The sequence below is a fragment of the Tiliqua scincoides genome, chromosome 2 (assembly GCF_035046505.1).
Source record: "Tiliqua scincoides isolate rTilSci1 chromosome 2, rTilSci1.hap2, whole genome shotgun sequence".
NCBI classification, from domain to species: Eukaryota; Metazoa; Chordata; class Lepidosauria; order Squamata; family Scincidae; genus Tiliqua; species Tiliqua scincoides.
The window spans coordinates 235514783-235586871 of NC_089822.1; the positions used below are offsets into that span (position 1 = coordinate 235514783).

General features: G+C 42.0%; 1 protein-coding gene across 1 annotated transcript; it reads right to left on the bottom strand.

Annotated features, from left to right (window-relative positions):
* Positions 1–3113: 3113 nt before the first annotated feature.
* PPP4R2 (protein phosphatase 4 regulatory subunit 2) lies at positions 3114–48521 on the bottom strand. The gene is made up of 9 exons (XM_066615154.1): positions 48280–48521; positions 46946–47027; positions 20723–20893; positions 17155–17248; positions 13940–13977; positions 9941–10015; positions 9324–9467; positions 6347–6624; positions 3114–5402 (listed from the first exon to the last, which is right to left on the bottom strand). The coding sequence occupies exons 1-9, from the start codon at positions 48311–48313 to the stop codon at positions 5086–5088; spliced, it is 1233 nt and encodes a 410-aa protein (XP_066471251.1). The 5' UTR covers positions 48314–48521; the 3' UTR covers positions 3114–5085.
* Positions 48522–72089: the final 23568 nt, after the last annotated feature.

Sequence of the window (72089 nt, forward strand, 5' to 3'; positions counted from 1 at the left end):
AGGGGGGGGAAGGTTTTTGCAGTTAGCAAAGTGGTGCCACCAGCTGCTGTAGCCTGTTATTGCAGCAGCTCACCAGTGCCTGATGGGGGCGGCAGCACATCACCAGCACAAGGACAGCGGAGGGCTTTGCCAGGGGCAACTGAAGCCTGAGGTTGGTGCTGCATTGTGCTAGCATCAGCAAGGTCGATGAAGCACTACTGAAGATGAAGTGCTGTGGATCCAAACCAGAGCAGACATCTCCATGGTGCTTTACATCAGCCCTATCTACAAATCTGCTGGCATGATTATGCTTTGCTCATTTCCCTCTCCAAGACCTCTGCTTCCCTTTGTTCTTCAACCAGGGCATCACAGTGTCACCCATAGGATCAGGTACATACGTATGCACAAAGGAATGCCCTTTAAAAAAAGATTGCAATCATCACCAACCTCCCACTGGCTTATAACCCTAGCTCCCAAAACACACGCAAAAGATGCTCCAGAGTACATATCATGCCAACACAGATAGCCCTCTTGTTGCCTGTAGTACACTAGTCAACTTAAAGCAATATACTGTGTTCTTCTCCATTTATATTTTCCACAGGAATAGCTTAAACTTTAGCCAACTGACTAATATGATCGATTGTGGATGTTGAATGGCTCTTGAAACATTCACAAACACTCGAAGGCACTTGTGGTCATTTCACAGCTGCTTGTGTGAAGTAGCCCTAAGCCTGTAACAGCCAAACATAACTGATACAGTCCAGTGCAAGATTTCAAAGGCAACAGCCTGCTTTTTTAAACAATCCTTTGTCTCTTTTTTGCTCCAAGTACTTGTTCTCACGCTTTTGCTCTTTGTGACAAGGACTATACAAAATGACTAGTAGCAGCAGTCACAAGAAGACTTAAATATGGACTAGTGGCCCTCAGCCAACTGAATGTTAAGTTCCAGTTGGTCTGTTTCTCTATGAAAATTTAAAAACAAGAACAATCAAATGTACAGTGATTTGGCGTGCAACAGGAACAGAAATAAGCAGGATTAGGAAGTACATTGAATATATGGATACAGGGAAGGAAGGGGAAAAGACATATTACACAAGAGAATATAATATTGTGGTAAAATATAGCCACATGATAAAATTCTGTGTATGTAAGAACAATTGATCAATTAAATGCATCACAAAGCTTCCAGTTATTAAAAAACCAAATAATAAAATACATTTCAATTCAAAGTTAAACAGTCAACCTATCAAATCAAAGTTAAGGTGGAAAATGAGGAGAGGCTAGAGAAGATAAATAGCATAGAAGAGGAATTGGACATATTGTACTGTAGTGTGACTGGGTTCAATACTGAGATATCCCTGCACCTCTGTTGTATAGTGTCTTAGCATTTACTCAGCATAATACTCAGCATTTATATCGTACTTTATACATGCAAAGCACTTCAATGTATTGTCATGATGCAATCCTTACAGCCACTCTGCAAAGTATTATCCCCATATTGCAGCTGAGGCTGAAGAGGAAGCTGGCTCACCTAAGAAGATCATGGCAGAGATGAGATTCAAACCAATTTAAAACGCAGTCACTCAGTTGCTACGCTGCACGGGTTCTCTACTACTAACTGGATTATTGCAAAACTTTTTTTCCTAAGCTGTGTGTCTGCGTTATTTCCCATACTGCAAGACTGAGCAGATAAAAATACAAACCTAGCCCAGTACATTTCACCTAAGGGCAAAATCTGTTGGGTCCTTATTCTCTTGGCCCCCACCTATTTTCCTTTGACAGCTATTGCTCCTTCAAAAGGTGTATTCAGGTCTACTCCCTACTAGTTATTACAGAACTGTAACAATTCACTAGATTTATCCTTAGTTTCCCCAATTAAAACCAAATTCAAGCAGTGCATATTTAAATTGGGTTTTTCTTTTAGTAAGGCAAGATATTGTTCAAGTTTGATGGTGGAGATTTTAGGTGGTAGGTTTTTGAACTTCATTTTGAAAAGTTAAAATACAGAAGTTATTTGTTCTCAATGGTCAAGAGAGAAACCAGAATTGAAATGTACACATTCACAATAGCTGCATCACGGGGGAAAGCAGCTTTGAGGGATAAAACTAAACAATAAAAAAAACTCTCTCCCAGAATAAGTAATGCATAAGAATCTGCAATTCTGAAACATAAGAGCAGGGAACAAGATAGACACAAACAAGATGTAAACAGTGCAGACCAGCATCAAACAAAAACAGAAGCATTAACTTGCAGTCTGATTGTGATCTCAGCATCACCACAAAGAACATCTTGAACCAGAAATGTTGCTACTTATTCCCAATTGCAGCTTTACGAGTTGAAGTTACAACTGCTTCTTTTAATAACTGACTTGTTTATGTTATGCCATAAGGCAAGTGAAATGGCCACCTCTGAGTGGAAAAAAAAACGCATGCCATTTCAATTGCCTTTGGGGTTTGGCCGCCTGACAAAAAGTATGCCTTGCGATTACATATTTTAAAAACAAAACACAGCCATATCCCAGCAATAATAAACTTTGCAAGTAGGGAGAGGGCTTGTGCCTGGGTATCTGAAGTGCATTTATTTAGAAGCAAGAACTGAATGAAACTGGCTGCTAAATAAGCCTTAAATAGACTGCTCTAATATACTTTTGTGAATAACTACAATGCAAAGTGTCACACATGCTACAGCATTCCATTCTTTCTGAGAGAGAAGTGCTCCTATGTCTTGTGCCAATTGCTCCCTTCTGCCAAAGGTGAATGGGAATCCGCTGTGCAAAAGTCCATGGTTCCAAGAAGTAAAGTACATATTTCTCATTTCCATCTGGGGAGTGAGCGCCTCCTAGTTTGGGAAGTCTCAAGCCTCCTAGTTTGTATACAGGTGACAAAACTGCGCTACCAAACAGATCTCAGCTGAAATGTCTAAAGACAGGCATCACATTGCTCACCAAAACTAGCCAACCAGACTGCACCCACATGGCCATGCAATAGCTACTGCTGTACTAGACATGGGTTTCTTTTCCATGCTCCTGCTGCCGAGACACTATTCAGTTTACAATTCATGAAACCATTTGCTCCAAAGATGAAGTGAGGGGACACTAGGTTTTTTCAAAAATAAAAATGTCAAAGGGTCAGAGATACTTAAAGAATAGGTTTATTAACAATATTTTCACAAACAAACATTCTAAAGAAAGTTTCAGAAATCTCTAAACTTAAAATTTGTTCTCATTGGCAAAATATCCCTGAAGGAAAAAAATGAAAAGAAAGATTTTAGTGTCTGGAAATGATAATGTGGAAACCATTTTCTACTTGCTATGTTTTGGTTTTAGTGGTCCTTAATGTTTACACACACCCAACCCTCTCCACCTCTGCACAGGGGAAAATAAAATGAACAATTGAAAAACCGATCTTTCCTTTTGTCTGTACAACAACAGTAAGGCTTTTCCCAAGCATCTCCTTGCCTGTTCTTAAACCTGATAGGCAGCATAATTAATCACTACCTTATAAATATGCAAATAAAGCCAAATCACCCTGGAATACAAGTCAAATTCAAAACCCACCCTTCTCTTAAATGAAGCACACCATGCAGTACAAGAATAGTTAGCATGCATTTTGGTGTTATTTTTGTACTTCAAGGTATGCAACTTCACCTCTAAAAAAAGGGATACCTTTTGTATTTTGATTAAAATGTACTCAAACATTTTATAACATTAATATTTATTGCTTTATATGAATACTGTATTGAAAGCCCAAGCATTCAGTTTACACACAAATTATACAATTATATACCGTTTCACAATGGCAGTGAGCACTCTTTACAATCTACAAAAATCTACTTTACAGAAATTTAAAAATTCTAAATATCAAAAAGGTACAGTTTGAAGAAACAGGTATAAATTTGGCAGCCAGTAAATGCGACTGGGAGGTTGCATCTTGAATGTCTTTACACATGGATGTCTGAAAAATATAATGTGAAGAGTTTAAAGCAGTAATTGTGCTTTGAAGCTGGTTTCAGAAAAAGAAAGTTTTAACCCTGGCTGTCAAAGTAGCATGTTCAAAAAATATTTAGTTTACTTCCAAAATGATGTACAAATTAAGGTATAGTTTCTATGCACCCTTACAACTGTTAGTAAGTCACTCAGCTCAGGTACACAAAAGAATATAACCCTTGCAATGCGATGGCTTCTGCACTCTAACTACTTTGGAACAATGATCTAAGAATGCTTAGAAATTGCCCCAATTCAGAGATATTTGTCTCTTCAGGTTTGCAAACATTCCCCCTACAAAAAGCTGGAGTTGTTGTTTTGAAGTCTGTTCTCAACTTAGCACATTTTCTCAGGAATAAAATAAAAACCTCTCATTCAGGCACCTCAGAAATATACAAATATGTTTTGTTTGAACAGATCTCTTGGAATGTGTTCAACCTGGTACTTACAGCAGTGTTTGGATCTTCAGGATATCAGGTGGGCCAAATTCTATTTGGTTTATTCAGAGGTGAAAAAGTTGCTGTGGGACAGATGGAACTCAGTGGATTTCATTAGAAAAAAGTCATTTATCTTAAGAGTGCAAGCAGAGGTTTTTCTTAAGATTAGCATGTTTTCAAGTGTTGTGTCAAGAGTGTAGCTTTTTGAAGCACACAGTGTAGTCAAATGAAAACCTGGAAACCAACAAGAAACCCTATTAATTCACATGTTAATGTTGAAACTGTAACCAAAACATAATATAACGGCTATAAGTGTTCAAGGAAGGAAAAGAAGAAAAGGACAAAACGCTTCCTTGCGTACATGAAACTAAGCGTGGTAATCTCGAAAAAGTTGTCAAAATTATAATTACCTTCCAGTTTAAAAACTTTTATTTCTAAATAAAAAAACTATACACAGACCACTGATTTGACCATACTGAAATTTCAGCAGTAAGCAGGACCCAAAGGAGCCGATATTTCACAGTTCTTAACAAGTACAACTCCTTCAGGATTTAACCGATTGAGAAGTTCAATTTACAGCCTGCTTCTCTTGTAAAACTAAAGGTCCACTTTTATTACATAAAATTATTTATACAGTGTAAAACCAGAGCCTTATGGAAAATACTGCCTCTAAGTGTATTTAAATTATTAGTCTTGTTCCATAGGTTCTTCTGCAGCCTCTGTAGCTTCACTGCTGTTTTCCATTGGGGTCTCTGATGCTGTTTCAGGAGTTTCGCTGGTAAATGAGCCCAACTCTTCTGTTTCACTGCAGTCAGCTCTGCTACTGACCACTGATCCACTGTTTTCACTGTCTTCAGAAGGCAAATCCTTCTCTACTTGAGTCTGGTCAGATTCCTCCATTTGATTATTCTCTTCAGAAATATCTTCTTTCACAGTTAAGGATACATTGTCTTTATCTTGATCTTTCCTTTCTGGAATAATTTCTCTTGGTGTCATAACAGATTCTGAAATAAAGTTAAAATCTAGCGTAAGTATCCTTATAACAAGGACAATATTAAAATTCAGTCAACTGCTATGCAATACCGTATATGAAATATATTAGGATTTTGTATACTGTATCTCCTCCTATAGAATATTAGAGAACTGATTCAAGACACCAAGGATTTTTTACATTCTGCAGTAAAGATAGCTACCCTGATATGCATATGCATTCCTTGCTATTCCCTTCTCCACAAAGGAACTACTTAATTCACAAATGTGCACACCAGGTCTCCCAGAGATCACTCAAGACATTTTGTTAAGAGACTGAACACTCAAATGTCAATCCCACACCCTTTGAGAAAAGCATAACAAACTACTACCCTTTCCTAGTACCCCAAAATCTGGTTCCTTCTACTCAATGGTAGGATCTGCTCTGATCACACACAGAGGAATCAACGAAGAAAAGTTAACCTAGTAACTGCTGCTGTGCCCTGTGGAGCCTACCTACCTATAACCACACTGGCCTTAATGCCATGACAAGATATAAACAGGCAGATGGTAGACTACACCCAGGAAAACTCAGGTTTATGAAATAACAGCAAAAAGCAAATCTTCACAAATTTGGGTTACAGTAGTTGTGAATCAAACAAACAGATCCTCAAACCTGTTCATTGGGGGAATGAATTCTGGAACATTCATTTTTTGGATAAAGCACTGAAACCACCAGGTGGTGTTTTACTGGATTTAAAATGCAATGTGTATTAATGCTGGTAGTTCAGTCCCATTCTAACATATGGTCTGTATATTAAAATCCATCGTCCATTTTTTCTGTGTCTCTGTCCTTGTTACCTTGCATTTGTTCAATATATTTGTCATCCTATGTCTTCACATTTCACCCAGACAAGAATTTTAAAAGCATGTCCTAAACACATATTCAATAATATTCCTATAGAAGTGATCAACATACCTTCTTCCTCCTCCTCATCTTCCTCTTTACAAAGCTGTCTTTCACAAATTGTTTCTTTTTCTTTATCCTGAGATGAGGAAGTTATATCTGTTTCTTCTACCATTGCTGAACAAGGCTCACTGGATCCACTCTGGCTGGAAGGCTCTTCAGCTTCCTCCTCTTTGTCAAATTTGAGTCTTTTTACCTCACGTCCCTCAACATCTGCTGGATCATCTTCAGGGTGTTTATTTTTTGCAGGGCTGCTTGGGACTCTTTCTGGCTCAGATGCTGCCGATTCACTGGAAGAATAAAAAATTGATATAAATGCAAAAGTTTCCTATTCTAAATCAAGCAGGCAGAGTTGATACAGCTTTGCAGCATCAATTTCATGGAAATATTCATTACTTTGTCAAATTTAAAAAAAAACTTTTGAGGACAAATTTAGAGACCATTTTTGCTATTTAAAGGAGAACACATTCTTTGGTATAAGTATCAGCATAACTTGAATTCTGTATTTGGTGTGTGAATTCAGCTCTATTAAGGTCTAAAAAAGCCTTGATGACAAGTTTGCTGTGCCACCATTAAGAAACAGCTTCAACATTTTTTTGTCAATTATTTGTCCTTCAGTTATGTCCTCAGAGTTTACCAGGAACTCTCATTGATGTTTAAGAGATAACAACTGTGTCACTCTGGGGGAAGTGATATAAAAACGGCCAACCTGAAGGAGGAGCCAACAGTGGATAAACAGGCATGTCCCCAGGAGCTCCTGGGAGATAGTCTGTTTTCCCCCAAATACTGCAGGTCTGAAGAAGACCTGAAGATCTTTGTTAGGAGAGATAAGATCTTCATCTGTGCAGGTATCTGGGAAACTGAAAGCCTGACCGGGGGGGGGGGGGGGCTTTCTTCTCAGAGGAATCTAACCATTTGAGACAGTATTGGGGGAGGTGCAGTGATCTGCAATCAAGCTGATAGCTCCGTGCTGAGATGCCATATGGAGGGGGGAAAAAACGTGTAAAGTTTAAGCTAGAAATTTAAGATAAGCAAGTGTTAATATTGTCCCCGGCTCTGACTGACTGATTTGGCTAAAAGCCCTGGATATATTGGAGCCGTTAATGAGAGACTTTTTAAGGAGGTTGACAGTGCTCTTTTTCTCTGTCTTTGAATAAATTGGTGGTGGATTAAAATTACAACTATAACTTGGGCGTGAACTAAAATCCAGAATTGCTCTTGGACATAATTGGATATAAATATAATTCTCATTAGATTTGAAAGAGCTTTGTTTTCTATGCACCAGAGACGGTGAGACTGTTTTCTTTCATTTTTCTCCCCGTTAACCGCACTGGACTGTTATCTGCAAGAGGTATGTAAGGAATGCGAATGACAGAGTAGTAATGACGTGGTGGAAGTGAGGAGAATAATATGCTGTGGACATCTAGTGGACTAGAGAGAAATTGCAAAATGGACTCTGTTCCAGAAATGTGGATACAGAAAATCTTGATTAATACAGAGAGATTGCTTGTTATGGAGCGACAACAGCTGAATTGGTTCTCGCAGATTCAAGCCAGTCTGGAGACTCTTTCCCAACAGATAGATGTCTGTAAGGAACAGTTGGAAGATGTGAAGAAACAAGCAGAAGATAAACAAGGGAGTGAAAAAACAGACAAGGAAGAAAATCAACAGGATGATCAACAGGATGAAGAAGAGGCACTGATGGAGATCAAGAAAGATAAGATGGACAGAATAACAAGAGTGGACAAATCACAAAATTTGTTGGAACAAGAAGGAGAAAATATATCCTAGTTAACTGGAAGAATGAACACACCCTATATAAGAAAGTGTGGATTTATCAGATTCCATTATAGAGACAAAGATATTACAGGAGAAAAAATGGAAAGAAAAAGAACCCTGAGGGGTAATATGAGGGTTAAAGAAAATTGGAGGATTTATTCAGCGAACAACAATGGCCCAAATTTATTTGAAGAAAAAAAAGAATACGTATGAAATTGATAAATACGAATTAGAATGTATTAAAAAAATATATAGCTGGAAATGTAAACGTGTGAAAGAATTGTTTTATATGTGGTTATTATGTCAAAGAAAAAAGAGTGTAATTAGATTGGAGAATTAGATTGGAGTTGAAATAGCTGAGGTGATAATTTTGGTAATTAGATTATTTTGTTTTAATATTAATGAGCAATTGAAGTTTGCTTGGTAGAAAGTGAATATTTAGAAAAGATAGTATAGGGCATCAGGGAAAATTTATTGTATATTATATAAATAAATGGATAAATCAATAAGAGGTAGAAATAGATGAGTAAGTAGATTAGGAGATATAGTATGATTAATTAGTAATGGTATATGGTATTTAGCACTCCTAAATGTATGTTATATGTTTGTATGTCTGTGTGTGTCAATAAAAATAAATAAACAAATACATAAATAAAATTTTTTAGAGAAAACAGCCAACCTGTGTGCCAAGTCAGTGATTTCTGATGAAAGCAGCCACAAGGTTACATGTCCCTCCCCCAACCATTTCCAAGGCCATAGCTGAAATTGACCAAGTCTCCACCAAAAGGACTCCAAAAGCCCAAAGACAGCCACTAGGCAAGAAATCAAGACCTTAATGATGTCATTTACAGCCTTGAGAGTTAACCTTCCTCCACTGCCCATCCACTGCAAAACTGCACATCCCCAACCCACACATGCACTCTTTCCCTTTCCTCATAAGGTTCAAATCCCAAGCTTGGGTCATGTCTCCACTCATACCAGTATTCTCATGAACAGAATTAGGGAACAGACACTGAAACCATCTACAAAGCAAGCAGCAAAGGAAGAGGCACTTGAGAGAACATGGCAAGTGCTTTCTACGTAGTTTAGTCCCAGCTGAGCATCTCTTCAAGGAGTTTGCCTCTGGGTAATCAGAGAGGAAAGTGCCCAGTGTCTGGACCAAAAAGAGACAACATAAAGCATAAAAGCAATCAAGCCTTTTGATACAAACCTGTTGATTTTATTTTCTGCTTGTGGCAGACCTGACTCCTTGCTTTCTGGACTGTCTGGTAAACCGTTTGTTGTCATAGGAGCTGACAAAGAAACTTTTGGTCGATTTACAGGTCGGGGAGTTCCAGGACCATTTATGTTGGATCTGCAAAGACAAATTTTAAATTTCTTTCAACATAAAAGAATTTAGACAGTCTAGTTTACAGGAGTCAGAAAAAGCATTCAAACTATAAAATATTCACATTCCAGGGATATCAAGTATCAATACAATTACTATAATTCATCTAATATTTCAAAAGATTCATATGCAAGATGATGAAAAAATGATCCACAGGATTTGGAATTATTCTGAAATACCCTATAAGAGTTTGGGCACCCAATTTCCAAAACCATCATCTTATCTAATCCTATCACTTACACTTAGTATGGTGCAGCAATTAAACTGCTGATTAGAATCAGTAGAACCTGGGTTCAAGCCCCCACTCAACCATGAAGCTCACTGGATGGATGACTAACTTATGTCACAAGTTTGCTGTCACTGGGAGGCCTATTTCTGAACTCCTAAATAAATTAGAGCTTTACAAAGCAGTTATTTTCTATTTAAACAGATTTCCTTACCTCTCAGGATAACCTGGTGAGTTTCCTGGGAACATTACTCCATTCATCCTGTTTAAACTATTGGAATTATTTTTCCTATAAGAAATGGCAATATAAGATTTCAGGGCTGACAAAGTAATTTCAAATAAAGATGTCTCTGCTAAAAACAATACCCCTAGACTTTAACAACCCTAAATTCTTAGCACTGTTTAACTATAGTTAACATATTTTTAATCCCATTAACTACCCTTGTTTCCTCAAATTAACCATATGCTTAACACTACTGCCTCAGGCAGTATTGTTGGGATGTTTCTCATTGAAAATTTTCAAGCAAAGGCTGTATGGCCATCTGCCAGCAATGCCATAGTTGTCTACACTAAAGCAGGGGGTTGGACTAGATGACCCCCCCAAAATCCATCCAACTTTACTATTCTATGCTTCCTCTCAATAATGCTGAACAAAATAATATGCTAAAAAAACTATGGGCAACATAAAACTCATTCTGCCACTAAGTTTTTGTACATTCTCAATTCCTTCTACTCCGATATTTAGTGCTTTGGCATCAGTTTCTCCCCAGTCCTAAAAGTACTCCTCCAAAGTCAAGAACATTTAAACATGTAGCGTCGTGGTGGCCGCTGCCTCCAAGTCTATGTTCAGGCGGTTTCATACAAAATGTTTGTGTGTAGCACTTCTTTATGCCAGTGCAGGAATTTTAGTCACATTTTTGCAAACTTTACAGCTTGCAGAGTATAATCAAGCAGACACATAAACGCTACTTGCCTGTGCATTTAGCTTTATTCAAACACCTCCTCATTCTAAGCAAGCAATTAGTCAGATTGAATTTTTATCACAGATAATGAAGCCACCACCCCCTCCTATGTCTCTACACCAGTGTTTCTCAAACTATGGGTTGGGACCCACTAGGTGGGTCATGAGCCAATTTCAGGTGGGTCGCCATTCATTTCAATATTTTATTTTTAATGCATTAGACTTAATGCTACTTAATGCTATACAACTGCGTTTGGGGAAATGTCACAGATCTATACTTTTAACAGGCTACTATGAGATGCTTTTAACAATGATAAGTGTGGGTAAGATTACAACCTAGACTTGTTAAAAATTTTCCTGCTTGATTTCACTTCCAGTCATGACATCACTTCTGGTGGGTCCTGACAGATTCTCATTCTTAAATAGTGGTTTCCAGTGCTAAAGGAGTGAGTACCACTGCCTACAATATATCAGCTCTAATCCAGACCACATAATCCTCTAAGTAGCCCTTCTTCCATGAGTTAGGAGTCAAACATTTATTTAATTATAAGGATAAGTAGTCAGGAACTTTAAGAGGCAGTAACTTTATGTAATAAGTAGCACTATGCTTAAGCTACTACTACATAGAATAGATCTTTTCAAACTGGGGCGTCATGATGCCCCAGTCTGAAGGCCCTGGCCTCTGCCCCCTTAAGGGGCAGGGACAGCGAGGAGGCAGCAGTGCAACCCCCTAGAACAATGCAACTTACCAGAACCCTCCTGCAGCCTCCTGGGGAAGCGCGGAGCCCTGTGCAGCCCTCTGCAGCGCTCCCCAGGTCTTCAAAAGTGAAAGCGGAGTCAACATGCTCCACTTCTGGTTTTGTGGCAGTGGAGCAAGATCACTCCGCTTTCACTTTTGGAGACCTGGGGAGCACTGCAGACGCTCGCACAGGACTCTCTGCTTCCCTGCGAGGCTACAGGAAGCTCTGGTAAGTCCAGTCCCCTTAGCGACATGATCCTGAGGATCACATCACTGTCTCTCACCCCCCCCCCCCCGCAAGAACTTACTGCGGGACTCAAACTCCCTCAGAGTTTGTAAACTGCTGACATAAAACATTAGGGGACTGACTTCCCCCAGGTCTACCCCACAGGCAAAATTCTCACACCAAAGTAAGAGAGTGAAGTAACAGAGAAATTTACTATGGAAATTCACTACTGAGAAATATGCAATATTTCACTATGCAATACACCACTATGGAAATAAACGCCCTTGTCTTCAGAGGAATTCCAGAGTGTTGCTAAAGCTCTGTAGCCTTTGCTGGCTAAGCTCAAGTACCAGAACCCTGATTCTCCCAGCATTGAGTCAAAGTTCCATCTAACCCCGCAATCAGCAACTCAATCGGTCAATGGTGCAATCTATCCCCAAGCACCAGGTAAAGGGGCTGTCCTACTTCCACAAAGCTTATTTCTCCTCCATTCCCAATGCTGCTCCTACATTGAATGGAATGTTCATATAACTTTCATGCTGACTGGCCTGATGAAACTTCCTCCCATCCAAAGTTAAAAGGGAAATAATCAAGAGGATCTCCTCCCCTTCCTCAGTCCAGTCACATGAAGATGGCTAGAGAACAATCCTACCTTTCCCTATCATCACTGCCACACAGTCAGTAAAACACAGGATGTGTAGAGAAAGAAGCATCGCTTTTTAGCTAGCTCCACACTGGCTGGAAAAGATCAACATCAGATGGGAAGAAAAACAGTGTCCGTTGTGACTGTCAAGCAACCATGTAAGATTCCACCTATTTCCCATCTCATTCAAAGTTAACTTTTCCTGGGGCAATACTGGCTGGAAAATTATTCTGCTGTTGCTACCGTCTGCACCTTGCCACTCATTCTGCCACTTCATTAAGTGGCAGAACACCCCCAACCCCGCCAAGAGCGAGTTGGTGGTCTTACCAACCTGTTAAATTGTCCCTAAACTTACATTTCTGAATTGCAGCTTATTTCTTTCTGTTCTAAATAATCCCATCTAGCTGTTCTCAGACTGTGCTCATGTAGGATCCTGTCAGAAGAACTGCCAAAAATGTCTACCTTAAATTTATTAGAAAGATTGAGGATACATTTGACACTAGTAACAAAATATTCTCGTTGTATTAACCTAGCAACTACTTATACAATCTATGACTATGCTAGCTATGAATGAAAATCAAATTACTGTTCTAGGAAGAATCCATAGCAGATATTAGCAAGACAATCATTTTTACATAGTCCCAGTGAGAATGTGATGGCCATTCATCCCTTTTAAACAGAGAACACGCCGTTGGTAAAAAGAACACACAAAAAGAATTGTGTTATCCAGCATAGGGAACAGGGAGATGCAGGTTAACCTGATGTATCGATTAGCAGAGCTTTCAACACTCCTAGGGCTCCGTCAGCGATGCCTCTCCACCCTTTTAAAAAAAAAAAATTTAATGGGCCCTCTAGGAACAGAGATGTTCCAATTCTTTCCATACAAGGCCTCTGTGGACAGAAGGAAAGTGGACAGAGAAACACTGCACAGCGAGTCCAGTCAGGTAGGCAACTGGGAGGGCTCAGAGATGGACATGTGGGTTGCTTAACTGACACTTCATTAAACAAAGCAACCCACTTGTTTACCAGGCATCTCCATCCCTTGTGGTAATACCAGTTAACTAAGTTGGGCACAATCCTAGAATGAACTTTGGCTGGTGCAAGCATGGGAGGGTTGCAAACTTGCCATAAAGCATGTTTGCGCCTCTTTGAGAGGAAGCTGGGCCAGCGTGCCGAGAAGCACCAGCCTGCAGAGGCTGACATAAGCCTCCGTGCCGGCTTCCTCTCAGATGCTTGCGTCAGCCCAGCTGGGCCGACACAAGCAGAACAGGTAGGTGGGGGGAGGCATTCCCGGGCAGGGGGAGAGGGAGGCGGAGCTGGGATCTGGCAGTTATCTCCCAGGGAGAATGGAGTAGCTTCAAGCCACTCCACTTTCCTCAGACTTGCTCCACCTTCCCAGAGGTAAGGGGAAAAATTTCCCCTTGTCTCTGGCTAAGCCGCTTCTGGCCACTATCATGTGCTGGATAAAGCGCAAGCCTATTGGCTTGCCCGTTCCAGCACAGGATAGGATTGTGCCCCAATTCTTTTAACTAAATGCTGAATAACGTAGCTTTTACTGTACATTAGAAACATCTTGACTGGAACACAGTAATCCTAAAGGTAATAAAAGATGCCCACTAATTACAAAACAAGGGTTATACTCACTCTGAAGATGGATACACACAACTGACGACCATAACATTCTGCAAGATAAAAAGAGAACAAAAGGACTTTTAGGAGAGAGAAATAAATACATTTCTAGTTTTCTGTCTTGATGTGGTATGACTAATTGTTTCATGCAATGCATAACACAAATCTGAACCCCTCACACCTACACAAATTAATATTTGAGTGCTTTACAAGATCTTGAGCAGCACGTTTTAATAGAGAATAATGAAAAAAGAGTCTTCAGTAAAAGTGTCAAGTCAATCTCCACAATTTACAAAGTTCTTCTTTCTTAATTAGAAACATCTACAGTTTAATACTTGGCTAGTTAGATTCTTCTTTCTTAATTAGAAACATCTACACTTTAATACTTGGCTAGTTAGATTAAGAAGCAATTTTCCACTCTACACTTCTATAACGCTTTTTGGCTCTAATTAACACAGTCTGCCAGGCTCTGAAGCTACCTTTCCTGCTCCACTGACACAGCACATGACTTTTTAAAAATCTCCATGCTCTCCCCTTGATATTTGCTTTCTTCAGTTTTCTGCCATCTTGTTCCCTCTTTCCCATAGCCCACATTATCAGTATGCACGGCCACTATGATGTGATGTCAGTGCTGCCGTCTTTAATCTGAGAACTTCTGGAGAACAGACGAGATGCCCAGGGACTGGATGCCCAAGGACTGGAGAGAATGACATCCCTATCTTGGGAAAAGGGGAAAGGAAGATCTGGGAGACCAGGCACCCTGCTGTCAATACCCAGAAAGATCCTAGAACAGATTTTTAAGTGTGATAACAAAGAAAATATGGGGGGGGGCATGTATTCATGGATCCCATATCCCATGGCCTCTGAAGGGTCTTCTCCATTTTCCTATGGTCTCTGCTGAGCTCAGAATGACAGTAAAAGAAAAAAAAAACACTTCTGATTCTCTCAACAAAACCAGAAGTGACATTTTAATGCCTTTAAAAGGCATTATGAGGGTCAGGGAGCCTCCAGAGGGTGGGGGGAGGTATCCCCTTGTATCAGCGATATGGGGGCATGCCTGTAATTGGGTGAATTCTAGAAGCCAATTTTCTAGAAGAAAATTATGGTGTTTTCCCGCTCTTGGTCTCCTATAACATGGACGATAGGTCCAAATATATATAAGCAAGTCCAGTCTTATAAATATTTGGGTCTTATATTTCATTATAAACTTTCTTGGTCTCTTCATAAGAAAGCTATCACTTCATCTCTTTCTCCCCAACTTAAAGCTATTTTAAAATTTTTTTATAATGAAGGTAACCAGTATGTTCCTGCTGCTATCCAGATCTTTCAGTCCAAAATTCTTTCTCATTTGTTTTATGGTGCCCCAATTTGGATTAAAGCAATTAATAAGGATATTGATCAGATCCCAGCATCTTTTTTTCGTAGAATTCTAGGGATTCCAAATTTAATTCGTGTTTCCACAATTATCCTAGAATTAGGTATCCATCTTCCAACAACTACAGCCTGGTTACTTACTTTTAAATATTGGCTTAAGCTGTTTTTAAATTCTCATTCCGGTTCCTTATTATATGATTTGTTAAGAGATTCTTATTTTTCTTCTTGGTTTCAGCTGATAGAAAATAAACTTGCTTCTCTCGACCTCTCATTAGAATCCCTGGCAGATATGAGTCTTCCAAGAGCATATTCATTGATAAAAGACAAGCTCTTAGCACTTGAATTCAATTATCTAAGTAATAGTCTCAATTCTGTTTGTTCCCCTCTTTCCCTTGGTTTGGCCCCATCCTTTAATCATGCATCTAATTATTTTTATACATTAACCAATCCATTACATAGACGAGCCTTTATGTTAGCTCGCCTAAATATTTTCCGGTCGGCAGTTCATTCTGGCCGTTTTTTTAACATTCCACGGGAGAAAAGGCTCTGTCTCTTTTGTCATGAGACTCCTGATTTTTTGTTTCATATACTCTTTCTTTGCCCAGCACACTTTGATATTCGGAATCATTACCTTGATTCTTGGATCCCTTCTGACCTTATCCCCTCTGATATTATTCTCTCCAAGTTTATGAGTGATGTTTGTGATTCCCTAACTGCAGCTGTTGCTGGTTATTTATCCGAGATCCTTAAAGTAACGCTGTTAGAATTTAAATAATTCTAGTATCTTGTTTAAATTGTTGAGTGTTATGCAAATTGTCATGTCAATTGTAAAGTACAATTGTTAATCATTTGATATGCCAATAAAGGTTTCAGAAAGAAAGAAGAAAACACTTCTGATTCTCTCAACAAAACCAGAAGTGACATTTTAATGCCTTTAAAAGGCATTATGAGGGTCAGGGAGCCTCCAGAGGGTGGGGGGAGGTATCCCCTTGTATCAGCGATATGGGGGCATGCCTGTAATTGGGTGAATTCTAGAAGCCAGCATCGGTTTGTTAAGAATAAATTATGCCAGATTAATCTCATCTCCTTAGAGTGACTAGCCTGGTAGACAGTGGAAATGCCATGGACATAATGCTGTCTAAGTTAGCTGCCCAAGTTAGACCTCTCTCGCTGCAGGTTTTTCTTTCTGCAATTGGGTTTTAATAAAGTGGCCCAGGGAGTCCCCAATCGCAGGGGTTCCTTGTTAAATTGGAAAAGAGGTTTTTTCCAAAGCAGTTTCCTCCTGTGTAAGTACTCTAGCCTTGGGTGGTGGCAATGAGAGATACCTTTTCCCAGATAATTCCCAGTTTACCTGATTAGAAGAGTGAAGCGGGGAATAGGACTGTGGGTAATGGTGACTAACGACTAGGGACCATGCCGTCTTGCTGTCCTTTTACCTTTTTATACCATCCTTCCCCCCAAAGAGGTCAGAGAGGTGTACATAGTTCCTTCCCTCTGGCTTCACAATAACTGTGTAAGGTAGGTTAGATTGAGACACAATGACAGGCCCAAGGTCACCCAGGTTGAGCAGGGATTTAAACCTGGATCTTTCAGGTCCAACTCCTGAACCACTACAATGGACATTTTATACTACAGATAATATAGTTTTATCTGGTTTGCCTTGGAATCAAAGTGGATTCCTTTTCAGTGGAAAGGCAGGGTATACATGCCTGAAACAGAAAAGTTTTCTCAAAAATTTCTATGAGCACAGTTGCAACAGAATTGATGTTGGTGCCATACAACAACTAAGCATCGATGTAAAAATGGTAACAGCTCGTATGACAGGATACAACAATTCAACCAGTAGACAGGCATACCTTTTCTACTCCTCTGAGAAATTTGTCTGTTCCCGTGTAATTCCTCCGTGGATCTGTCAGCAGTTCACAGAGTCGCTGAATAGTAAAGGGGATCCTTCAATGAAACGTGAAAAGAAGTTAAAATGGTCTTTTCAATGGGTCCCGTTAGGGAGAAGGGCGGGATAAAAATAAAGTTTTATTATTAATTATTATTATTATTATTATTATTCAATGGATTTTAAACCCAAGAAAAGGAATAAGCCTGATCATGTCGTTATTGTTGGTATTTATCTGCCTGGCTACCAAACGTGAACTCAACACTGATCCATTTTATCACTTTAAAAATTGTACTAGGCTTTAAATACAGTAGATGGCACTGCAGCATCACTGAATAATCTAATGATCAATGCATTCACTGCAAAGTGCTCCACTATGTACAAGAAAATTCAAAAATGGTTCATGTGACCAGTTATAGTGAACCAGTAAGCATTCGCTTACTCAGAGAGTGCACAGTAATGAGTACTGGCATCGGCTTTTCCTGAATGGATGTTTCTTCCCATTGTTCAACAAATTAGGGCAGCAAGGTGTGAAAGTAACGCAGCCTAAAATATTGCATACAGTTCAAGATAGCCTAGGAAAAAAGGCGCTACGTTTCAAAGGCAAAGCAAATGTGAGTGTTTTTGTTTCAGGTTCTCATTTCATCTGTCTGTTTCATCTGGAGTCAATTCATGCCGTATTCAGTCTGCAGTTATACGACTATCAAAACTTAGACCTGGGTGCATAATTTATTTGGCAGGGATGACCACAATAAGTCTTTTTACCACTCATTAAAATTGCCTAGGAATTTGTTTAATTTCCACCTAAATCAACTTTGTCCCTCAGCTCCTTATGCAGCACGAAATAAACAGCAGTTTAAGGGAATTGGGGAACTTAATTTGGACCTTTCTCAACTACTTATTCAGTCTGGACTCAAAGAGTCTCACACCATGGTCTTAACTTCACAGTTCACTAGAAGTCACTTTGGTCTGAAGGAAGATGTTAGGAGTACATGACAAACAGCTATTTCCATCCTGAATAAAAGCAAAAAAAACAATCTGGCTGCATTTCATCTAAATCTGGTCACAACAATTCCTTGAAGCACAGTTTTCAGAATCAAGTCAAACTGATCTTAAAACAATTTGTACATTCGGAAATAGTGAATGCTGAATTGCTGCACACTTGAAACCCTATGTCTAGCTACTAAGGCACGTACACTGTTGCTTAGTTCTAAGTGTAGCTAAGTAAAAGGGAAGTTCCTGAATTTAATTTGTTAGGCTGCAGCATGTAGGGAAGGGGTTAAATACCCCCTCTGCATGTAATTGTAAAAAATCATCAGATGCTTTGACCACAGTCAGGATGACTTACATACGTAACATGTATGATAGCTACATACTGCTTTTCAGTAGCCCTGAATTTTTACGCTGTTCTAAATGTTTTTTTTAAATAAAATTTTACTCCCCTCCTTGCTTAAACTTTCTCAATTTTTAATATTAAAGAATACTTAAACTCACACTTGAATTTCTCCACTATAGCAAGAAGGTCAGTTTGTAAAAACTCATGCATTTTAGGAGTTCCAAGGATTAAGGGAAGCCACAATACATATTTTTCCATTAACTAAGGGCAGATAGAAGACTAGCTAGCATTCAGCTGAAATATCAGGCTTCTAGTTAAAATATTTGGGTAGCTAATAAGTAGCAAAGTTAAGCACCTGATTTTTATTTAAGCAAGTTTCAATACAAATACCAGTGTCATTCTTTTCAGTAATTAAATTCTTCCACTGTGCTTGGATTTTTAATTTCAGCTTTAGAGTCAAGGCAGATGCAATGCTAACACATCATTAGGGGTTCCATCTTTTCATTCCATTGCAGGTCCACTGCAGGTAGACCAATCAGAACTAGGACCTCAAAGTGTGCAGGCAGGAGGGGGTGTATTTAACGCCTTGCCTTCATGCTGCAGTCCAACAAAAGTGTCCCTCCCCCAGAAGCTGCCGATCACACCTATTGTTAAATAGAAACCAAACACCCTCCTGTGTCTAGTAGGGGTATATCCTGGCTTCACCTCCCCCAAGATTTGAATGCATTGAGCAATCCTGGCAATATTGATCATAGCAACATCTAATGTGGTGCTTCAAACAAACCAATTTGCATCAAAAGCATGCATTTGGATCCCTGACAACTATGTTAAAAAGCAGAAGCCAATCTTGGGACTAGAACTCTTCCTTGGCATATTTTACCCTACCCCTTAATTCATTTTGTACTCAAGTCCAACGTCACTATTATCAGTAGTCAACGTGCTGTGATATTTTTAAAAAAATGAATTACCATTCACCTACAATACAGTAGTCTACTTTGAGTGATCTTTTCAAAAAAAAGAGGGCTAACGGCTTGCTGGAGCTGGCTATTGATGTGGATGCCACGGATTCTTCATGTAATGCTATTTGTTACTGATCCTCGCATTCCTTCTCCACACTGTTATGTTTCCCAGACAAGACAGGGTTAATAATGTTCTCTGTCCTAGTTCACTAATTCTGAAGACTTGCCTGTGGACAAAACTTTGACTTTGGGTGCCCACTGGGCCAAAACAATTACAACACAGAAGGGTATTGGTATAAGATTGTTCCTTCGGTTTTGATTTTTAGTCATGTTAATCATAATTTGATTGTAATTTTTGACTGTGCTATTTAAAGAGACTACATGGCAGTTTCACTCCCGAATCGGCCTTTTCAGCCACACTAGAAGCTGTGCCAGAACCACCATTCAGAGCGCGATACCATAGTCTTCCGAGACTGAAGGTTGCCAACAAAACATGGCAGTTGTAGGACGTCTTGATCAACTTTAATCCCATCCTCTCTGCTTTTCCTACTCAGCAGTGGTAAAAGCTGATGCACAGTTAAGGTGAACTGGGTTTCCATTTAACCAAGATAAGAAACATGGTTTGAAGGGGGTTTCAAATAGTGGGGTGAGGGAAACTCCAGTTAATTGCAGTTATACTGTTTGCCAGCACTGACATTAACCACAACAAACGTTAGGGGAAAGAGTCATCTTATGACTGGTTCCCGATTTAACAACCACAGTTATGTCTGCACAAGCCTGTGTCCAAACTCTTAAAATGTCTGCCAAACTATTAAAACTAAAAATAATTGCATTTCAGAAGTAGCTGCAATGGAAAAGAACAGAATAATTTTCTGATCTACACTAGTGTGCCTGACAGAATAAGTAGCTCAAACAGATAATCTGTTCTCACTGCATGGTCACTTGGAACTTAGTAAGCTATTAAAAAGCTGTCATGCAGTTAGAAGGAGCAACTTTTGAAGAGCATCAGACTCTCTCACAGAGCTGAAGGAATGTAAGCAAATGATTTTATTATAAGAAAGATTCAGAAAGCTTACCACAATTCTCTGAACTTTGTCAACAAACATGTATTTATAGCAATTATTCATTTTGCCAAACACATGGCAGAAAATTACTACAATATGAAGGTCAGAGGCAGAATGCCTAAACTTAATAAATCATGCAGTCCAGGAAGAAAGGTTTGATCTAAGATTGCATACCCATTAAAGCCAGTGACTATTTTCAGAATGCGTTCTTTCATCTCCTCAAAGGGAATGTACTCCACATTGGGGTTAGGAGGGCCTCTTGGCTCAGGAGCAGAAGTTCTGAAGTCATCCATCACTTTCTCCAATTTGAAAATAAAATAGCCTTTGAACTGAGACCACTGAATCCTAAAAGAGAAATACACACAGCTTGCTTAACAGCGTATGAAAAACCACATGCTAACCATATTTATATTAAAGCAATAAAGCATGTGTAGCAGAGTTAGTTTTTAGAACTACCTGCAGGCAAGTAAGAATTAACCGAGATCAAACATTTTATATTATGCTTCGGAGGCAACACATAAAATGTAAAATATTGACAAAACATAGCATGATCTATCACAAAGGCCACAAATTGAAACTCTGATAAACATGCGAGTTTGACAGTAAAACTGGATAAAACCAAAGCCTTAAAAAAAAAAAATGGGTCAATGGCATCTCAAACTAGAAACGAATAAACTTACTGAGCAGGCATGCCGTGAACATCCAGAGAGAGGGAGCCAAGAGTTGCAGAAGTGTTAGCCATCCACCCTAATCCCAAGCTTATAAAAAGAGTTGCAAGATAAAGGCACCTTCTCTAATAAAATTCTGGCCCACTACCTATTCCTTCCCAGCTTGATGCCCCAATTTGGTAACCTTTGCATTAGGCTGTAAAACACAAAAAATCTAATAGCCTGTGGGCACAATCCTAATCCCTTATCTCAGTGCTTTCCAGCCCTGACATAAGGGCAATGCAACTCTGAGGTAAGGGAACAAACATTCCTTTACCTTGAGGAGGCCTCCGTGAGTGACACCCAACTGCAGGATGCAGCACACGTCCCATTGGCGCCACTATGCCAGTGCTGGAAAGTACTGACATAAGGGGTTAGGATTGCACCCTGTATTTCTAAAAGACCAAGCTAGTTTCCTGTTGATTCTCAATTACAACACACCAAGACATTCTTAAGTCATATCAGTTACAATACAAACACAAGTCTTTTTCCCTAACAAACAAAAAAGCACTGAGGAATCCTTTCTCCTTTTTAGTATATATAAACTTAAGCATACACATAGAATTAAAGAAATCCACACAGCAATATCTGTGTCTGACACACAAGTATGAGCAAGCAACCAAAATGCATAATAAGGGGAGGGATTTCGAAAAAGTCACTCTTACTGTTCATGCTGTGGCTGGGCAAAGCCAAGAGCAGTCAAAAGACAAGAGCAAAGTGTGAAACATTTCAGAACGAATGGCCCAGACCACACAAGCATGCACACACACATACAGCTTTCCAAGCACTGCATCCAATACTTGATTTTGCATTATCTGACACAAAGAAAGATGTAAAATACAGACCCCTAAAAATGGTAACTGTTTCAGAGGTTCACTTTTCTCCACCACTACCTATTTATGGTTAAACATTTGGTTTACCTAGTTGGCAGGTTTACTTTAATGTTGATAAGCAATTAAGGGCGCAATCCTAACTTGCGCTGGAACAGGCAACCCAGAAGGCTTGTGCTGTATCCAGCACAAGATAGAGCTCCAAGTCTGAGGAGAGCAGAACAGCTTGAAGTCACTCCTTGCTGCTCGGGAACAGGGGCTGCAATCCCAGATAACAGGTGGATCCCAGCCCCACCTCCTGCTCCCAGTCTGCCCCTGGACTCCCCTTCCCCACCCCAGAATGCCTCGCTCCCATTTCTTCCTGGCCTACCCCAGAGCCTTGCATTGGCTGAGCTCAGCCAACGCAAGGCTCACCCTGCAAGCCGCCCCGGAAGCTGGATGCACTTCTGGTCTGCTAGTGTGACTTGCTCTAGAGGAGGTGCAAACGTGCTTTACAGCTACCCTAATCCTAACTCGTAGTTAGGATTGTGCTGTTAGTGTATGTGAGACATTTGATAGGTATGGGCTTGCATAACACCCACTGTATTTACTTTGTATGTAATTGATTCATGTCCAAGGAGAATTTAATACCTAAAGCTCAAGTCTATTTTCTCAAGAGCTAACTAAAATGAGCGGTCAATATAGTACTGTACTGTCAGATGTTATGAACCAAGTCAGTATTTTCTATGACAGCAACTGCTCTAGGGCAGACTTTCTCAATGCTTGTTCTCCATCGAATCACTTCACATGGCCCACCTACTGGATGGACCATCAGAAGTAACTAGTAATGATGTCATCGCCAGTTACTTCTGGATTGGGAGGTCAGATGCAACACAGCAAACTCCAGTAAGAGGCACAGGACAGATGGGAGGGCTTTCTCAAGCACACAAGTAGTACACGCTGGAGCTCTGCCCACCAAGACAAGTCTCCTATTCCTGCTTGTCACATGGTATTGCTGGTCTCGCTGCCAGGCAATGAAGGTCTGAGGCTCCTGCGTGTATCCTGTGCCACTGGTTGAGAAATGCTGCTCAAGAGCAAATCTGAAAATCTGCTGGCACACAAGCATCACTATCAAGGGCCATTTATGCCACACCGCCAACACTGTATGTATGCTAATGACATACAGACGCGAACAATCTATACAACAAGCAGTATTGTTGACTGACTCCAGGTCCTGTGGTATACTGATTCTTACAGAAGGGATACAAGTTCTCTCTCAGTTTCTCTCGTGGTGAACCAGCAGTCCTCTAACACTGTAGGCACCTTAATCTAGATTGGTTAAAACTAATTTTAACAGTTTTGTTCAGCATCCTCAGCAATACATACTAATAGCTACCAAAGAGGAATGGAAAGAAAAAAGGCTCAGTTTAAAAACCTTGAGTTTGCCTGTAAAACACACACAAATGAAAACCCTCCAGTTACAAACGGTGTGACGGGGAAATACACTAATTCAATACGGAGGGGAAGGCAGACATAGGTTACAACAAGTCTCATCCAATAAACAATCAGCTTGAACAAGAACTTGCTATGTTTGACATGTTTCAACATGAACAGAATTTAGAAAGCAGCAGTCAGCAAGCTTGGAGAACTGAACTGGGGAATTTGCAGGGTGACAGTTGAAATCCCATCAGAGGGAAAAATCTACCAGATTCAGTAATGCATCTGAAACCAAACAGAATGAGCAATATCAAGGTTTCAACTTTTGCCTCGTGGAATACCTTAGCTTAAGCAAAGAGTTTTGTACTCAGAATCTTAGACCAAGGCGTATTAAATTATGTACATTTCTGCATAATGTTTTAAAATGGTCAACTACCTGAAAAGGCATAAGGTCAGTATCTGTAGCAGGAGCAAAACATACTACTGTAATCAGCTAGTCACTTCTTTCGATGTATAATTTTTTTAATAAAACTTACACCAAAAATGCCTACATAGCAGAATACATCAAGTTATAATAACACCTGTTTTCTCTCCTCTGTAATTTGAATTAGTTCCTTTCTAGCATTATAAGAATATAAATGTGTTTGGAGGATTTTTGTGAGTAGTAGCTACATTTTGATGAAAAGGAATAAGAATTCTAATTACAAAATAGCTGACTATGTAAATGCTCAATTACTAATATCTTGAAGTACAGCTTAGTTTCTTTTTAAAAAGTTCTCTTTTCCACAGCCTCGGAAAATAAAGTAGCACTAAATTTCAGATGGGGCTAAAAATTACTGCATAAAGTTAACATGGTTGTAGTCTAATTATTCTTGGGTTTAAATGTTTTATTTATTTTTAAAGGCATAAACAAATATGAAAAATGTACAGATAACTTCATTAATATAACTGCTGTGGTTACACAAAGATTAAAAAAACAGAGGACAAGAGATCACAAAATTAGAACAAGAACAAACCCACAGAAATGTAGCTACCCAATGACAGAGGCACACACTGAGAAACACTGAGTTGTACCCTAACAAAGTCTGTCATGACCAGATACCACTGAAATCAATAAGACAAGTTAATCATGACTAACTTTGCTGGGATATAACCGAGTGCAGACAAGAAGAGAAAGAAACAAAAAGAAAGGGTGATTATTTATTTATTTAAGAGATTTATGCCCCGCCTTTCCACCCCGCTTTAGGGCCCTCAAGCAGCAGACAACAAGAGTTACCAGGCAATAAACAAAACAAGATGATACTTATAAACACATAAAAGAACTTTAGGGGAAGGGAGGACTGACAGCTCAGAGGTCATAGGTGCTAGATTCATTCTAGCAAACATTCCTCTCAGAGGCATGTTGCACAGAATTACAAGGCACAGGAGGAAAGGGCATTTTATAAGAAAAAACTGTTTAGAAATGTTCTTGCTAGACTTGCTATTAAGTCACTTGTCTTAGATTTTCCACCCATCACCAGACAAAGTGGAGAGTAAGCCCATGCGTACCTGGAAGATGCACATTGAATGAAGCATCTTTTGTACCACATGCAAGGTTAAAATATTTAACATGTTTTTTGGCCGCTACCTTTCTAGGCATTGTTCTTAAAATAGCAAACTGGCCCAGCAAACCACCTGTGGAAACAGGAGGGTTTACATGCTTTGCTCCTGCTGTAGTTCCAGTTGAGATCACTCATTCAATCAAACGCACACACTCCATGCACAACTTAAAAAAGGAAAATAAAGCTTCCAGTGAAATTCCATTAACAATTTTCTCCTTCCATAAACAGTGTGCAGGGGAAGGCATAACTACAGATGGGGCAAAGGCATGGCAGGTATCCATGAGAAGTAGGGCCATTTCAGTAGTAATGGTGACGCTATGAAATGGAAGTTAGACAGGCTCCTACACTGATCTCCTTTAAATGCCAACCCAAACCTTTGCTGGGGGTGGGGGGGGGACACTTCAGTGGCATTTTGAGTTGCTTCTTTAAGGACTTGAGGGCTACGTGCTGTTAATTTGAGATGACTTTTTTGCTTTGCATTTTCAGTTTTTGCAACTGTATTTGATCTTTTAAGTAATTTTGTTCTATTAATTGTTCTACTGACATGGTGCTATTTGCCGCTTTTCCATACCACCTGTGATGTTGTACAAGACGAAGAGTTTGTGCCAACTTTTCATCATGTACAGCACAGTCACAGGACAGAGCTCCAAGAAAAGCACTAGGATTTTTAGAACACATGCAATAAGGGAAGCAAAAAGCAGGTAACTTGGTCTCAAAATGCTCACACATTTTGAAATTGTGGCACCATTTCCAGACAAGATGAAATCACAAAAAAACTAAGCATGGGAAAAGTGTATACTTTGAGCTAACATGTTTGCCTGTATGAGTTCAAACAAAGTTTTGCAACTTTATCTACATGATTGCAACATCATTTTCCTTGCTTTCCACATTCACCCACAACTTGATTCTGCCTACTGACGTTTTCATTCTTCTTGTTACCATGGCTTCATGACAACAATGTTTTAACAAGCCTCTCAAAGGAATGTATGGAAAACAGTACAGTAGCTTATTCAGCAACCAAGGGCTATATTTTATTGCAAGAACAATTAGCACAAATTCTTTATGTACTACATTTGCTGGTCCCAAGTTTGACCATACCATGCATAATGTATGACCCTATTCTAGGCAGTCTTAAAAGAAAATCCAACATTTCACTGCACACACAATAAGCCAAGTCATCCTACTATTCACTGGGCAATATTGTGGGTAGAAAGCAGTGGAAGATGTGGACAAAACCTCTGTTTGCAAGCTGTTTCAAGGTCTCAACTTTTTCATTTAATTTCACAGCTAGAAAAATAGGGAGATTTGATAGATTTATGGAGGAAAAGTCAATCACAGGTTACAAGCCATGACATGTATATGTAACCCAGGGGTCGGCAACCCACGGCTCCGCATGCGGCTCTTTCAGCTGTCTGCTGCGGCTCCTCTGGGTGAAAGTGGCAAAGGGGGTGACAGCAGGCACCTGTGTTGGGAGTGCACGCTGCTTCCCTCCGCCCCCTGAGCTCACTGCCCTCCTCTCCCTTCACCCCCACCTGCCCTGCATTGGTTTCCCTTTTCAGTTCTGCCCGCTCTGCAGGCTTAAGCTCCCTGTTTTTCCCTTCCCCAACTCTCCAGCAGGACGACGACGCCCTCCTCCTCAGCCATTGCGAGCCCTTGCAGCCTGCCTTTCCCTGAGCAGGTCCCCACTCAGTGCAAGGAGAGGCTTTTCCTCCACAGCTGAGGAGACATCCTGTGTGTCTACTCAGTAGTAAGCTCCATTACAGCAGATGAAGCTTACTCCTAGGAAAGGGTGCCTGGGATTGCAGCCTTGGAGCCTGCTCCTATGCGTGTCTACTCAGTTGTAAGCCCCATTACAGCAGATGAAGCTTACTCCCAGGAAAGGGTGCCTGGGATGGCAGCCTTGGAGCCTGCTCAAGGCCAAGCGCAAGGACGGGTGAGTGGGAGCACAGCAGGTCTGTTCGCCCTGCTATAGTCCCTGGGCAAGCCCCGCTGTAGTCCCTGGGCTACTCCCAGGAAGGTGTGGAGGGCTGTAGCCTCAGCCCCCTCCTGTGCACGTCTACTCACAAGTAAGCCCCGCTGTAGTCAGTGGGGCTTCCTCCCAGGAAGGTGTGGAGGGCTGCAGCCTCAGCCCCCTCCTAGGCAGGTCTACTCACAAGTAGTCAGTGAGTCTTCCTCCCAGGAAAGTGTGGCGAGGACTGCAACCTGAGAGCTCCAACCAACTTGTTTGCTCAGAAGTCAGATTGCAGTCAATGGGGCTTACTCCCAGGATAGTGTGGAGAGGGTTGCAGCCTGAGTGAGGGCAGGGCAGGGCAGAAGCTGGCCTGTGGCTGCCCCCCCCCACTCTGGCTTCTTCTCTTCCCCACCTCTGGAGTCTGTGTCCTTTTTTCCTTCCAGCAGGGTGCCTCTGGAAGGTGGGGGGAGTTCTTTAGTATCCATGTAAGATAAGCAGATGTCATAACCACCATATGTACTGGAATCCTGGAAGATCTGGTGAGGAGGTAGATGTGGTGTCAGCAGTGGCCCCTTTAAGGGTAAGGCCTGGGCATCCAGCAGAGTGTGCTGCACAGCTGCAGCCACTTGAAGGCAATAGGGCCCTCAGGGATATAAGGAGCACCTGAGGCAGGAAGGGCATTCGGATTGGAGAAGGAGTGCAGGTTGGAGAGGAGACTGACTTGGCTTATTGACTTTGACATTCTGACTGATTTGACTAACTTACTTTGGAATCTGACCTTGGACTGTGACTTGGCTTATTGACTTTGGACTCTGCCCTGGAAACTCTGACTGACTTTGTGACTAACGGACTGCTGGAGACACTGGAGTTTGAAGTGTGGCTGCTGTGCCCAAGATCTGCTAACGACCCAGGGTCTGCTGTAGTGGTGGGAGGCTGCTGGCAGGAGAGAGGACCTCTGCAGGTTGAACAGGCGAGCTACCCTGGAGGTGGGGTCCAGCAGGACTGCAGGGCAGAACCAGGGTCATTTGTTGGGGGAAAGAAGGGGAGCTAATTTGCTTAAAGTGGGCATAATTCTCCAGGCAGAGAATGGCCTTGGAATCAGGCAAAATGCCATAGAGGACCAGGCGTCTGAAAACACAGGACAAGAATGTATGACAAAACTAACTAAAAGCTACAAGAGGGGGCTACATTATAAAAATGGGACCTATAAGAGCATAAAGGTAAAAAAACTATATATGCAGTGTTATCTTCATTTTAGATGTCAAAAGGGTTTTGTGGCTCCTGAGGTTTTTTTTCCTCTGGAAAATGGGTCCAAATGGCTCTTTGAGTGCTTAAGGTTGCTGACCCCTGATGTAACCTCCTCATTTTAGAAGTAGGCTACTCAGAATGACAGATGCAAGCGAATGGCAACAGGATGCAGTTATCTTGTGGTCTTGTATGCCCCCTGAGGTGTCCAGTGGGCCACTATGCGATACAGCAGGGCTTTTCAAACTGGGGCGTCACGACGTCCCAGCCAGAGAGCCCTGGCCACTTTCCCCTTAAGGGGCAGGGGGAGGCAGCAAAACCGGAAGTGCAGCACAGTCACTATGCTTTCACTTTTTAAGCTGCAGGGAGCCTTGCAGACACTCATGCAGGGCTCTGCACACCCCCGACAGCCTGCTGCAGGGACTGGTGAGTGCTTCCCAATTCCTGTAGCCCACTTAGCGACACGATCCTAGGGACTGCATTGCTACCTCCCCCCCCCCACCCCTGCAAGAACTTACTGTGGTTCAAACTCTCCTAGACACTTTGAAAACCGTTGGGATACAGGAAGCTTCGGCTATCTTATGTTCTTAATCCTGCCCTATTTTTCTTGTCTTTCACAACTGATGTTCTGATTCTTACATATGATTAAGAGGAATAACTGTGAAATGTCTTTATCTCTTGATTATATCTTTCCTCTTGTCATTAGAAGCATTATTTTCTAGGTAATCTATACTTTCAAGGGTGACCTTTACAATCCTAGGAAAAACTAGTATTTGTTTTATTATTTTGGTCTATTATCCTCTGCTACAAATGTTTGATTATATGAAAATGTAATGGTTTGCACAGAATTAAATTTTAGCTTCATTGTAAATTGTGACTATCCAAGACAAATGATTCAGAAACATATTTATGCCTATAGTCCATGCATTACACCAGGGGTGTCCAAAGTTTTTGGCAGGAGGGCCACAATCTCTCTGACACTGTGTTGGGGGCTGGGGAAAAAAATTAATTTACATTTTAAATTTACATAAGTTTACATAAATGAATATATTGAAGATGAACTTATATGAAGAATGAAGGTCTTGCAATAGCTCAAGGCCTATAAAAGGCCTTGCACAAAGCAAGGCTGGCCTTTCCTTTGCTGCCGCTACTGCATCACAGACGTGAAACAGCAAGCAGTGGAGGGAGCCCTCAACCCACAGCTCATGCGAGAGGTCAAACAGTCACCCTCATGCTGAGAGCAGTTGCGTCAGGCCAGTGTGGGCTCCAACAAATCTTCGGAGGGCCAGAGGCTCATTGGAGACAGGGGGCTCCCTGAGGGCTGCATTGAGAGGCCTCAAGGGCCGGGGTTTGGGCACCCCTGCATTACACTAAAGGCACAATCCTAACCCCTTATGTCAGTGCTTCCCAGCACTGGCACAGTGGCGCCAATGGAACATGTGCTGCATCCTGCAGTTGGGTGTCACTCACAGAGGCCTCCTCAAAGTAAGGGAATGTTTGTTCCCTTACCTCAGAGCTGCATTGCCCTTAGGTCAGTGTTGGAAAGTACTGACATAAAGGGTTAGGATTACACCCTAACACAGTAAACAGTATGGCATAGCAGAAAAAGTGGAGGTTGGATCTTGGAAACCCAAGTTTAAGCCAGTCATTCCCCCTCCCATGTGTCTTTACCTCTGTCTTCCTTTTGTCCTCACAACAACACTGTGAGGTGAGGCTGAGAGATAGTAACTGGCCCAAGGTCACCCAAGAAGCTTCAATGCTGAGCAGGGATTTGAACATGGATCTTCCAGGTCTAACTCCAACTCCCAAACCACTACACCAATGGTTCCCAAACTTTGGGCCATTTACTGCGAATCCCCATTAGGGCTACAATCTTATACATTGTATAGGGCAGCAGGTTTTGTGAGAGGATTCCGTGGCTCCCCTGACTAATTTCCACAGCTCCTAAGAGAAACAAGGCTCACAGATTGGAAACCACTGCACTACACCATCCTGGCATCATTTCTACTACAGGTTCACTGTGAGAATCTCTGACAAGACACATTGTAAATAATATCAAAATATAGTTGGGAAATGGAGACAGACTCATTACTACCATTTTTAATGTTAAATGTCTACAGATGTTTAGTTTCTCAATTTTGTTAAAATTACTTTTTAAAATAACTGTAATAGAAGATCACTTTAGATCAGGGGCGTCAAACATAAGGCCCGGGGGCCGGAAGTGGCCCGCGGAAGCTTTTAACCTGGCCCTCAGGCTCTCATCCGCTGAGCAGTGCTAAGGAGTTACTGCTGAAAGGGCAGCCCATGTGAAAATTGGGCTCTCCCATATCTTGAAATATGATCAAGATTTGCGTATTTCTCTTTGTCATTTGCAGTTAAGTTCCTAAGTGAGAAAAAGTGCTTGCTTTTTGTTACGATCTATTTAATGACATCACTTCCGGCCCTCAACAGGCATCATGTATGCTATTCAGCCCTCTGCATGAAACGGGTTTGACACCCCTGCTTTAGATCAATACTCATCAAACCACAGCCTGTGGGCCGGATCTGATGCAGCGCTGCAACCCTACTCCATGTGAGCATCTCTAACAGTTCCATCACACTGCTTGAAAGAAGCCCACCTGATAGCTGCAACACAACACTCTGGGCAGCTGCGTTTGCCTGTAAATGCAGGTGCAAAGCCTGCTGGGACAGTGGACTACAGACAAAGGTGCCTAGAGCAGGGGTCTCCAAACATTTTGACCAGAGGGCCGCTTCAAATATCTGGCACAATGCTGAGGGTCGGGAAAAAAATTTAAATATAAAATTTGTATAAATAAGTTAGAGATGGAACTTAGATGAGTGAATAAATGAATGGGCTCATTCATTCAACCTCTCTGGCTCTTAGAACACCCTCCAGATGCAACCAGAGCACAGTTCTAGTCATGTTCGGACAAGCGTGCCTTGTCAATTGTCAAAAAGCTGATGGTGTGCCTTGGCCATTTTAGTGCCTTGCCAGTGTACCACAAAATGAGAAACGTTGAAAATAATAATAATAATAATAAAACTTTATTTATATCCCGCCCTTCTCCCCAAAGGGACCAGGGCAGCTTACAACATGTTAAAAACAGATTAATAACATAATTTAACAACAAATAAAAACGTGTTAAAACACATTCATTAACAGATACCATAAAAACAGTAGTCAGATAAAAAGTCAGATAAAAAGAGCAAAACGCAGCAAATCAGGCCTGTAAAAATACTAAAAGATATAGAAAAGATGTTAAAAAGGACATGAACTCAGAAGGCTTGTTTAAACAAACGGGTCTTCAGGCCTCGCCTAAAAGTCTCAAGAAAGGGAGCCATTCTCAAGTCAAGGGGAAGGGAGTTCCATAATGTTGGTGCCACTACTAAGAAGGCCCTATTTCTTACCGCCACCCCACATACCTCCTTAGGCGGCGGCACTTGTAAAAAGGCCTTCTCTGATGACCTAAGAGGACAAGCCGGATTGTACGGAAGTAGGCAATCTCTAAGATAACCTGGCCCAGAGCAGTATAGGGCTTTAAAGGTCAAAACCAGCACCTTGAATTGGGCCCGGAAATGAATGGGCAGCCAATGCAGCCCCCAGAGAAGCGGGGTCAGAAAATCACTGGCCTACAGCATTGCAGCCATCAGGTTGGCAGCTGCCCAGAGCATTGCAGCCATCGGGTAGGCTTCTTTCAAGCAGCGTGGTGGAACTGTAAGAGCTGGTTCGAACGGGGACAGTTCGGACCACTTTTACTGAACACAATAGCTGCAAGTTTGGCAACTGCTGCTTTACACATTAAATTCTACCAAGGACAACGTCAGACTATCAATCCAGAACCAAATGACAATTTACAGGAACACACAGGTGTTTTCCCACAAAGCAGCAATGTCAGACAAGTTTAAAACATGTAGCTTACCTCTAGGTTGGACTCAATACATCACAACTGCATCACTAGTTCTATGAAAACCTATGAAGTATCATGTTTTAACTTTTTTCTTTCTATATGGAAAACTCAGTTAAAAGAAGGAGTTAATCACCACCACCATGTTCAATACTAATTTTTCTCAATAGAGAGGGTTTCTGACAATGCTGGATCTCTTGGGTTGGAAGCAAGTTCAGTTCGAAGTTGAACTACAGGACTGCTACTGGAGATTGGTATTTTTCAGCCACATACTGTGTGCTTTTATTGTTACACAATCTTGAGTGCCTTTGCAGTGGGGCAATGAAAATGAAGAAAACTGAAATAAGGCAATACAGGTCCAACTTTGTTATACATGGATTTTTAACACACAGATTTGACTCAACTTGGATGGCCACTGCAAATGAGAAGGAATGTGCTGATCCCTGGAGAAGGGGAAAAATGCACCCCTTAAAATGCTTTTCTTACTGTTGTAGAGATTTTTATCTCAACATGAGAAGGACCCTTTAAATGAAAGGAAAACAGTCCTTTACAATTCTTAGAGAGAGGGCAGCCAGCTGACAATCCATCCATCCATCAATCATTCTCTCTCCAAGCAACCCCCTCCCTTCCCCCTGAACATGGGAAAGAAAGATAATCCCTTCTAAGGGCCTGGAGAGAGTTGGATTGTCTCTTAATGACTATATCTTAACAGCACAAAGGTCAGTAAGGCTGTTTTTAAATCACCTGAACAAAGGAACTTTGTTTTTTAAATTGATTTGCTACAGAGCAGATTTTTGCCAAGGAAACCCACAAGAGACTCAATCTGTACATTGGAGAAAATATTTGCCTGCAGCAACACACTGCTTATCCTGTGGAGATGTATTATAAATATAACAATGTGCAAGATTGTATACCCAAAATTATCTATTTTCAAAACAGTTTAAGGTTGTTCTTTACAACAGTGAAGATTATTTTGTTTGCTTAGTTAAAATTTACAATTAAATGCAGACATAAGGCAGGAAAAAAAGAGCTCTACCATACATCTTGAGATCACAGTATTGCTGATGCTATATAGTTGTGTATTTAATCAGTCCTTTGATAGAAGACCACTGAGAATGCCACAAAAGAGCAGAATATGTATAAAAAATGTTTAAAAGGAAAAAGCTTCCCAGTTATAATATCTGGTTGGTATCATAATTAATATTAATTCAGTCACACTAGAAAGAAATGGAGGCTAATTCACTATAAACTTCTCATCTTTTCATCCATTATAAAGATCAACCCTAACAACATTTAGAACTGGTTTAAAAGTTCCATGAATGCCAAACTATGGACATGTTCACTGGCGAGGGAAGGACTGCCCATTCTCTTCTGCACTAAACAGACACATGTGGGTGTCTAGGAGCTCACAAAGAAAATAATTTGCCTGAAAAAAGAATGTTGTAACACAGTGTTTTCAAACTGTGGGTCAGGACCCACTAGGTGGGTCGCAAGCCAATTTCAGGTGGGTCCCCATTCATATTTTATTTTTAATATATTAGACTTGATGCTGCCATGGTATGTGACTGCATTTGGGGAAATGTCACATCTTTTTTTAACAAGTATATGCCTTTAAGAATGATAGTAAATGGGACTTACTCCTGGGTAAGTGTTGGTAGGACTGCAGCCCAGGATTGTTAAAAATTTTCCTACTTGATGATGTCACTTCCGGTCACATCACTTCTGGTGAATCTTAACAGATTCTCATTCTAAAAAGTGGGTCCTGGTGCTAAATGTGTGAGAACCACTGTTGTAATAGATAAAACAAAGTGGAATGAGGGTCACAGCAAAGGTTTCATTAATTAGTTTTGAAGATGACATTAATACTGCTTTGGGCAATACTTGGTCAAAGTCCCAATCTTCCAAAATCCTAGCCTTTAGACACAGAATGAATCCTCAATGTCTCACTCTTCAGTTTCATATTTACCTTACCTTTTAAATTCCAAAAAGAAAAATACTCCACCCTTTGGAATGTCCATGGTTTATATTCATTACAACTTGGAGTTGCAACTTGTTACATAGTTAGATACCATGGGAACATACAATATGCTTAATCATTTTACATCTTATTCTAATTGCTGCTGTATAACAGATGCACAAGTCATTTCAACAATGCCATTTTCGTCACATTAGAACTAAATGTTTAAATGTCAATTCCCTTTTCGGTCTTATAGACATTAAGATAGTTCCCATTCAGATAGCACTTGAGTTGGCATCCTTTTGAATTAAAAATGCAATTCTTCCATCAATGGATATTACTAAATACACTCTTATTTGAGCCATCTTCTTCAAAAAAAGAGTTCTGATTTCAGTCTTAATTTAGTATTCTCTTGTGTTTTCTGTGCCAACAGTTTGCAGAGAAGCACCAAATCCACAAGATAACAAAGCTGATTTCAAATCCCCTTCAATCATTCCCTGTGGTGCTGCAAAATGGTCACTTTCACCATCAGTCATGCCTGAAGTGTAACTTCTACCGAACATGGTAAACTGCTCGCTTCTCAAACAATACTGCATTGTTTCATCTGTGACTGAATTCCAGAGTTCTCTGTTTCCAAACCACATCTGAAGTGTTGGCATGGGAAAAATACAACATACTGACAGAAAAGGCAACTGTACTGCTAAACAGAACCTCAATTAGCATGCAAACCAGCTGATACAAAGGACAACTGACTAATGAAGTTACTCGGAGTTCACCACTTTCAGAGGATATTACTTATTTGATTAAAAATGAAAATGTGGAAGATTTTACTAAAGCAGTTGCCCAGATAAGTGGCTCATATAGAATGCACTGCACTGTGTTGAATCTAAAGCAAATTAAAAGACCAACTTTCCAAATCACAGCATCTACACATTTGATCAGGACAAACTTAATTGGTCTCAGACAGAATAAAGGGAAGCAAATTGGAAAGGGTAGGCTTCTCTTGAAATACTCTATTTCCCGGACTACTGACATACTGTATTTTGAACAATTAATAAGTATAGATATGTATCTACAATCTCTGCAAGGTGTGACACCTTGTCTGAGAAATATCTATATTATTTTGTGAACTTTAATATAGAAACCCTTACTAGGTGTGTTCAAAATGGAAACACATAACTACTATTTCTGGAGCACAAATCCTGGACTAGTGAACCAGAGATCAGAACACACACACACAGGTGCTGATTACTGCAAAAAGGGGTAAGAAACCCTGACAAAGATCGATGGTTGAACTAGAAAGCCCATGGGATAAATATCACATTGATTTCTACCAATAAACTTTAGATACTACCATTATATTTCTAGAGAAATTTTAGTGCATGTTTCATCATAATGTTCTCATTGTTACACTTTATCTGCTATCAGCCACCTTCAATTACCCCAGCTGAAGAAACAAAAACTCTCAAACCACTTCTCTTTGTTCAGACTTGTCCCAGAATGCACAGTGATGCATGCTGAAGTGAGTCTGGGCTAACATAGGGGCCACTGCGCAACCTGGAAGAGGTTGCAGGGACCTCAAAAGGCTGCCTGGAGCCCTCAAATGCAGTTGTTTTGCTGTGCAGTGGAAGGTGGGCTATTTTGGATTTCTTTCTTTACTTTCTACATGTTTTTAAAGTGGTCCCCTGGGATCCGCAGTCTCTGGAACTGGATATGGGGGGGGGGTGCCTGTACTACAAACCACATTCTAGAGACTGATGCAAGAGAAACTCACCCATTTTTCCAAACAGTGGCACAACAATGCCTTCACAATGCTTTCTCAGATTCCTAACTGGTATTTAATTCTACAGCACAATAACTCTGAGTGACAAGTTCCTCCCATTATTACTTTATTAGTAAATATTTTTATACCACTCTACAACAAGAGTAGTTCACTCTTGCCACTCCATGGACTTGACTATCTTGAGATGCAAATATTGAAAACCCTTGCTAATGGTTCCAAGATCCAACATGAGAAATACAAGACGAAACATGTTTAGGTACTGGAGAAAGAAAACTGGTTAGAAAAAGTATTGATAAGAATCCGTTCATGTGCTGATTCAAAAAATAAAGAATGAGAGAGTATGAATCAAGACCTAACTAAGTTAACGGACAAAAATAAAGAAATTAAAAAGTATCTGATTTCTAGGTGTTTTCCTTAGTCACATGCAGCTGCAATAATTCATACTGCAGACAAGATGTGCATTTGTAACAGACACACAGCTGCAGAAGAACTTTCCTCACTTACATGCCCAGGCATGCAGATAATTATATCTCCAGTAAGAACTAGTATGTCTCACCAAGATGGCGGAAATTCTTGACATCCAAGAAAGCTGCGTCAAGCAGAAGTTCTAAGGTTCTTATTTCTGAAATTCCACATGCAAAATTAAATGCCAGAATAGTAACTGCAGCAATGCATTTCCCGAGGTCAAATTTCACAATTGTTCAGCACCCCAGCTCTGAAATACTGAAAGCATATAGTCTGCAAGGCTCATTAATCCAGAAAAAAATCCTCTAGTCCCAAGAAAGCACAGTTTATCAGTGACATGCCTTTTGTACACTTCCCTGAAACAATACAGCACATTAAAAACTATAATGGTGGCTTATAAATGACATTGCCTACAGAGGCATTCTGGTTTTGTAAGGACTACACTGATGTTTCTCTGTAAAAGTCAAAACGGTAACATTTTTAGTTCAAAATTACATTTCAAAAGCATATGCTCATTACTGGAAGCCAAGGATTTAAAATGAAAGTTTAAAATTTGCAGTTATTTCACTGAACAAACAAAGTTAGATAGCAAGCAAGAATACCTCTGCAGTAAGAAAAGAGTGTCTGAACAGATTTTCATTTTTAATGCGAAAGGACTTCACAATGTTTACATCTGGCCCCCTACAACTCTCTTGTGCAATAGATCACTGTTATTTGCTGAATGTCTAAAGTTTTTTATTAAGCCCGAATATGGTTTGATCATTAGAATGACTTACATGGACTTGATCCAAACTTCAAGTTTCTAAAATAAGGCAACACTGAAAAACACAAGACTCACATCCAAGTCAGATAAAGTTTTCTCCTTGTTCAACTTATTTAACTGTGCAGGCAGATGTTTCTTTGCAGTGAAATTTCTAAAGAAAAACTACAGTATGTTTACTGACAAAGTTGCCAAGCAACATTTAACACTGTCTTGTGTTTTCAGCAGTTGAAGTTCACACCAAAATTTATTTCTCCTTCCCAGGCACTGCTCTCACAGCCCCCAACCCACACTGCTCTTTATTTCCACATTTCTTTGTCAGCTACAAGACACTTATGAAAGAGAAGTGGCACTGCTGTATATACACATACTAATTGCCCTCCTTCCACAGCTCCCTTCTCTAGATTATCCCTTTAAAAAAAATCTTGCATCACCTGTGACAACACTTGTAGAGCAAAGGTATGCACAAATATACATCTTTGGAATGCAGCCAAAGTGCTGAATACAACACCAGGTATGAAACACTGAAACATCTGCACTGTTAGGGAGTCTATGCTCACAATGCTGAGTAGCTCAAGTCCAGTTTATTTACTTCTGCATATCTTTCAAAAGCTAGTCACCTGGGGCAAGGGAGGACAGCTTCTAGGAGAACTGGCAAGGAGGAATTTGTAAAATTGCAGAGCTTGGTGCCATCCCTCAGTCCAATTTCAAGCATCAACATGTCATATATAACGACAGGTAAGTGTGTGACTGGGTAGGCAGACCACTAACCTTTTTGATATCTAATAAATTCTGATCAATTAATTGCCTAACTCAGTGTTTCTCAAACTGTGGGTCGGGACCCACTAGGTGGGTTGCGAGTCAATTTCAGGTGGGTCACCATTCATTTCAACATTTTATTTTTAATATATTAGACTTGATGCTATCATGGCATGTGACTGCATTGGGGAAATGTTACACATCTGTACTTTTAACAGGCTACTTTGTATATGCTTTTAACAATGATAGTAAATGGGACTTTCTCCTGGGTAAGTGTGGAAGGACTGCAGGCTAGGATTGTTAAAAACTTTCCTGCTTGATGAAGTCACTTCTAGTCATGACATCACTTCTGGTGGGTCCTGACAGATTCTCATTCTAAGAAGTGGGTCTTAAAAGTGCTAAAAGTTTGAGAACCACTGGCCTGATTACACAGGCTCCTGAAGTTAAGGACAGCTGTGTTTGTGCTTTCACACAGTGCATCCTTCAGTGGTGCTTTTGAACAGGCATGATAGACTGCGGCTGCCAAGAACCAGGTGTTTCAAGGTCAGTGCATTTCAACTTCAGTATATACCCCTGGAACTTAACCAGTACTTAAATAGGAGACAGTGTAAATGTGAGAATGTTTTGTTCTATTACATAAATAGTAATGTAGGAAACAATGCTTGATGGCTATCCGTAAAGAAAACAATGTGCACTTTTGCTGTTTTAAGACAGCAAGAAAGGAGGGAAAGGAGTGTAAGTGATCTATTTTCCTCTGAAACATCCTCTGCAAGTACTGCCCTCGGATTTATTTTGTATTGATATTTTAGTATTGTTGTTTTGGCCCAGAACCAAACAAATTTACTTTCTAGTAAACATGTGACAGCATGTTCAACAAAATTGTCTCTCACAAGAGAATACACTGCACAAGTCTAGCCGCACCATTATCACCAACGAAGTGCAAAATTGGTAAGACAATAAACAGTCTCTATGAACAAGTATGGCCCCAAGCTCTTACATAAGAACATAAGAACAGCCCCACAGGATCAGGCCATAGGCCAATCTAGTCCAGCTTTCTATATCTCACAGCGGCCCCACCAAATGCCCCAGACAGCACACCAGATAACAAGAGACCTGCATCCTGGTGCCCTCCCTTGCATCTGGCATAGCCCATTTCTAAAATCAGGAGGCTGCACACACACATCATGGTTTGTAACCCGTAATGGATTTTTCCTCCAGAAACTTGTCCAATCCCCTTTTAAAGGCATCCAGGTCAGATGCCATCACCACATCCTGTGGCAAGGAGTTCCACAGACCAACCAAACGCTGAGTAAAGAAATATTTTCTTTTGCCTCCAACAGGTTTCCAGAATAATCATGTTTTCTAATTGATCAACGCTTTGAACCCAATAAATAAGGAACTGTTTTATGGGAGGCTAAACTTCCCATATACTATGGGAAGCATTCCCATATACTATGTGAATTTTTACAGATTCCAGTCCTAATAAATTGGCAATATTATGCAGTCCATATAGGCTTTACACTAGCATCGGGACAACATTGCCCAACTCTCCAAGAAATAGTATAATACTTAACTTTTATACAGGGATATTGACATATGCAAAACACATCACATACCATGATAGCATCTTTAAAAGAACTCCGTAAAGTAACCATTATTGCTGCTGGGGCCCTGAGAGGAAATGTCAGAGGCAGGATTCAATATGGATACATCCTAATTCTCACTCTCTTAGCCACTATGCTATACCAGCATGGTTATATCTGTAACTGGACTGTACCACTTCAGATTACAGGCATGAGTTTACAGAATATTCATTCTTCTACACAAAAACCTCCCTCCATGCATAAAGCCAGATGTCAGAAAAAAAGACTGCAGTTTAACCTTTTCCCCCAACACTAGCTACCTAGACACAGTGATGGATTTTTTTGAGTATAGGAAGACCATTCAGCATGACAGCTGCCACCACCAGTCACAAGTTTATCATTTCAGCGAGTGCCTGGTCATTGAAAATCAAAGGATCAGGTTTCTTAACTCTAGCACAAGGGTAACAAAAGTATCCTGTACCTATTCCATCCAGCTCCCTTCTACAATGGTACTACATCACTTAAGGTTACTTTATGGACCACAGTTTACAAGAGGTACTAACAACCAAAAGAATTACATACCACTCTTCCAAAAAATAAAATAGGAGGAAAGTCATTAACAGAGTCACAGCTGGGGATGGGGGGTACTCAGCTTCACTTGCCACTACAGAACATCATGTTCTGGGAAGGCAGCTCATCTGAGAGAAGGAAAACTCTGATCCCAAACCTCCACTGCCTTGTGGCTACATCCAGTTATGGAAGAGGCTTCAGGAGTCAACCTCGAGGCAAAATCCGGAGCCGGAATCCCTGAGGCAGTTCATGGCTGAACACAGTCACGTTCTGGCAACTCCTGCGATGCCGCTGGAACCAACCGTATTGGCCTCTGCCTTTCCTTTGGACCATTTCAGCGACGTGGAGAGGGGGGATTTGCTGCATGGGTAACAGTCTATCCTCCATATCTACTTTACCCAGGCTTTGCACACTGGAGAGGACACTGTTCCAGAACCACCATTGAGAGCGCAATACCATAGTCTTCTGAGACTGAAGGATGCCAACATGGACAGAACATCAGTTAGCTAAAGCAGAACAAGCAGCTGCTTATGCTACTACAGCTAATATAGGTTCACAGAATCCAGCTATATAACACAAACACATTCTAAAATTTTTTACAGAGAAACCATGATAGCAATCAAAACAAATTTATGACCCTAAACTTGTTTCTACTGTACTTCCAACTAGGGATGTTCCCCAGTCATTAAGCTCGAGTCAGCAACTCCATAACTCAACTCACAAGTTGTAATGCATGGTCATTGTGCAAAAAAAAATTCAAGTCTTTTCAATCCTGACTCAGTTAAAGAAACTAGTTGAGTCATGAGTCAGGGACTTTCCTGAGCAAAACTTGACAGAAAAAAGGGATATGGTGGTGGTGGGGTGTGTGTTTGTGTCCCCCCCCAATCCCTGTCTCTTGGAACAAACTTACCCTCGTCCCACTACATCTGCTGCTGCCATAAGTCTGAAGGTTGATTTCAGATCGCTCATGAGGCCTTCAGTGTGACACAGAAGTGGTGAAAAAAGCAAGAACACACACTAGGAAGATAGGGACTCGAGTCATTTCCTGTCCAGACTCATTTTTAGAGTCACTGGCCCCAAGTCGTGAGTCAAGGTCAGTGACATCTACGACTCAAGCAGTCAAAAACAGCATTTTTGCACGAGTCAACCCAAATCCAGTGCCCATTCCCATTCCCAACAACTTGCTGTAGGGACCATTGCCTAGAAATCAGGACTCATTGTTTTCTCCTATTTACCTACTGCTACATACATACAGAAATATCTACCAAGAGACTTCACACAATTTCTAGGGTAACATCCAAGAGAAAATAACTTTAGAGCTCATTAATTATGTATAACAGTGTTTCTCAAACTGTGGGTCGGGACCTACTAGGTGGGTTGCGAGCCAATTTCAGGTGGGTCCCCATTCATTTCAATATTTTATTTTTAATATATTAGACTTGATGCTACCATGACATGTGACTGCATTCCGGAAAATGTTAAAGACTTATACTTTGAACAAGCTACTATGTATATTCTTTTAACAATGATAGTAAATGTGACTTACTCCTGGGGAACTGTGGGTAGGATTGCAGTCTAGGATTGTTAAAAATCTTGCTTGATGATGTCACTTCCCATCATGACATCACTTCCAGTGGGTCCTGACAGATTCTCATTCTAAAAAGTGGGTCCTGGTGCTAAATGTGTAAGAACCACAGATCTATACAGACCCGACAAACGTATCTTTTGGAGGAAAGATTAAAGGGGCAAAATATGGGGTACAGACCTGTCTACTAACAAAAAGCTCAGCTATTACAAAAGTTAACTTATGATTCACTGCCATCTTCTGCATGCCAAACAGTTGTATTACTTACACAATCCTCTTCAACTTCAGAGCAACTGTGTTTGTCACTTTTGCTGTAACAGACTAACAGTCTTGTAGCATGTTAAAGACTAACAAATTTATTGTCACATAAGCTTTTGTGGACTAGAGATGAACAAAGTGCTATTCTTAGTTGGCACAAGCACACTCAGAGAATAAAGCATAAACAGCAGGACCAAATGACCATGAAAGGCAAGTTCATGACAACTTTATGTAAACCTTTAACATATACAAGATAAAAACAGTAACAGGCAGTCAACACGTCTATCTTGTATGTATTTAAGTTGTACATATAATTTCAATAGACAGTATAACTTGAATTTCATGGCTATTTGGTTCCAGTTTTTATCCTCCCTATACCCATGAGTGTATAGATATCAGCCAACTGAGGGTAATATGTTATGCATTTGAAGTGAGCTCTAATCCACAAAAACTTGTCAATTTAATGTTTATTAAGTTTAGATAATAAAACAGGTTTACACTTCTGCATTCCAAACTAACACTCTGCTGTTTTGTTTGACAGTCCTTTTTAAATGGTGAAATGTCAACCAAGGATCACATGCTCAAAACTGGAAACCAAATTCTCCTGTTATTCCCAATCAGAAAATTCTAGTTTTAGTTTGTGTTTCCTAAACAGTGAGCATGTGTATATCATTTAAAGTCACCCAACTCAAGTAACTGCAGATACTTGCCTATAAGTTGACCCCATAGGTAAGTCGAGGGCAGGTTTTGAGCCAAAAATCATGGAATTTTCTATGACCCTCGGATAAGTCAGGGGTTAAATTTAGGGGGGTGTCTGACTATAGTTTTGTCTGATTTTACCTGAGGCCAGATCCTGACAAATAACCCACCACTAATAGTTACCCAAGAACTGTAGTCTCTAATTTATTAAAAACATAGTAAAAGATCATAAGATACAATTTATAGAAATGGGCTGCCAAGGGATACACATTTCTACTCAGAAGTAAGTCCCATTATAGTCAATAGGGCTTACTCCCAGGAAAGAGTGGATAGGACTGTGGCCCAACACCCCTCCTCTGAAAGGCAAAGGCGAGGCAGGGAGGATCGATTTGGGGAGCTGCAGGCAACTGCAGCAAGGAAGAGGAACTTCAGCGAGTCCATTCTTAGGCTGGTAGCCTCAGCAGACTCCCTGGCTTCATACCTGCTTGCCTGCCCCTGGCTCCCTCATTCTCACTCCGCCCAGACCTCCTCCAGGCTTTTCTGGTTGCCCAGTCAGCAGGCAGGGCAGACAAGGGACTTGATACCCAATCCTAAGCGTGTCTATTCAGAAGTAAGCCCCATAATAGTCAACAGGGTTTACTCCCAGGTAAAGGAGGATCAGGTTGCAGCCTTCCTCTTGCTCACAGCAGGAGATGCAAAGCAGGTTCCCCCCCATGCCGCCTGAGAGTCAAAGCAGCTGCTTCTCCCGCACAGGGCTGTTGTCTGCTGCCTGCCTCCTCTGGCCCCATAGCGGGTGAAAACCGCTGCTATAGAAACAAATGAGTCTACGGTAAATCCAATGGTATAAAAAAAGTTTCAAATAGCATTTGTTATTCTATGACTGACCTTAAAGCTAAATACAGGCATGTCCCGGTAATCTGCAAGGGTTCCATTCTGCACCGCCCCCCCCCCCCCACAGATACCGAAACCACAGATATGGGGGAATGCTAGAAAAATAGCAGCCAGCCCCACATACCCATTAGGTTTACCTTCTAACTTTGTAGTTGTGCTAGAAGCACAGGTGAATCTCGCTTTTCTTTCCTTGTTTAAATAGAATACAACCTGCACGCCACACGGTTGCGTGCTGCAGAGAACACTGAACATTAACAGTAAGCAGGAGCTTCCTCTTAACATTCAGTGTCCCCTCTTCAGTGTGCAACCTCGCTACCTGCAGGTTCTTCTATTTAAACAAGAAAGTAAAAGCAAAATTTACCCATACTTCCAGCATGGCTACTAAACTAAAAGGTAAACCTAACCGGTGCAGTGGGAGGGCGCAGGGGCCCCCTGGATAACTGAAACCATGGATACCAGATCCGGAATAGTGGGTACTGGATCCGTGGATATGAGGGCCCGCATGTACTTATAAAAGGTATTTGCAATAACACTGAAAATATTCCCCAAACATTTTATCCTGAAATATATACAAAAGACTGAACCAGATGTACACTTTCAAAAGTTTCAAAAAAATCAACATTGTTATAAAAAACAATGGATTTCTGTTAGCAGAAGGACAAATATGATTAAGACTACAATAATGGATATGAAAAACTTAACAGAACAAAAACATACCAGTTATTACCACACTTGTTACATTGCATCATATTGACACAAATTACTACAAGCACAGTATTGAACAGGTCCTCTGCCCTACATTTTCAAACTGTAGAGAAAATAAAACAAAAGTTTAAGTTTATAGTGGTGCAGCCAATAGACATTTATTTTTAAGTGTAGAAAAATAACTTTTGGAAACTTAGCTTTATAACATTACAAAAGGCATGAGCAACTTTGTAGTCTTCCTCCTAAGTTTAATCTTTTCATTTGAAGAGCAGAAGAAAATTTAAGGACCCGAAAGCAGAGTCATAGTTGCCTCCTGTAAAGTAAGACACTGAAAAAACGAAGCTTGCTGAAATTAATATTCTTTGTTGAAGACTATACTGTACCAATAACCCCCCATTGCCACCATGACAACTTGGGAGTCAGAAAACAAGCATCTTCGTAGCAGTTTACACTGGAGATCTTTTCCCTTTCCAGTGAACCAATACGGAAGAGAAGGACAAGGTATTATCCCAGAGAAAACCAGTAATACAGCTTTATAAGTAAATACCATTGACCATATTCCTTACTGCAGACATATGTACAACCAGTGATAAGCACAAGTCAGGAGCCATGAGCCTGACCCTCCTGTGCCTTGGCTTACCAAGGCCTTGACCACCACAAATGAATCCCAAATTGCCTCCAATATGCTCTGTTCTGCAAAACCCTGCTCTATTCTGGCATTACACCCAACTTTCTAACTATGTCATTTGAAATGGCAACAGCCCAAACTCAGGACTATCGCTTCCTAATGTTAAATGATACCCAGAGGCCCACCACTGCCTAGTTGGATGGGACCATGGTAGATGAAAGAGATTATGATGAAAGGTAGGTAGATGAAAGAGCACTATGAAATTTGGGATGGTCAAGTACTTGGTTCCACCTGCCATCTCAGTTTTCTCCTCCCTAGGTGCATAGCTAGCCATGTTAGCAAAGCGTAATGTTTCTCAGCAGGGTTAACTAGAAATATGCAAAAAGCAATATGTTCATTAAGTTCTAGGGTGGGGGAAGATAATAACAGAAATATAGGAAACCATCTTATACTGATTCGGACCACTGGTCCATCTAGCTCAGTATTATTAAAACCCATTTCTGCCCAGCCCAAAGGTGTACACATTGGATCCCAGTTGTGTATGTGCAACATTGGGCAGAAATGGCTTAAGAGGTTCTGCTAGCAGTTAACAAGGTTTCAGACAGGATTTTTTTTTCTGTGCCCTACCAAGATCTTCTCCAGGCAAAGGAGATGCTCTTCCACTAAACTATGGTCCCTCCCTCAAACCAGTTTCACTTGGTTTAATAAACATTATTATTATTACAGCAAACACCAGTTCAGGTGTATATCAGATTAGTAAAGTTGTTGGTTCCCAATTTTATCATGCTGAGGAGAAAGACACGTGGAGAAGGAAGTATAAAAAGTAATCTATCTTGGTTAATTTATTTTGGTCTCCAAAGTTGGGATTGCTATGCAGTGAAAAAAGCCTCCCTGGAGCAACTGAAGCTTACCCTTCCACCAGGGAGCCTGCTATCTTCAGTGCCAATCTCCCCCTAAGTTTGTGTCACCCAGTTGCTTTCGCATTCTGCCACCCCAGAAGGCTCTGCACCCGGATTTCTGGGCAGACGAAGCTGTGTGGTGCGAACTTTGGAGATCGCCGCTGAACAGGGGTGCTCAAACTTTCAACTTTAGGGATGCTGGACCTTTAACAAGTGTATAGAAGAGAGAATTTCAGCAGGTGCAGCTTGTGGGATGACAAGTTGCACCTGCTGAAATTCTCTCTTCTATACACTTGTTAAAGGTCTAACATCCCTAAAGTTGAAAGTTTGAGCACCCCTGCCGCTGAAGATAGCAAGCTCTCCTACGGAATAATAAACTCCATTCATGTGAGAGAGGGATTTTAATGGGCGCCAGATCAGGCCAGCGAGCCAGAATTTGGTGCCTGCTGATTTTGAACATTAGTTCTCCATAAGAGTAAACCTTGAAAGGTCTAACAAGTTGTGTATGCTTAAGCATACTTAGCTCTATTCCTGGATCAGGAATATCAAGCACAACGAAGTAGTATGTTTTGTGAGCAGTTCCCACTGCTGATTAATAGTAGCTCTCACACTTTGGACTTGATCTCTGCACACATTTTATTACTTGTATAATTAGGCTAGAAAATTAATGTTTTATACCACCAGCTTAGCTTGCGTACACACCTGTGAATCAGCTTAGTTTGTGTACACCCCTGTGCATCACATTCTGACACCTTTTCATACTAGCTGCAAAATGTAGCAATGGCCTGACTCCATGTCTGTTCTTCAAGCTAACTCACAACTCTTATAAACAATTGCAGCACACAATGCTTTTCCAGTTTCCAGCTTTGAAAAAAAGAACCAAAAGCACAGAAAATCCAAGAAGAAAGCATCAGGGTTTACTATATCCAGTAGAAATAACTAGAACAGACAAACAACCCAGAAAAAGAATCACAGGTTCTTTAGAAAAATACATTTCAAACACTTATGAGTAACTGCAACAACTTAAGTCTGAAAGTTTACAAAGAAAAAAATCTTTGAGAAATTCTCAATCAGGCAGTCTGAGTTTGGAATTACACAGAAGTTTAAGCAATCATGTAGTTTAACACTTCAACAACATTTGGTTGCTAACTTTCCTTCCAACTGATTAAAGAACAGAGAAAGCCAATTAAAATCACTCACATTGTCTCTCCGGTTTTGGCAACATGACAAAGAAACTGATCCAGTATTGGACACACTTCCTTCTTCCCTCTCTTTTCAAAATCTGAAGAGGAAAGATGATACAGGAGAATTATTTGAAGCACACCTAGGCGGTTAAGCGCCCTTTTTCCCTCTCACACAATTATAGCTTTAGCCCACATGCCACACAGGAATCACCACCACACTTATACATGTCACAAATCATGGACTTACAGCCTTTGAGGGACACTAGGTACATATTATCAATAGTATTTATATACTACTTTCAACGGAAAGTTCAAAAAGCGGTTTACAGAAAAAAAACAACTAATGGCTTCCTGTCCCAAAAGGGCTCACAATCTAAAAAGATGCCAAAGAACACCAGCAGACAGTCACTAGAAAAGACACTGCAGGGGTGAGGCCTACACCATGGCCAACACCATAGCTTCCTCATGAGGAAGCTGCTTGAACCATTTGCTAATGAGGCTATACTATATCTCCAAAACTAGACGTGATAGGGCAAAACGGATGCCATTTTTGGAATTGCCACCACAAATTCATATCAAATCATATCATATTTATATCACCATAAAGTTTGGGAAAAACTCTTCTGACCCTCAATTTTGTAGGCCTGTGTAGTCAACGAGACTTTCTCCTCTGGTTAGGATGGCAGCCTGGGATTGTTAAAAACTTTCCTACTTGATGATGTCACTTCCGGTCATGACTTCTGGTGGGACCGCATTCTAGAAAGCGGGTCCCAATGCTAAAAGTTTGGGAACCCCTGACTTAAGCCATACAGCAACGTGTGAGCCGTGGCTTCCCGCAGAGATGCGGGAACCAGCCAAGGGAGTGTCGGAATCCTCAGGAAAAGGGGCCACCCTGTGCGACACATGCAGGACTGTGGCCCTGATGGGGGCCGCACCAGGAAGTGGGTTGAGGGAGCCGCCAGCGGATAAAGTTTGGGAACCGTGGCCCCAGGCGAGGCTAGCAAAGAGGGTCCCAGGGCCCCCATGGTGGAAGGGGTGAGAGAGCCAAGGCAGAGGTGGGGGTCCCCAGGCACCCTCACCAGCACTGGTGGGAGGGCACAGTGGGGCCCAGAAGGGGGGAGGCCCAAACTGTGGCAAGGGTGGGAAGGGGCTATGGGGCTCAGCATCCCCCCAGAGAGCCCCTTCTTCCCACAGGAAGACCCTTCCCCCCAGAGAGACCCCCTTCCCCCCACAGAGTGCCCCTTCCAAGGGGGCTCGAGGAGCCTCTTGGGGCCCAGGGCGGGGGGCCACCGCAGGGCCCTTCCACTCACCCCCTGCCCCGGCCCGGCCCGGGTTCCCCGCTCTGCCCACCTTTCAGCGCCTCCTGCAGCCTCTCGAGGTCCATGATCCGCCGCCGCTGCCTCTCCCCACTGCCGCCGCCTCCTCCTCCTCCTCCTCCCGCCGAGCCCTGACAGGAACCAGGCGGCGGGGCTCAACCTCGGCACGGAGGGGCGCGAGCGAGGCGGGCGCGGGCAGGCACAACCCCCGGCGGCCGGGCTCAGCAGCCTTCCAACATGGCGCCCGAGCCGTCACCGTGCGCGCCCCCGGCACACGCTCGCCACAGCCGCCTCTCCGCTTCCCGCGCCGGCTCGGGGGCGCGCTCGCAGGGGAGGGGCGGAGCCGCGCCGGGGACGTCAGCAGACGAGGCGGGGGCGGGCTGCAGTCGTGACGTGCTGCCCGAGCTCGGCCGCGGGCGGCGGAGAAAGGGCTCCTTCCTCTGGCTGGCCGCGCGGGACGCTCCGCCCACCTCCCGATGACGTCACGCGGGGTTGAGGCGCCGCGTAGACGCGCCTCCTCCCCTCAGTCGGGCTGGGACTGTCTGTGCTGTGGGCGCTGCTGATTGACTCACGCGCAAGTGGATGGGGGATGCTCTTCTTCCACCCGCACCAGCATGTAGTTGGTCCGTGGAACTCCTTGCCACGGGACATGGGGAGGGCGTCAGACCTGGGCGCCTTTACTGACACAGCGTGCCGCTGGTCTGTGGAACTCCTTGCCACAGGACGCGGGGAGGGTGTCTGGCCTGGGCGCCTTTATTGACCCAGTGTGCCGTTGGTCTGTGGAACTCCTTGCCACAGGATGCGGGGCGGGCGTCTGACCCAGGCGCCTTTATTGACCCACTGTGCCGCTGGTCTGTGGAACTCCTTGCCACAGGATGCGGGGAGGGCATCTGGCCTGGGCGCCTTTATTGACCTATGTTGAATCCTATCCTATTCTATTCCTATGTTGAATGCAATCCTATCCACGCTTCCCTGGGAGTAAGCCCCATTGACTATAATGGAACTTACTTCTGAATAGTTATAGAATTGGCATCAATTTTTTTTCTTCATTATGCACATAGAGGCTGCTCACCGTTTTACAAAGTGTGCTGCTGAATGACTGCTGTTTTGTGTGGAGATCTGTCTACCTGTGTACTTCATTTGAATTACTTCACTTGAATTACACAGGTGCAGATCTTATGCCAATAAAGGTGGAATGAATGAATGAATGAACACAGATGCAGGGGAGGGCACCAGGATGCAGGTCTCTTGTCTTTTATGCTCCCTGGGGCATTGGTGGGCTGTGGTGAGATACAGGAAGCTGGACTAGATAGGCCAATGGCCTGATCATGTTCTTATTTTTAAAGACTTATCTTGTACAGATTATTTTTGTGCCTGTTTTGTGACTTTTGGAAGAAAGGAGCTACAGCCATTTGTTGGGTGATTAGGGGGCCCAATCCTATCCAACTTCCCAGCACTGGTGCAGCTGCAATGCAACCCTAAGGCAAGGAGATAAATGTTCCCTTACCTTGTGGAGCCCTCCATAACTAACCTCCCACTACAGGATGCAGCACACACCCAGTTGCCACAGCTACACCAGTGCTGGAGAGTTGGATAGGATTTGGCCTTCTTCAGGTCTTCTCTGCATTTAAATAGTTTTGTCACAACATTTGTGAAAAAGAATTTTAGCAGGTGCAGTGTTTTTTATTTATTTTGGGGTCCTGTAGATTTCACCCACGTATCAAGGAAATTGGATGTGTTTTCCTGTGCATAAGCCCAACACTATGCACCACAGGGTGCAACCCTAACCCCTTATATCAGTGCTTTCCAGCACTGACATAAGGGCAACACAGCTCTGAGGTAAGGGAACAAACATTCCCTTACTTTGAGGAGGCCTCCGTGAGTGACACCCAACTGCAGGATGCAGCACATGTCCCATTGGCACTGGAAAGCACTGACATAAGGGGTTAGGATTGTGCCCACAGTGGCATAATGCCAATAACCCCTGATAAATTGTTTATGTGGAGCTGTGCAAAATAGCCTATTATTTCACCTTCTGCATTTGTTTCACATTGTTTGATTCCACATTGTTTGATTCCGTCATTATATTCTGACATGAAAAAAACTATACAACTGTTACTAAGGTATCACAATATATCTGACAGACATACCAAGGAATAATCAAACATAATCTGTTTTGGGGAGTAATATACCACTCAATACATATTCACTACTACGTGGTTGTTTGCTTATGTATGACCGCACATTCCTGTTCATGCGGAAGTCAGTCCAGCTGAGTTCAATTGGGATTACTCCCAATTGGTGTCAGTGTAGGACTGCAGTCTTTAAGGAGCTCGAGCAGCCATTTTCAACCACTGTGCCATGGCACATTGGTGTACTGTGAGTGGTCCACAGGTGTGCCACAGGAATTTGGGGAAAGGTCATTTATTAGTAGGGCCAATGGGGGATGTAACTGGCAGTGTGGTGTGCCTTGTCAATTGTCAAAAACCTGATGTGTGCCTTGACAATTTTAGTGCCTTGTCAGTATGCTATGGGATGAAGAAGGTTGAAAATTGCTGAGCTAGAACCTTGGAATAACAGGCATTTGTTTACATTGAAGGATGTTTGGCCAGTCTTTGCATAGCACTCTCAGCTTGATTTGCTGAGTTCCTTCCTGTTTTAGTGGCTCATTATGATAATACCCACAGCTTGCTGTCATCCAAGGCTGTGAACAGGTTAGAGAGGCAGGGAAAGCCTGTGACCTGAATCACAGGACCAGCAGAATAACCAGTTCCAGAGTTGCTTCCTCCCTGTTGACTGTTTGCTTTCATCCTCCAAAAGTCTAGCAGCTGTGAACCGTTCTAGAAACGGATCTTTCTGCAGCCCTGGAGGAGAAGGTTCCACTCGCTGCTGTCACTTAGCAGGTTGTCTCCCAAGCTCTCTGTCTTGGGCTGTCAGGTCTTGGCACTGGCTCTGTAATCAGTCCAAGAGGTTTGTTGGATGGCATTTGATGAGCAAAGAGAACTAACTCTATAGGTGTCTTGGCTGATCATGAAACAAAAGAAGGTGTCTGCCTATTTCAGAAGCACTTGCATGTGCATTCTATTACATACTCATGCCTCACTTCCTTATCAGATGAAATGATCCAGGGACACAGTACTACTTAAGTTTGGCTTCCTTTAGAGGAGAGAGCACTTGGTGGCTTATGGTGGGCCCAATCCTATCCAATTTTCCAGCACCGGTGCAACCACAATGCAACCCAAGGTAAGGGAACAAATGTTCTATACCTTAAGAGGGCCTCTGTGACTACCTTCCCACCACAGGATGCAGTGCATTTCCCACTGGCATGGCTACACCGACACTGGAAACTTGGATAGGATTGGGCCCAGTGTATGTAATATTTGCTTGGTTTACAAATATACAAGATGAACACTGAATGGAGGGAGATAGCAGGACATGTCTGCAAGCAGCAACAGGTTATGTCTGTTCCCCAATGTGCATTGACTTGAATCCCAAGGTGCTTAGCCTCTTCCCTTTAGATCTCATTCCATAATCCCTGTCTTTTTCAGATTAAATCAATTCTGAGTGTCAGAAGCTGCCAGCAGAAAAACTGCCTGCTTGATTCCTTATACTGACCACATGGGAATGTGATCATTTTACACTCTCTCATCCCTCCTCTCAGATGGGGGCATGCTATTTAACCAACAGTCCATGGCTCCCTCCAAACTGGATATTTCATTCATACCTTTTCTCCAGGCATCTTGAGCTATCAGCTAGTTTTATTTATTTATTTATTTAAAAAAAATATATCCAGATCCAGGGTAGCTTCTAATGTATATGATTAAAAACAATGCAATATAAAAGCAAAAATACAAACATTAATGTCAGAAGAACATATAACTTATTTATGTCAGTCACCTACTCATGTCAGACAAGGCATAAGATGTCCCATATCCCTTTGAACACGGACCATCATAGTCTTAGCAAATGGATTGGTAAGACTGAAGAATAAGGAATAAGTCAAACTGAAAGTATATTAATGGTAATTTTAATATGGAATGTGTGAGAGTTACATCACACACACACGTGTAGGAAAAAAAGCAGGTATGTTCCATGGACTTCAGATTTCGCATTGTGGCAGTAGACTTCAGTGACTGGTCATGTCTTGAGAATAAATTGTTATTTATTCTGTAGTGATCTGAAAGAAAGCTATATGTGTATCTGCCAGCTTCCAGAGCATCTGGGTCATAAGGAACTGAAGTCTATGGAATAAAGGCAAAGCACAGAGTTACAGAAAAATGATTCATCCATATACATTACTGACCTCAGTACATAAAATATTTGGGAATTTAAAATAATTTTGGAATGTGATCCACTTTCTATGGACAGGTGGTAAAATTGCATGCCCCCATCTAAGATCGGGGTTGAGAGATGAGAGTGTTGTGTTCTTAATACTCCTAGCACCCTCATTAAAGCACAATTCTCTTATGTTCTTCCTTTCTGTAATGCCATTTTCTTGAAACCCAGCTACATTGCTGTGAATTTTCCACCAGTGAGCCATTAGTGCCCATGTGGGACCTCTGACCATTTGAGCCATCGGGTCCTGCAGCCATGGTATATCTTTTGTGGCACTGCACTGGAACAGCAAGATCCACTGTCATAAGTCCTCAATAGGATTGGGGCTTATGTGAATAGTGATTTTTAAAATGAGAAAAACAAGGCTGAAAGCTTCAATCACAGGGATGGAAAAGACAAAAGCACACAATCTTCACTTCTAGTTTCCATGTGAATGCATGTGTATGGAAGCCAATTTATTATTTCATTTTGTCTGTATGTATGTATGTATACAGGTATTTATATACTGCCTTTCTTTGGTCATCAGATTTCTCCTCAGACTTTAATCCAAGGCGGTTTACATAGGCAGGCTGTTCTAAACCCCCGTAGGGATTTTTACAATTGAATAGTTCTAGTCTTTCATAGAACTCCTCATTCCAGCTGGATTCCTTCCCAGTCTGGTCTCTCTCTGGCCCTTCACCTCCCACGCTGCACCACTTTGTGAACTTTTTTGTTGATAAGTGGTATAAAAATACTATATTCTTATGAATAATAATATAACATCAGGGCAATATCATAATGCAATGGTTCCCAAACTCACCATGGTCATGGAACCCTTCGCACTCACAGAGGTGTTGCGTGGCCTCTTCCTGACTTGCCAGACCAAGATGATGGATGATCATGTGCGGTTTGCACGTGATTTTGCAAAATTTTGGCTCAGATTATTATTATTATTATTATTAACAACAGTATTTATATACAGCTTTTCAACTAAAGTTCACAAAGCGGTTTACAGAGAAAAATCAAATAACTAAATGGCTCCCTGTCCCAAAAGGGCTCACAATCTAAAAAGATGCAAAGGAATACCAGCAGACAGCCAGTAGAACAGACAGTGCTGGGGTGAGACAGGCCAGTTACTCTCCCCCTGCTAAAAAAAGGAGCACCCACTTGAAAAAGTGCCTCTTACCCAATTAGCAGGGAATATTTGTTCCCTGCTAATATTTGGAACTTAGTTTGATTTGGTCATCATAAAGTTTTGAAATAATATTAAGGAAACTTATAAAATATTTCTCCTGGTAGTATTCCTGCACTGGGATATTGGTTTAAGAAAATAATCTCTTTCCTCCCCCCACCCAACTGTGGATAAATAATGAGATGTTTGGATTATGTATAGCTGTGGTTAAGATATTTTTCTTGTTGAAAAAGTTGAAAATTCACCTACAGAAAAACGTAGCAAATACAATAAGGGCAATCAATACAGACTTCCTTGCATCAGCCCTCCTTTCTGCTCAAACAATAATAGTTGAATTCACTGATAGTCTTACATAGGACCCAGTCTTTCAGACCGTATCTGGATTGATCCCATGTATCTGAGTATGATATGGCTGGGTTTTTAGGGTATCTGAATATAACCAAATTATAATTGTAAAGCCCCCAGATTCCCCTCACTCTGTTGTTAGCTGCTGGTCTGCTGTGATGTATGTCTGTTCAATTTCCTAAAGAGGAATTTCATCTCACACCTGTAGTCAGTTCTGTATTCTCTGTCATGCAGTCAGAAGATTTGAAAATCTTATTTACCTATCATCTGTGATTGGCTAGTTCTATTCTTTCCTTCATTGGCTACAAAACGATTTGTTTTGTACCATTTCTGCCAATCTGATTGGATAATCTTTCAGTACCAGAGGAAAGATGTGGGAGATACAAATAGAAGTCTTTACACTGATCCAGGAAATTCTTATTTTGCTGGAGGTATTCCAGTTAGAACTTGTTTACTGTGGCATAAACATCTTGCTTTTCCTTGCTTTTCTGCTCAGAGACAACATGCAGCTGTATTCTCTTCTTTTTATCTTTAAATGCCATTCTAATTTCCTTGAATAAATTCAGTTTTACTCTGTCGCTGCATACTGTGCCAAGGGAAAGGTTATCTGTTCATGCTATGCCTGTGTTACCAAGTTTGTTCTCTACATAATATTGAGGTTCTTTTCATAAGGAGATTTTAATAAGGTGTTTTAGGCACCTGAACAGCAAATGGTGGCTGTATACTAAACATTTTAACATTCTGATTGTTGGACAGTTGAGAGAGAGAGAGAGAGAGAGAGAGAGAGACTTAGGATATCCCTCTGTTTGCCCTAGTCCATTGCATGTAGGCAACAATCCTATAAAAACTTTCTTAGGAGTAAGTGCCATTGAATTCAGTGGGACTTCTGAGCTTGCATTGTAAGTGTATGTTTGCATACTAAGGGTCATTTTTACACCAGTTAATTGTTAGCCCACTGGGGCCAAAACCTGATCCTCATTGACTGAGCTATGATTAAATGGATAAAAGTCATGCACTGAGGAACTGCTTTGCTCATAAAGGCCCAATTAGATATACAGTGATCTTTGCCCTCTACTGACTTCAGGGAATTTTTTTTAAAGATCAGCATGTGCAAGGATTGTATTAGCTTCCCTTCAGATCCCTATTGTTTTTTGAGACTGTGCCTGCTTCTGGTATCAGAAGAGCATGCTTATGACCAGCATCAACACTAGCTCTGGGAAGCCCTCAGACAAAGGCCTACCTGGGGCCCCATCCAAGCTCTCCATGGCATCCTAGTGTGCCTAGGTGCTAACTTGCACATGGATACATCTGCATGCTCTCACTCACACTGCTTGTGCACACGCGCACACACAGGCAATGGTGGAATGTGTGTTCCACCAGTACCAGCTGCTGTAAAGCAGCCATAAAGCATGCTCTGGCATGCTCTCAGCATGCCAGAGCACCAACAGGAAGACCAGAGCCTTCCCACACATGCCAGCAGATCCACAGAGACCCACTGGAGCAGGTAAGCCCATTGAGGGGGTTGGAAGAAGAGGGGAAGTGTTGAACAGGGCAACATAGGAACTAAGACTTCTATGGTCAGAACTATCACATAGTGAGAGATTCATTTCCTGAGTTTCAAGACCACTTTCACTAAGTCTAGATTTTAACCCAGCATTTTGCCCTATAGTCTGTACAGCAGTGCTTCCCAAACTTGTACAAGGGAACACTGTAAATATGTGAGGGGGAATGGGGGGAAGGCAGCAACACGATCCCCAGGATTGTGCTGTTGCTGGGGATGAGAGGGATTTTTTTTTACTTACCTGCAGCCAGCGCGGCAGTGTGGAGGGGGATCTGGGGAGCCCTCTACAGTGCTCCCCAGGCCTGCAAAGTCTTTTTTTTTTTTTAAAAGGAAAAAATAGGCAGTTCCAGTTTTTGTGATGAAATCATTAGTGCCCATTTTTTTTCTTTTTTCAGACTTTTGCTGGCATGGGGAGCACTGAAGAGGGCTCCCCAGATCCCCCTCCACACTGCAGCGCTGGTTGCAGGTAAGTAAAAAAAAATCCCTCCCATCTCTGGCAGCAGTATGATCCTGGGGATCAGCTTGCTGTCTTCCTCCCTCCCCACCCCTCAAAGGGGCAGAGACAAATGCTTCCCTGGCTGGTGGGATGCAACCCACCAGTTTGGGAACCACTGCTGTAGAACATTGTCAAGGGACTAACACCTGAGAAATACTAAAACTAACTAGGAGCAGGGATGTTACAGCTCCACTAAGTGTAACCAAAAAACTAAGACATAGATCCCTGCCAGAAGTTTAACAGAACCCTAAGCCTGACCAGTTGTGATTTAGCTTCTGCAAAATCAACTCCTATCTGAGCACCAGGCTAAGACAAGGATATTTATAGAGAACATAAGAACAGCCCCACTGGATCAGGCCATAGGCCCATCTAGTCCAGCTTCCAGTATCTCACAGCGGGTGAAATAGCCAGTGCCTTTAAGAAAAAGGGAACTGAACAACATGAAGATGGAACAGGTGGATGATGAGGTGATTAGGGGTGGGACCAGATCAGTTAGCTGTGATTTTTGAATCAGAAAAGCCTGGCTATAAATACCCTTGTCTTATCCTGACACTTTTGTAGCTTGGAAAAAACACACCCAATATTAGATTTAGGAGTTTTTAGAAATAAAAAGTTGTGGGCATCATGGTTTCACCACCTCAGGGGGCTGTACTGAGGCCAAACTCTCCATCAAGTTGGAGATAACTGAGGGGAGACTGTTTTAGATCCATAAGGTCCAAAGGTGACAGAGGGAATGGTGGCCAGGTTTCCTGGATGACAAGGATTCCAGCCTGCCCTGACAGAGATATGGGGAATGTATGAGGGAAATCTCACAAGAGGAGGCAAACAGCCTCCCAGGCATATGCATAACTTCCTCTGCTGTGTTCATAAAGGTGGGAGCAGCTGATGATAATGGATTCGCTCCTGTCACCTTAGAACTGGTGATAGAGAAGAGAAGAGGACCACAGGTGCTCCTCTCTGAGTCTGAGGCCAGAGACAAAGCACCACAGTACATTAACTCACAACCCAATCCTATTGAGCCCAGCTGTTCCCCTACCAGTGACTGCTGTAAAGCATCTGTAAAGGCTGCTCTGGCACTGCACAGAGTGGGCAGAAAGGCTAGAGCCTTCCTGTGCCAATGGACGCAGTGCACTGGACATGCTGTGGCAGGTAGGATGTGGGGTGGGGGCAAAACGGCAGGGAGGGGTGGATCTGGTAACAAAAGTGCATGCTAGATCCTATCCTCTCTGAACAGTCTCCTTTCTCTCCTTGGACTTGAGCCACCTAAAGAGCAGGGGCAGGTCTAAGGAGACTCATTGCAGAAAAGGAGGCTTGTAGAGGTTTAGGGGGAATTAAATTCCCTTCCCTCCACACTGGATACAGTGTGTCTGTTTTTAGCACAACTGCACCACTGAGGTGCACCACTGTGGTGCACAACTGCACCACATAGGATTGGGCTGTCAGTCTAGTCTGCAGTACTGTCATAAAATGCACAATTTCCTCAAGGGCAGAAATCAAGAACAAGCAGAGCAACAAAATGGACTTTGATTGTGGATATTTTTTCTTCAAATGGACCAACATGGATACGTATGATTTTGTGAATCAGTTAAAACAAGTTACTCAATAACATACTTTCTAAAATGTATGAGTGATAGTGCAACTTATGCATGTTTACTCAGATGTACATCCCACTGTGTTCAATGGAACGAGTATAGGTGCTCACAGGATATACTGTAAGTTGTTTTGAGTCATGCACTGGTGTGTAAGAATCTTTGCCCCAAGGAAGACTTTTGAACAAAACATGTTGGGCAATCGTCACATACTAAATTACTGTTTTCAACCACAAATTTGAGACCTGCCTTTTTTGTACTTGATTTTGTGTGTGTGCTCCCCCCTTCTGTCCTTGTACTGCAATTGAGGTCAAAGGCAAAACACCAGTGAATTGTCCTTGAGATGTTAATAAACTGTGGAGTATCTCTGAATATATTTAGAGATATGCCCCTGCAAAGATAGCCTTTCTTTGTTGAACCAGCCTAAGGATTATTATCATACCATTTCAGTGACAGCAGCTTCTCAAAAGTCCTGCTTGGCTGACAGAGAAAAGCTTTTTCCCCCCTCTGCAGTTTTCAGAATGGCAGAGCCAATTTGTCATTCGATGAAATAACTGACAAGGCTCATCCATCTTTAACAGTCATCCCGGTGGCTGTGAATATTATGTCTCAGTAACATTCAATAAAGAGAGGAAGCCATTACTGTCCACAGTACAAAAAAAAAATGGATCCTAGAACATTATTCAATTAAGGATCTGTTTAGTTTAATTTTTGTATTTGAGATTTTGATTATTAGACTTTTTTTCTCTAGAGCAACAGCTGCATTTCTAAAATTATATTGCAAACTTTAACTTTTTTTTGTAAAACAGGTTTGTATTTATAATGTTAACCTTTTAAAATTTCTGTTAGGACAAAGAAGGTACAGTAATGTGAAATACAAAGAGCTGCTTACATGTATGCAAGGGTCTTGTGCTAAGCCAAGGACAAAGTTTTGACTTTTTGTCTTTGAACACCTGAGCACACAGCAAACTGTTGTTGAAGCTTCCCTTGGAGCTTGGGGGGGGGGGGGCCGGCCGCGGGTAGTGCTGATCTTGACAACAAATTCCCCTTGGGTTCATGAAACTAGTTTCTCAATTCTTTGGATCCTGACCAGTGTTGCCATGACACTGTATAATTAAACATGATTTATAAGTCATAAATATAAGTTATAACTAATTGTTATTATCATACATATCCAGACTGTGGTTACATCCATGGATCTTAGATCATGGACACATTTTTATGGATAGGTGCAGAGGTGTGTATTTCTCTTGCTCTGATTTTGAAGAGAGATGCATTTGTCTTGACTAATTACACCCCCGCCAGGTTTGAGACTCTACGTGGCGTGACGACTATCTGTGGTCTCCTTTGCAGCCTAATCTCCACCTTTCCAAGTCTCTTGCTAGACAGTACTGAACTAGGCTTTCTGCCATCTAAAATGGGAAGTTCCACCTGGCAGTTTGCTGTGGATGGAAATGCATTTTCTAGAAAACAGATTTCAAAAGTAAGCATAAAGTTTAAAAAGTTGATAGTATCGAGTATTACCTAACTCACATCCATCACCATAGAGAGCATGTTAACTTCACAGCATCTGTTATTAAAATTTTGTCCAATTCTCAGACTGACAAAAGGTCTGAGCTCCTAACAGGATTCTGCTTTGTAGATCTTTAACAGGATTTGGTACCAATGTATGCAAAGTAGCTGATATCAGTTTCAATGTTCAACTCAAGGGGATGGTGTGTGACTGGTCTTCTCCCATGGTGGTCACTGGTCTCTTGGCCAAACCTTGTTATGCTGAATCATGTACACAATTTTCTGGGACTAAACCCCACTGAATACAATAGGGTTAATTTCTGAACAGACATGCATAGGATTATGCTGTAAGGCAAAATAATTATTGATCTGAATTATTTCATAGCCATTTTTCATCGTGAGTCTTATAGTTTAGCTGTTGAAATTAGAAATGCATTAAGGTATTAAGATTTAATGATGATATATATGGTATATATTTCACTTTTTATTATATCCATTAAAAAGAACACAAAACCAAATAATTTTTTTTTGTCTTTACTGAAACTTGGGAAAGTATCTGCCAGATCTTTGTATTATTTCTGCATTAATCCTTAGGTTATTTTCACACTTTTGATGTGATTTTGTACTCCAAACTTTACTCCATTCTGATCTGACACTATGGTCATTCTTCTCCTCTTCTCCATGACACATGCGCACGCGCACGCGCACACACACACACACACACACACACACACACACGTGTGTGTGTTCCTATATGTGTCATGCACACAATAAATCAAATTGAACCAAATTTGGGGGAATTATACTTCTGGAGTGAGAGGTCAAATTCAGCCATATCTGATAGTTTGGGGATCATTGACATGGGTGAGAGCAGTGCATATAGCCTCAAAGTGCAGGTTACAAAAACAGTCCAGCCTAAGAGAACAGAACTAGGAGGGAAAGGACCTAGGAAGGGCCAATTCCCAACCTATTAAGAGCCCCAGTAGGCTAATCCAAGCAGTCCATTCAGGAGCCTGCAGAGTAGGTCACGCCCATCAGCAGCCATTTGCCTTCCTGAGCTTTTGTAAACTCACCTGGGAAGGCCAGCCCCCCTTTCAATCAGGAAGGAAGGAGGGGGGAGGAGCCAGCCAGGAGTATAAAGCTAGGCAGGCAATCGCGTGAGGCTCTCTGCAGACGCGTGTGGCCTCTGGGAACCCAGTGCCTCTGGAAACTAAGTGCCAGGTAAGGCACAAGAGTTTAGCATCTGGGCGAGTTCAGCAGCAGGGCGAGGAGGCCAGGGCCCCATACACTGCCCTTCCTCTTCCCTAGAGAAAAGGGCTGCTATCCAGTGTACGGTTAAAAGGACCCCTAAATAAAACAACAACAACAACAACAACAAAAAAGCTATGCAGTCAGACAGCCAGCAGCAGAGTGGGGGCTATCCAGTGTTCTGCATCGAGTGCCACATGTATGATTATATGCCTCTGGGGCATAAGTCATGGGTGTGTCCTCGGTGCAAGGAGCTCCAGGCTCTCAGGGAACGCGTCCGCTCCCTTGAAGCCTTGGTGGCCGACCTGGAGAAGCGCAGGCAGCCAGAGGAGGACCGTGGGGAGACTTCTGGGGACGATCAGGCTTCGTCCCAACCTCAGGCGTGCAGCTCCTCGGCTGCCCGGGTGGGAAGTCTCGGGACTGGAGGACGTCATCCTGGAGAGGAGGGAAACAATCCCCTAGGGGGGGATCCCTTCTCCAGGGGATGGGCCCGTATCCGAGCGCACTCGGGATACTCCTCGGCGGGAGGGGGGTCGGGGGCTTCTTGTAGTGGGGGATTCGATTATTAGAAACATAGAGAGGGGGGTTTGCGACGGATGTGAGGACCGCATGGTGACTTGCCTGCCTGGTGCGAAGGTTGCGGACATCACTTCTTGTCTAGACAGGCTAGTAGACAGTGCTGGGGGAGAGGTAGCGGCTGTGGTGCATGTCGGCACCAACGACGTGGGCAAGTGTAGCTGGGAGGTCCTGGAGGCCAAATTTAGGCTTTTAGGCAGGAAGCTGAAAGCCAGGACCTCAAAGGTAGCGTTCTCTGAAGTGCTACCTGTTCCACACGCAGGGCCAGCTAGGCAGGCGGAGATCAGGGGTCTCAATGCGTGGATGAGACGGTGGTGTAGGGAGGAGGGGTTTAGATTCATTAGGCACTGGGGAACGTTTTGGGACAAGCGGGGCCTGTACAAGAGGGACGGGCTCCATTTGAACCAGAATGGAACCAGACTGCTGGCGCATAACATTAAAAAGGTGGCAGAGCAGCTTTTAAACTGATCCCTGGGGGAAGGCCGACAGGAGCCGAGGGGCATCCGGTTCGGGACTCCTCATCCCTATGGGATGAGGATGGGGAGGTTAGAGAACAACAAGACAAAGGCAGGGTAGGAGAAGAAATCAGGAAAGGTAGGGAGATGGGATGTGACAGACAGTTTGGCACACTGAGAGGATGCGGGGACAAAGGAGCGAATAAGCAGCCCGTCCTGGGGCATTCCGTGTATAAATGCTTTTATGCGAATGCCCGAAGTCTACGAGCAAAGGTGGGAGAACTGGAATGTCTGGTGACAAGGGAAAATATTGACATAGTGGGCATAACGGAAACCTGGTGGAATGCGGAGAATCAGTGGGATACCGCAATCCCGGGCTATAAACTCTACAGGAGGGACAGGCAGGGGCGTGTTGGAGGTGGGGTGGCCCTTTATGTTAAGGAAGGGATAGAATCCAGCAAAGTAGAGATTGAAGGTGGGTCCGACTCCACCGTAGAATCTCTGTGGGTTAAATTACCAGGCTTGAGCAGCGATGTAATACTGGGGGTGTGCTATCGTCCTCCAGACCAGAAATCTGATGGGGACCTTGAAATGAGGAAACAGATCAGGGAGGTGACAAGGAAGGACAGGGTTGTAATCATGGGGGACTTCAATTATCCTCATATTGACTGGGTCAATTTGTGTTCTGGTCACGATAAGGAAACCGGATTTCTTGACGTGCTAAATGACTGTGGCTTAGATCAGCTAGTCACAGAGCCCACCAGAGGACAGGTGACTCTGGATTTAATTTTGTGCGGTACGCAGGACCTGGTTAGAGATGTAAACGTTACTGAGCCATTGGGGAACAGTGATCATGCTGCAATCCGTTTTGACGTGCACGTTGGGGGAAGAATACCAGGCAAATCTCTAACAAAAACCCTTGACTTCCGACGGGCGGACTTCCCTCAAATGAGGAGGCTGGTTAGAAGGAGGTTGAAAGGGAGGGTAAAAAGAGTCCAGTCTCTCCAGAGTGCATGGAGGCTGCTTAAAACAACAGTAATAGAGGCCCAGCAGCGGTGTATACCGCAAAGAAAGAAGGGTTCCACTAAATCCAGGAGGGTGCCCGCATGGCTAACCAGCCAAGTTAGAGAGGCTGTGAAGGGCAAGGAAGCTTCCTTCCGTAAATGGAAGTCTTGCCCTAATGAAGAGAATAAAAAGGAACATAAACTGTGGCAAAAGAAATGTAAGAAGGTGATAGGGGAGGCCAAGCGAGACTATGAGGAACGCATGGCCAGCAACATTAAGGGGAATAATAAAAGCTTCTTCAAATATGTTAGAAGCAGGAAACCCGCCAGAGAAGCGGTTGGCCCTCTGGATGGTGAGGGAGGGAAAGGGGAGATAAAAGGAGACTTAGAGATGGCAGAGAAATTAAATGAGTTCTTTGCATCTGTCTTCACGGCAGAAGACCTCGGGCAGATACCGCTGCCCGAACGGCCCCTCCTAACCGAGGAGTTAAGTCAGATAGAGGTTAAAAGAGAAGATGTTTCAGACCTCATTGATAAATTAAAGATCAATAAGTCACCGGGCCCTGATGGCATACACCCAAGGGTTATTAAGGAATTGAAGAATGAAGTTGCAGATCTCTTGACTAAGGTATGCAACTTGTCCCTCAAAACGGCCACGGTACCAGAAGATTGGAGGATAGCAAATGTCACACCTATTTTTAAAAAGGGAAAGAGGGGGGACCCGGGAAACTATAGGCCGGTCAGCCTAACATCTATACCGGGTAAGATGGTGGAATGCCTCATCAAAGATAGGATCTCAAAACACATAGACGAACAGGCCTTGCTGAGGGAGAGTCAGCATGGCTTCTGTAAGGGTAAGTCTTGCCTCACAAACCTTATAGAATTCTTTGAAAAGGTCAACAGGCATGTGGATGCGGGAGAACCCGTGGACATTATATATCTGGACTTTCAGAAGGCGTTTGACATGGTCCCTCACCAAAGGCTACTGAAAAAACTCCACAGTCAGGGAATTAGAGGACAGGTCCTCTCGTGGATTGAGAACTGGTTGGAGGCCAGGAAGCAGAGAGTGGGTGTCAATGGGCAATTTTCACAATGGAGAGAGGTGAAAAGCGGTGTGCCCCAAGGATCTGTCCTGGGACCGGTGCTTTTCAACCTCTTCATAAATGACCTGGAGACAGGGTTGAGCAGTGAAGTGGCTAAGTTTGCAGACGACACCAAACTTTTCCGAGTGGTAAAGACCAGAAGTGATTGTGAGGAGCTCCAGAAGGATCTCTCCAGACTGGCAGAATGGGCAGCAAAATGGCAGATGCGCTTCAATGTCAGTAAGTGTAAAGTCATGCACATTGGGGCAAAAAATCAAAACTTTAGATATAGGCTGATGGGTTCTGAGCTGTCTGTGACAGATCAGGAGAGAGATCTTGGGGTGGTGGTGGACAGGTCGATGAAAGTGTCGACCCAATGTGCGGTGGCAGTGAAGAAGGCCAATTCTATGCTTGGGATCATTAGGAAGGGTATTGAGAACAAAACGGCTAGTATTATAATGCCGTTGTACAAATCGATGGTAAGGCCACACCTGGAGTATTGTGTCCAGTTCTGGTCGCCGCATCTCAAAAAAGACATAGTGGAAATGGAAAAGGTGCAAAAGAGAGCGACTAAGATGATTACGGGGCTGGGGCACCTTCCTTATGAGGAAAGGCTACGGCGTTTGGGCCTCTTCAGCCTAGAAAAGCGACGCTTGAGGGGGGACATGATTGAGACATACAAAATTATGCAGGGGATGGACAGAGTGGATAGGGAGATGCTCTTTACACTCTCACATAATACCAGAACCAGGGGACATCCACTAAAATTGAGTGTTGGGCGGGTTAGGACAGACAAAAGAAAATATTTCTTTACTCAGCGCGTGGTCGGTCTGTGGAACTCCTTGCCACAGGATGTGGTGCTGGCGTCTAGCCTAGACGCCTTTAAAAGGGGATTGGACGAGTTTCTGGAGGAAAAATCCATTATGGGGTACAAGCGATGATGTGTATGCGCAACCTCCTGATTTTAGGAATGGGTTAAGTCAGAATGCCAGATGTAGGGGAGAGCACCAGGATGAGGTCTCTTGTTACCTGGTGTGCTCCCTGGGGCATTTGGTGGGCCGCTGTGAGATACAGGAAGCTGGACTAGATGGGCCTATGGCCTGATCCAGTGGGGCTGTTCTTATGTTCTTATGTTCTTAAAGTGCCTCCAAATTAGGCTACCGGTAACCACGACGGAGCTTTCCAAGAAGACAGAGGCCACAATCCTAACCAACTTTCCAGCACTGAAATAAGGGCAATGCAACTCCAAAGTAAGGAAATGCCTTACCTTGAGGAGGCCTCCATGACTACCCCCCAATAGCAGGATGCAGCACATGCCCCACTGGCACAGCTATGCCAGTGCTGGAAAGTTGGTTAGAATTGTGTCTAGAGTTAATTAAATATAGATAACAAGTAAAAGTTATGTTTACTTTCAGTTACTCTGCCTTAGAGATCAGTTACAGAGCTTTAAATGGTTGCAAAATATACTTGTGGGGGGGGGGAGAGATTTGTTATGAGGATCAAAAAGGGGTGGGGGGGAGAGATTGCCAATCCTATTCTGCTGGGCTGGTTTAAAAAGTATGTCTAAACAGCAAAGACATGGTTGCACAATTCCAGGGTCTCGGGGAAAAAAAGCAGAGGCTTCCTCTATGGCTGGAGGACAGTGTTACCAAACAAAAATGAGGAGGCTTTCATCAGGGAAGAAAGTGCCACCAAAATGGAGAGCAGATCTCTATGGGGAAGAAATCACCAAAACACACACGGGGGCACTTTGGCAACTGGCAAGATGAAGAAAAACAATCAGTAGCTTGGACACCTCTACTGGGGAAAAAGATAATCCCAAATGGAAGAGGCTTCTCTGAAGAAAGAAGCTTCAAAGCACAGCATGGGCACTTCCAAGGGACTTAGAAGAGAAACACTCAGTGTGGACACCTCTAAGGGCTGGAGAAGTGACAAAATTCTGCTTCTAGAGCAGGAGCAGCTATAGGAATTTGTATAAAGGAAACAAAAGAATTTCTGGGTGGACAGACCTCCTTTTTCTCTCAGCTTTCTGAGTCTCACGCCATCAATGGAGTGGACGGAAGTCTGTCTCCAGACACAGGCTACACATTGTAGATGTGGTCATATAGATCAATGAGCAATGGCTCATGTGAACAAGTCATTCTTGTTTCTAGTAATCACAGCTTGTTCAATTTAAGTAGCTTTTTGTAGTAAGCATGTTCAGGGTTAAATTGACCCATTGTACCTCCTGTATAATTCAACACTATTAAATCGTGTCCTGTTGTACAGTATATACTGTAGTAGTAGTAGTAATTTAGTTTGTATTGATCATAGGGCATAGCAAAAAGAAAACAGAGCATTCTGATATACATGTATATTAGCTTTTTATTATTGTGTATTGTGAATTAGCTTTACTAGGCACTATTACCAAAGTAAGATACTGGTTGCCTAGGAATCTAGTAAGTATATACACAAAAAACTTAGTTAGACCTAGGTCAGTGGTCTTCCAACTATGAGGTCAGCATCCCTAGGGTGGCATAAACAATTTTCAAGAGATTTATCAGTTCTTTTAGGAGGTCTGATCTAGAGGGTAGAGCCTCCGTTTGCCTGAAGATAACATCCGCAGGTCACCAGTTCGAGGCCACCGGCACCTTGCAACCTTGAAGCAGCTGACAGGCTGAGCTGAGTTATTCCATCTGCTCTGAGCATGGGAGGATGGAGGCCAGAATGTGAAACCAGATCAGAAAGAAACATCTGAATGTTTTGGTTCTTGAAAGATAGAACCTTCTTTCAATTGTAAAAATCCCTACGAGATTTAAATAGCCCGCCTATGTAAACAGCCTTGAATAAAGTCTGAGAAGAAATCTGACAACCAAGAATGGCGGTATATAAATACCTGTATTATTATTATTATTATTTATTTTCTGATTTCCTGCTCCACCCTGTTTACACCTTGACTGGATTATGAGGCAACTGAAGTGGAAAGGCTGTATCTGGATTGTATCACTTCATATTGCAAATAGGGATGTGACATCTGAGTTCTCATCCATACAAAAAATTATCTCCACATAGAAAACAACATGTCAGGGACTAAGGTTCTAACCTCATCTGCTACCGTTTCTAGCCAGATGCACTTTTTAACATAGAAAAGCATTAAATTATCTGAAACAGTTTTGTACAACCCAGGCACAGACTGATCATCTCAGTGAGCAACAAGCCAGAGTGACAACCTAATCTGTGCCTTTCGCTTAACTGTCAATGCTTTGGTCAGCAAGTCAATCCTATTTTAATCCAGTTGTGTTCTTGCCTCCAAGAGGGACTTCCTGAGGTGTGGGTGTGTGTGTAGTCCGCATGAATGAGAAGCTGACGAATATACTACAACTTTTAGGCAATGCCAACTGACATTCAGCAGTACTGAAAATGTTTTCGGGCCCTATCCAATTTTCTAGTGCCTGTGCGGCTGTACCAATGGGGCATGCACTTCATCCTGTAGTAGGGAGGCAGTCACAGAGGACTCCTCAAGGTATGGGAACACTGCATTGCGGCTGCACTGGTGCTGGAAAGTTGGATAGGATTGGACCGTTAATCTCTGACATAACTGGCATTAGAACGAGGCACACCCCCCCCCAAATAGTAAGAAGTTATTATAGGTCAAAATAGTCTGATTTAAATTTATTGCACATATAACATTGGTGCCTTCTCTTCTTCTCAGAACTTGTCGTCCTTTCCCCCCACCCTCCAAGATGCCTGTTCATCTGTTCAAAATATATTTTCTTTCACCCCACACTGCAATGGCTCAGCAAAAATGAAATGTCTCACTTTTTCTTCAGGTCCAGCAAAACGTTTGGCCACTCCAGCATGAAGCTGCAGCCAGAGGAGGCAATAGTGACAGATATCCCTTGATTGCCTGGCACTCAGGACATCAGATCATTCACCCATGGAATGGTTTGGCTTTGACAATGATATACACACTGCTAACTAACTTGCCAGTGCTTGGTTAAGGGGGGTTGGCTTTGATTAAAATTTGCAGGTGAATAGAACTCCCAGTGAAACAATGTTTTAGAATTGGTTGGGAGGTGCCCAGGGCTGAGAACTGAGAGAGGCCCAGCCAGAAGACAGAGGACTTCCAGCCAAAGAGCAGCAAGAATAAAATGGAATCAGGAGGGTGGTGTTACAGATATCTCACCTGCTGAAATATATATTTAATAGTAATAATAATACAGGTATTTATATACCGCCTTTCTTGGTCTTTATTCAAGACTTTATTCAAGGTGGTTTACATAGGCAGGCTTTATTAAATCCCTTATTAAATAGGGATTTTTACAATTTCAAAGAAGGTTATTTCTTTCAAGAACGACTACATTCAAGGTGTTTCATTCCGATCTGGCTTCACATTCTGGCCTCTATCCTCCCATGCTCAGAGCAGATGGAATGGCTCCGCTTCAGCTTGTCAGCTGCTCCAAGGTCGCACGGTGCTGGTGGCCTCGAACTGGCGACCTTGTGGATGTTATCTTCAGGCAATGGAGGCTCTACCCTCTAGACCAGACCTCCTGCCTGAGGTCTGAATAGAAATATATTTCAGATATTTCTGGATAACTCAGTTTGCTCAGACCCAGGTCACAGAATGGTGATGTCATCCCTTCACTGAAAGGCCTTTTTAAAAAATAGAAAATGATTGGAAACCAGTGACTCATTTTTAATATAAAGCTTGACATAGCTGTAGCAGCAACTCTGGAAGCCCCATATTTAATGGAGGAACTGTGTTTCCTGTTTTTCCTCTCTAAAATAAGAGAAACTTGTGCTAGACAACCTGCAATACATCTAGGATACTGGAATATCTATTGTAAGCCATCACATCTGCCACCCTGTTGGACAATTGATCCCTTTGTGTGAGTGAGTGAGTGAGTGAGTGAGTGAGTGAGTGAGTGAGTGAGTGAGTGAAAAAAATCATTGGTCTTTTAGGCTCTCTAGTAACCTACTAGTAAAAATCCTTCTAATGCATCCTTAGTGCGCAGATTGGTTTATCATCTTAACTCTCTCATGGCTCCTATTTTAGCCAATACAAACTAAAATCCCCAAACAGTTCTTAATGAGGTGCCCTTTTAAAACTACGTGGGCTCAGCTCCAGAGAGCTGTGAACAGAAAGAGAAGATGACTTAGGGCTGTTCCATTAACTCTTGGGCAAGTATGAGTCTTGCAGGAAGATATCTTGCAAGGCAGTACTACATCGCATTGAGGTTGCGTTACAGTATGAGAAACATGGTGGAAAAGGACGATACAGACTAAGGGCCAAATCCTATCTCATTTTCCAGTGCTGCTGTGTCAATGGGACGTGTGCTGCATCCTGTGGTGGGGAGGCAAACACAGAGGCCTCCTCAAGGTAAGGGAACATTTGTTTCCTTACTTTGGGACTGCATTGCAGCTACACCAGTGCTGGAAAGTTGGATAGGGTTAGGCCCTAAGGCTGCAATCCTATCCACACTACATTGGCTACAATGGGATTGACTTCTGAGTAGATATGGATAGGATTGGGCTCTAAAGCATATAAACATTGGTGGACCATAAAAGGTTCTTGACATGAGCTTTTGAAAAGCTTGCTCAAGGATTGGGACAAATGGAAGGATTTTTCTGGATCTTTCAAATCTCTCTGGATTCTACCACAATCTTTCTCTGCTTAGTCAGAAACAGCCTTCCTGTGAGCAGAAAGGACTTCTTCTGCTGGCAGCACTTGGGATGAAAGTCACTTTCTGGCTGGGACCAAGGTATGCTCATGTACAAACAAATCATCACCCGAAGAGTCTTGTTTGAGAAAAACAGAGGCTACTCATATGTGACATTTGCTCAAAACTTCATTTATTCACACTGTATGCCTAAAATTGTAAATGACTTTGCAATGCACTCTATTTGCTCCTTAGGAGCTATAAACATTTGGTGCACTCATCAAATAAAAAACATATAAAACACTTAACAGACATGACACTGATTGTAATTCCTGGCAGATACATATGCATCTACGCATGCACAAAGCAATTTCCATTTTCCATTTTTACAGAAATATACTTTGCCCTATGCAATCACATAACTACACAGGATTGGGCCCTTGGGCTGCAATGTAACGAACACTTACTTGGGAGTTAAGTCCCACTGATCTCAATAGATCTTACTTCTGAGAAGACATTATAGGATTTGCGTTGCTAGTGGACTAACTTTGAAAATATAACTATGAACACTTTAAGTATCTTAAATTCTCCTCAGCTAATATCCTGGAGGAAACTTGACTTAAATTTAATTTATATCAATTTAATTGAATTTATAATTGATTCAGTTCAATTAATTCAATTTATATTGTGTTTTACACAAAAGAAGATCAGAAGATTTTTTTGGAATGGCAAACCTCTGTACACTGTCATTTTTGAATTTAAAATTCATCAAGGATATAAAGATTCTGGTGTGATGTATTAAAGGATTCGAGAAATCAAATCCAAATTGAAGGTAAATATTTCATTACATCCTTCACATAGCCATGAGAAATGCTCCTGAGTTTGAATTATCAAGTCTTTTGGAATAAAGACTGCAAATTGTTGAAATCAACAGCACATTTGCAGCATTATCCTGTTCAGATCTAGGGGCATCTAAGACTAAAATCAAGATATCTAGGCATGTCTACTAGACAGGATTGGGCTGCAACGAGAACACAATATTCTGAATACTTTAAAGTGGATTGACACATTGTAAGGGCCCTACCCTATCCAACTTTCCAGTGTCAATGCAGCCACAATGCAGCCCCAAAGTAACAAGTATTCCTTTACTTTGAGGAGGCCTCTGTGATTGCCCGCACCACCACCACTGCAGGACAACATACCCTGTTGGTATGGCTGCATCATCTCTGGAAAGTAGGATAGGATTGGGCCTCAAGTGTGTTTAGGGTTGAGTTTTAATGACTGATGGATACACTTTCAAAATTAAGGGCAAGTTTATGTTACTTGTGACACATGCAGATAGAGTATACCTTTTTTGCATGCAGCTGGATATGTGCAAGTGTGAGCCTACCAAATTGACATACTGAGTCTGACCATTGGTTCATCTAGTGTAGTACAGTCTACTGCAGCACTCTGAGCCACTTGAGATCTTTTGACTTGGAGATACCAAGAATTAATTCTGGAATCTCTTGCTATGTGCTATACTACTGAGTTATGGTCCCTCCCCAAGTAATCATCTGAGTGCTTCACCACTCACTCACTGATTGCCATCCAATGCCCAATGAGATCAGTTCACCATGCTGCAGATAGTGAAGTTATCAAATTATAGCTTCACCAAATTCACCACAGGAGCATATGCAACAAGGTGTGACAATATATGTATATATTGCCCCTAAGTGGCTCAATGATGTGACCTTATTTTAATGCCTACTTGTAGCTATTCTGGTGGCATCTCTTCATAGTAAATCTCAGACAAGATCAATAGGCAGCAAGAATCCTTCTGTCAACCTTCAGAATATTATAGTAATATTGTATATAGAGAAGAGAAGAAAGAGATGCATATAGTTCCAGTATTTTAAAATTAGTGACGGCTACTTTTAAAGAAATCAGAAATGAACATGACATATAAAATAATACAATGAAATTGAGAAACAAACTATTGTTAAAAGTGTAATATGATACATATTCTGAAAGTTCCAGTAAAGTATAAATTACTATTCTAAAAGGACAGTGCATTAAAAAAAGTAAACAGTTATTCAATTGTTTTAAAGAATTCCATAAGAGCTTTACAGTCTATACCCCCCCCAAAAAAAGAATACATGCACGCAGAAAACATATTATTGCATAATTCAATTAATGTTGTGCAGAAATAGGTTTTTCATGTTAAACCAAATTCTTCATATACCAAATATAGATAATGGAAAAATACATTTTCTTGATAAAGCAAAAAAAAAAAAACAACAACAACAACAACAAAAAACACAACACTGCAATTTGTGTAAACATATCAAGCACTATAAAATATAATACTTTCTTCTACAATAGGCTTCAGTCATTTGCTTCCTTCATTATGAAGAACCCACATGTTGAAGTTTAATGGTATAACTGGAACTCAACATTTAAAGATGAGGTTTGGCCATATGAAAGGGTTAAAAGTTTGACACTGGAAACAAAAGCAATATGACCAGCAACAGTCACTCAACATCAGGTGAAGTGCTGAAAAGTCTTTGCATTTTCACATCTTCCTCATGTTCATTAGTACTGGCCTAGGTACTGGAGTCATGCAAGGAGCAATTAGTAGTTCAAGTTCTATAATTGCAAAGGTCATACTGTGTATTATGTCACCCTAAATGTATGGGAAGTCTCAGAACCTCCAAGTCCCATTTCAGACTTTTCCATTAGGGAGCTTTGACATGGCATCAATGCCATGCCACCCTCTGCATCACCACACCAGCTTTTCTGATGCTGCACCAGGACTTACAGTGGCAGAGCATGAGATCTACTGCCATAAG

Bases quoted from the DNA above. Each gene is read 5' to 3' on its own strand.
- PPP4R2 (XM_066615154.1), bottom strand. From the start codon at position 48,313: ATGGACCTCGAGAGGCTGCAGGAGGCGCTGAAAG. The intron at 17,249-20,722 runs GTATGCAATCTT...GTTTCATTGAAG, and splicing joins ATAGTCACTGGCTTTAATGG to GATCCCCTTTACTATTCAGC. The intron at 5,403-6,346 runs GTATGTTGATCA...ACTTTATTTCAG, and splicing joins AGATGAGGAGGAGGAAGAAG to AATCTGTTATGACACCAAGA.